Raw genomic sequence first — 72,089 nt, forward strand, 5'->3', positions numbered from 1 at the left:
GACTCACATTTGAGGAACTTAATCCCTTAATTGCCTTACCAAGGAGATCTAGTTCAGTATGGTAGCCACCATCTACATGTGGCTATTTAAATTTAATTTAACTAAAATTAAATTGAAAAGGAAAACTAAGTTATTCAGTGAATCCAAATGCATTCCATGTGCTCAATAGCTAGATGTGGCTGGTGGTTGCCATACTGGACTGTTGAGAGGGACATTTCCATCACCACAGACAATTCCATTGTATATCACTGGCAAAGATCTGAACTTCTTGGAAGGTAATTGCTAGGCATTTGAGCAGCTGTGTGCGGATGTGACTTTTATATTAAAAGATTGCTGTAGCAGAGACTATTAGTTTTCCTCAGACCATCAGTGTTCATTTATTAGCTGATTTCCAATAGTCAGGACTTCATTTCTCATCCTTCCTTGATGATGAGTATACCATATGACTAAATCTCAGCAAGCTGAAGATGAACAGTAGAATTTTTCAGTGGCTTGCAGAGATCTTCTGAGAGAAAGCTGACACCTATTCTATACTGTTTTATTGAGGGAATGAGCTCTGTTTTGGACTACTAAGATGAAAGGCATAACCAGTAATGGTGAAGTGGAAATATCGAAGAAGTTGTATACCTGATATATAGATAGATAGATAGATAGATAGATAGATAGATAGATAGATAGATTGATTGATTTTATTATTTTTTTTTTGGAGCAACACTCCATATTAATCCAGGATAGAGTAACTGAAAAAGAAGTATGTCTGCGACATATTTAACCACTGTACTTTAGGTCCTTATAACTTAGAGACAAAGCATGCCATAAAAGATTTTGTGTGGCTGTGTGCATGGGCTTCCATGATGGTATTTCTGCATTATTGGAGTATGTGTTGCTAGGACCTAGGTCTCTCAGGGAAGTAATAATGAGATATGGACAGCAGGTAACAGATCTTTATTTTGAGAGAGTTATGATAAAGTTAATTACTGATTTTTTTCTCTTTTTCTATCTGGCTTATTAAGGGAATAATTATTTAGTTAATGAGAAAATCAGTTCATCTAATATTATAAACCCAATTTCCTATAGTTTCATCTAACCATCTGTGTACCTCTGATTTATGATAAGAAAAATGTATTTCATTTTTTAAAAAACACTTCATTTTTCATAAAACTTTTCATTTTATTGTAAAAATGGAATCAGTTTGTGCATGTCTTTTGTCTTTTTCCCTTCCCTTCTTCTCCTGATAGAATTCAAGAAATGATAGCCAAAGGAGAACAAGACCCCCTTAAAATTATGAAGATAAAGATAATATATTAAGAAGGGCAGAGCAAAAGGAAAGAAGTTTGCTCTTTGAGCAGCCATAGGTCACAAACCATTGAACAGCGTGAGAAAAAATGTTTGGTGAAGCACACGTGGAGTTCATATGCAGATGAATAAAATGCTAAATTACACAATGGCTTTTGTAGAAAAGGCCCCGGGTATGTACAGGGATTTATGCCTGTAATGCAGAGTCATTTTAAGTTTTGATTTCTTGGATCATGTGTGAAGAGGGCAACTGCTCATAGAAATAGGAGTAGACTATCCTAAGCTAATAACCATATCTCAGGTTCAACTTACTCAATAGAAGCTGCAAGTAATTCTATTACTGTTCCTATGCATTGTTGCAGTCAACATTTCAGCCAATCATATGCCATGTTTCCTGAGTCTGAGTTCACCCATTTCTGTGCTTCTAAGACTTCCATTAATCTTCTTATCCAGATCATGATTTAACAACTTGCCTGCTTCTGCATTTTGAGCACACCTGGGAGATTTCACCAGTGATTGCATGAATCAAATTTCCTTTGGTTTCAAATAAAATCCTCTTTATCCATGAAGCTCTTTCATGAACATAGCTGGGACAGGCTTGCAAAAATGTATCTGTTAGTTAAAATTAAACTCCTCCTGCTAAAAAGAAAAAGAGGCTTCTGTGGCATCCTGAGACAACATAGAAAGGGGTTGGAGCATGGGAACAGCTGCTATGTTTGAAATAAAATTAAGAATGATTATTCTAATATATGAAAGAGCAATATAATCATAATTAAATGATTTATAAAATTATCCTACAAATTTACTTGACTTTTGTCATTTAAAAGTTCATATATTCTACCAGTTGAGTCTATATTACTTAAAATGTCCTCTAATGTCCATAGATTCAAACAATTATTCAAATATAATTTACCTATTTTGATAACTTACTAGCAGAAGTCAAAAATCATCATCATCATCATCATCATAATAACAATAATTTCAACCTCACTTCCCACAGGATACTTATATATGCAGTAGATTTTTCAATAAAGTATATTAATATATTAGTAATTATGACACATGTGTGATAATTTATAGAAATAATATTTAGTTGTAAAAAGCAAAGCTCAAGTCAACAATATTCCAGGAAATGAGGGAACAATAGAGAATGAAAAGCACAGGAAAGATAAAATATGTGAATGTATTTAAATAACAACTCTGTAAAATAATGTTGATAATGATGTCCTAGGAGATTAAATGTATATTGTATTAAAATACATGACAACAACCATTGTTAGTAGTGGATTGCGGTAAATAGATACATGGCCTTATGGTTTCTGTAGTGCTGGTTGGAAGTTCCAATATGAGAAATGGTAAAAGAATTTGTTTAAATTACAGTATAATAAGTCAAGGATTCATGTTGCAATCTCTTCAGTAGTGGCTAAAATACTAGCAATATGTATAATTAACAAATTAATAGAGGAAAATATGTGATAATAGAAAACAATTAAGAAAGGAAAGGAAATGAACAAATCTTAGAATAAAATGGAATAAATACTTATATTGCAGATATAAACCTAAATGTATCCTGTCTATATTAAGTGCAAATAGACAAACTACTCCTTGGTATATTTCAAATTGCTTACTCTTATTTACTCGTTCTTATGTTTACCTCTTATAATGTGTCTTCAGCTCAGGCTAGTACAGATAGCGGATGTTACCTGCTCCATGTATGAGCAGGTTGGCCATGTGGATTTTCCTCATCCAACAGAATTAAATAAAAGTGATTCTAAAGTTTCAAGTTTTTTTTTTTTTTAAAAAAAGCACGTTTCAACGTACATGAAAACTTTTGAATTCTTCTATGATAAATATGCCTCCATCTGCTGTTTCAAGAAAAATAAGTGATACACGAAACCAGACCTAAAGCACACCTGCATTTTGGAAACCAAGAGCAATGAAGCCCAGGATACATCAGTCGAACCTCAGCCAGTTGGCAGATGGATGAGCAAAAAACAAATTCTTAAGTTCTATGACAGTGAAATTGTTAGTTATTTTTATGCAGCAAAGGGCATCTGTAACTCCCTTTATTGCAGTTTCTGAAATCATTAAGATGCTGTCCAGCTTATCATTTCTTAAATGATTTTAGAAAGCTTGAGGACATTGTCTGAGAAAAGTCTGATGTGTCCAGTTTACCTGTAATTACACTTTGACAGGGACATATCTTCAAAATAATCATGGGTATGGCTTTGAAATACCAAAAATAAATGAATATAGAGGAAAAGTCACATTAGTCCTAAGAAAGAGAGATTTAGAGGAAAAAAGTCACTGATCTTAGTTAAAAAATACGCCTCTATGAAATGCAAAAAGACACTTAGTCTCCTATCTATTTACCAGCAAGAAAGAGATTGAGAAAACTTCTCAGACTGAAATTGTATATATTTCTCAAAGCTGTCTTCAAAAATGACAAAACAGTTTGATAAAAATGAAAAAGTGCCTCAGAAATGAAATGGAAATTTGATGGAGAAAGATGAAATATGGAGTCACTCTCAAGAAGCAGAATATTTCCTACTTCTGGTTTAGAGACTAGTGGACAAAAGTGCCTGCTTAAGTCACCAATCATCATCATGACTATGTGTTTTACAGTCTTTCCCTTTTTGAATGGAGGTACTGCTTGCAGTTTACCTTTACTCATTTGACCATTGTTTGTTGGATATGTGGGAACATATATGTGATCTTTTTATGTCACAGTTTTCTAAAACAAAGACAGCCAGAATAAGGCATAATAAAAATAGTAGCATTCTTAGCATTTAATCAGATTTTATAACTCTATAAAAATATGGTTTGGGGAGGAAGAAAATTTATTTTGTATTTGGGCGGTGGTTATAAATCAATGTGACTAATAGGGTGGACTACAATAGCTCAAATAAGACACAAAAAATGATTAAAATAATGAGAGGAAAGACCCTCTTTGCATCCAACAAAAAAGTATGCTATAATGTAAAGATAAAGTACAAAGTAATACATTGAAAAATATACCATAAAACATTTTAAAAACTAGCTTTGGTGATGAGTTTTCAAACGCAACATCAAAAAACACAATCCAGAAAAGAAAAAAATATACATTGGATTTCACTTTTCAAAAAATTCTGCTCTACTAAAGACAATATTAAGAGAATAAAAAGAGAGCCACAGACTAAGGAAAAAAAATTTACAAAAACATATGTATTATTTAGTACATGTATCCAAAATATATATGAAACAAAATTAAATAAGAAAAAAAAACTTAAAGTAGAAAGAAGATTTGATCAGACACGTCATCAAGAAGACATACACATTAAAATAAGTATGTGAAAAGATTCTCAACATCATATGTCACTAGGGGATTGCAAATAACACAACAATGAGATACCACTTTGTGCCAATTACAATGGCTAAAATTCAAATGAATTGACATCACTTGCTTGTGAGTATATGGAGCAGCAGGAATTCTCATTCACATTTAGCAGAAATTAAAAATAGTACTCTTAACTCAGGAAGACATTTTTGGTAGTTCACACAAGCTAAACATAGTCTTATCATATGATTCAACAATCTCATCCTATATATTTACCTAAATAAGTTGAAAACATATCTACACAAAAACTTCCACATGAATACTTGACAGGAGATTTAGTCATTCTCCCCCAAAATTGAAACAACCACTATATCTTTAAAGGGATGAATGGGTAAACCGACATATTCATACAATGGAATATTATTCAGCCACAGAAATGAGCTGTCAAGCCACAAAAAGACATAGTGATAACTGAAATGTCTACTGCTAAGCGAACAAAAAAAATCCAGATTGAAAGGTTATGTATTATACTATTCCAACTATATAACATTCCAGAAAAGCAACCGTAGAGAGAGTAGAATGATGAGCAGTTGCCAGGCATCTAGAGAAAGGAAGGGAGAGATGAACAGATGGAACCAGAGGACTTTTAGGTCAGTGAATCTCTTCTGTATAATAATGTAATGGTGGATACACAATATTTTGTCAAAACCTACATAATGTACAACATGAAGAGAGTGAACCCTAACATAAACTATAGACTTTAGTCAATAATAAATACCAATATTGGTTCATAAATTGCAACAAGTATACCAGACTGATGCAAGGTATTGATAATGGGGGAAAGTATGAAAGCAGTGGGGGGAAGCAGTATATGAGCACTCTCTGTATAATCTACTCAGTTTTACAAACCTAAAATGGCTATAAAATTATGATCATTAATTTTAAAAATATAGTATTTTAATATAGTGTGATATATTTCAAAGATAGGGCAGTATGCAGCAAATTAAAACAAAATTAGAGTTACATAGAATACATATATGAATTTCACAGAAGTTTGTGAAAATAAATAATATGGAGAAGATTATGTACTCTTTGATTCAATTAATATGCCTTCAAAGACTGGCAAAATTAATCAATTTTGATAGAAGTCAGCACATTGGTTAACTTGATTGGGATGTGACAACCAGGTGATCTTCTGTGGTCCTGGAATTTTTTTTTATTTTATTTTTCCCCCTAATGTTTAGTTATATTGATGTTTGCAAAATAAAAGTTTCAGTATTAAGATCAGTTCACTTTACTCATATTACTCCAATGAAAAAGGAAATCACTATTAGCTTCCTTCACAAAATACAATTACAGTAAATCATAGTGTCACATTTTTTTCTATCAAATTAATCATGCATAAACACCACTGAGCTGGTGACTAGGCAGCAATATAGGAAAATGAAAAGAGAAGAGGAAACACTTGAATTGAGACACAAGATGACAAATGAATAATAAATCACTCATTTTGCTTTTGAGTAGAATAAGTGTGGAGAATTCAAGTTATTCTGAATTTGTATAGAGTAGCAGGAGTAGCCGAATGATGGCTACATCTATTTCTCTTATAAAATTCTTCCATTTCCTCCTCAAAAGTGACTGCTCCTGGTCAAGCATTCTTATTTGATTACCCCCTAACATCTTCAAAATTTTAAGGTCTTATCTGAATGTATGTTTAGTTAATTATCAGATAAAATTTTATTGTAAAACTAGACTTTTGGAGAGTAACATTAAAGACAACATCAACAAAAATAGATAATGGAAAAAAATTTAGGATGGAAAGTTTCAAATTTATATAGAGACACCACCTTTTCACATCTAAGTTTAGGCTTCTTAGCATCATTTTCAAGAGAAATCATTGAGTGCTGGAATATCTCACAGGTAGCATTTTTTTTTTTTTGAGGTTATGCCAAAAATTAAATAAAATTTAAAAGATCCTACAAACACATTAATGACAAATACCATCATTTTAAATATTCCTACTTATTTAGAATAATGCTTATGAAGCATGTTTTAAATTGTCCTTAGAAATTCTTGTTTCAAGCCTATATATATTCTCTGGCACTTATTTGTCTGTCACAATGGAACATTGTGACATTTACTCTGCTCTCTTGATACATGGCCTGTTTGATCTGGTTTCTCAAGTACCTAGCTCAAATAGAATTTAGATGGTGTTTTTAATCACCATCCAACACTGACATTTTATTATGCGATTTCAGTGAACTCTTCCTCCTACTTTTCAATGAGTGATATATGAGGTTTCCTTATGGCAGAGAAAGAAAAAATTCTTGATAAATTTCATCTTCAATAGAAACTCCTCACTTAATACATATTTCATAGGGTATAGCAGGCAATCTACCTTTTCTTAGAGGTTCCTGTCATTTTCACATTTGGAAGTTACTTTGCTGATTTCCTGTTTCATGATGTCATAATCTAAAAATTATATTCCTAAATATATATTTATGGAAGGGTGGACTATTAAACATTTCATCTGTCTCCTCAAACTATGCCTTCAGCTTAATTTGACATAAAATTCAAAAGCTAGTAACAACACACACTAAAAGTCAGAAAGAATGAAAGAAAGCTAGGATCATATTTTAAAAAGAACTGCTTTGGAGTCTTGGGATAATTAAAGTAGAAAAATCCATCCTTTCTATGTTGATTTTATTTGGTATGAAAAATCACTAATTTCTAAGCCACTCACATTAATCTATTATAATTAAATTCAATATTCACCAACTATTGAATTTTAAACGTTTTTCCCAGTTCTTTCAGTAAGATATACTTGCAAGAGTAATTGTCTCTTTCCAAAGTGAAAATATAAGCTTAGAGTCAAGCCTTTGTTCTCCATCTGTCTTTGAGTTAAAAATACTGGCTTTTATCTATATTTGTATAAGTTAAGGTATCCTGAAATACACCAAGAGATATTCAAAAGAGGTCATGAAGGAGGTCAACTGTCATTGTTGCACTGAATTTTTTAAAATTCTAATGTTTCGTGGAACTTTGTACATATGATCAGTGATTTTCCAAGTGTAAAGTGAAAAAAAAAAAAAGTCAAATATAAATGGGAATAGTTAAAACAGTGTTAGTACCTACCCCAGACTTGGTATTTCACATCAGTTCAATAAATACCTTTTGTGCTCTGACTGATTCTAAAGCTACATGATAAAAGCTGAGTATGGACTAGGGAAAGGCTCAAACCAAAAAGATTAAACACAGTGCTTGTTCTCCATTTTGGTGGCAAAAGGATTCAACCTCAAGAATATTTATCAAAGAGAAGTAGATATTTAAAATTAAAACACGTGATTTTAAGAATTATAGTTAATTATTTTGTAAAGAATATACTCACATCTTTCTGTCATTTTAATTGTTTGCCTTTTTAAAAAACATTTTTGTCTTTTTAGGGCTGCACCTGCAACATATGGAGTTCCCAGTCTAGGGGTGGAATTGTGGCCGCTAGTCTACACCACAGCCACAGCAACACCAGATCCCAGCTGCATCTGTGACCTACACCACAGCTCACGGCAACACTGGATCCTTAACCCACTGAGCGAGGCCAGGGATCAAACCTGCCTCCTCATGGATGCTAGTCAGATTGGTTTGCGCTGAGCCATGATGGGAACTCCCAATTGTTTGTTTCTTAATTATTTATAGGAGTTTATTTACGTTCTGGATAAAAACCTTTTTCAAATATCTGCATTGCAAATATATTCTCCATTGTTATGACTTCCCTTTTCATTCTCCTAATTGTATATTTTAATGAATATTCTTAAGGCTAATGAAGTTCAGTTTATCAATATATACCTTTAATGTTATTCCTTTTCTTAATGTAATTTTGACAACCTCAAGTTCATGAAGACAATCAAAGTATTTGATTTATCTGAAAGCAATTATTACTGTTTTTATCAAACAGCATAAAAGTCATAATTTCTTTTTTCTTATTAATAAAGGTGTTCACCTTTTATGAAAGGAGAAAAAAATTTTCCCCATGGTTTTTCAAGAAACTTTATCCTAAATTTCATGACCTTTTTTGGTATTCCTTTATTTCTGGACTATCTTCTTAGTTACTTTGGTCAATTTCATCTAAATTTACATTTTTATCATATTGTTTTATGTCGATATTTAATAATTGTCACTATATGGTAGTATAAATTCCCAACTTAGTTTTTCTTCTTCAAGAGTGTTTTGACTGTGGTCCTCTTAGAGCAAGTCTGTGTGCCCAATGTGCAGTGAGGCCAAACAAACTGAAACATTGGAGTCTGGAGCACAGAAAGATTTATTCTGGAGCCATGCAAGGAGACGAGTGGCTCATGTCCCCAAACTATCCTGAACTCCCTGAACAAAAATGGTAAAGCATTTTTAAAAGATAGGTTTGGGAGGGAGAGTAAGCAATCAGCTCCTGCAGAATTCTCTGAGAGGTTGATGGTGAGGTACCAAGGCAGGGTCACAGGGGTTAACATTTAGGTGTCAGGAGGTCTGAGGGCAATGTTCTCAAGATCATCTAGTAGTTAATTTCTTCCATTTGGCGATGATTTTAGCAAGTGTAAAATCACTCAGGAAATGTGCATCAGATACTATTGTCTAGGTACTTCAGGGAGGAGCTGGTGCAGAGGATATGGGGGAAGGGCCTGCCCTGGAAGTCTTGGTAGGATCCTCCTCAGTTACCTTCCTAAGTAGCTGCATATTTACTTTCAGTCAATTTGTTATTTTCCTTACATCTCTAAAATTATCCTGTAAAATCCTACCAAAAAGACACCATTAAAATATCCCCACATATTTAGAATAACACTTGACATTTTTACAATATTCCCAACTTCCACCCATGACCATACTATATTCCCAAAATAAAGGAAATGAAGTGAAATAAACAAATGGGAGCTAATTAAACTTAAAAGCTTTTGCACCGCAAAGGTAACCATCAAGAAAACAAAAAGACAACCTACTGAATGGGACACAATATTCACATGTGATATGACTGATAAGGTGTTAATACCCCCAACAGATATACACAGCTTACACAACTCATCATAAATAAAATTAAAAAAAAAAATAGGCAGAAGAATGGAAAAGACATTTTTCCAAAGATGAAATGGAGATGGCCAACAGACACAAAAAAAGATGCTCAACATTGCCGGTCATCAGGGAAGTGCAAATCAAAACCACAATGAGCTATCACCTCACATCAGTCAGAAAGGTCATCATTATAAAGAATACAAACTTCGGCTCATACACCGTTGGGATCATTGGTGGGAACGTAAATTAGCACAGCCATTGTGGAAAATAGTATGGAGGTTTCTAAAAATACTAAAAATAGAACTGCCATAGGACCCAGCACTCCACTCCTGGACATAAATCTGAAAACTCCAAAAATTAACTCAAAAATATACATGCACTCCAGTGTTCATAGTAATATTATTTACAACTGTCAAGATATGGAAGCATGAGTTCCCGTCTTGGCGCAGTGGTTAATGAATCCAACTAGGAACCATGAGGTTGTGGGCTCGATCCCTGGCCTTGCTCAGTGGATTAAGGATCCAGCATTGCTGTGAGCTGTGGTATAGGTCACAGACTTGGCTTGGATCCCGAGTTGCTGTAGGGTAGCTCTGGTGTAGGCCAGTGGCTACAGCTCTGACTACACCCCTAGCCTGGGAACTTCCATATGCCGTAGGAATCAGCCCTAGAAAAGGCAAAAAGACAAAAAAAAAAAAAAAAAAAAAAAAAAAGATATTGAAGCGACCTAAGTATCTATCAATGAATGGATAAAGTAATGGGATACTACTCAGCCATCAAAAAGAATGAAATTTTGCCATTTGCAGCAACATGGATGGACTTGGAGGGCATTATGATAACCAAATAAGTCAGACAGAAAAAGACAAAAACTGTATGATATCACTCATATAGGGAATCTGAATAATAGTACTAACTAGTGACTATATCAGAAAAGAATCAGACTCAGATATAGAGAACAAACTAGTGGTTACCAATGGGGAGAGGGAAAAAGGAGCATTAGGGGCAGGGTATTAATAGGTATAAATTATTACATGTAAAATAAGCTACAAAGATATTTCGTATAACATGAGAATAAAAGCAATTATTTTATAATAACTATAAATGGAGTATAATTTTTAAAAATTGTTGCTAACTGTAATGAAATATATAGCATTTTATATCCACTATACCACAATAAATAAGTACATAGATAAATAGTTTCTACATTTTTTTTAAAGATATCCTACATGTAGTAAACTAATTTGTGCATTCCAATAATTCTGCAGCCAGTACCCTCAGCTGGATCAAGACACAGACCATTGGAGTTCCTGTTATGGAGCAGTGGTTAACGAATCCAACTAGGAACCATGAGGTTTGCAGGTTTGATCCCTGGCCTTGCTCAGTGGGTTAAGGATCCGGTGTTGCCGTGAGCTGTGGTATAGGTCACAGACACAGCTCGGATCCCATGTTGCTGTGGCTGTGGCGAAGGCTGGCAGCTACAGCTCCGATTCGACCCCTAGCCTGGGAAACTCCATATGCCATGGGAGTGGCCCTAGAAAAGGCAAAAAGACAAAAGACAAAAAAAAAAAAAAAAAAAAAAGGTACAGGACATTATAGCATCTCATTTGGTGACCTTACACACCTTTTAGTCTTACAGCTCCTGCCTCTCTATAACCATTCTTCTGATTCCCATAAACATCAGTTAGTTGCCGAGACCAGCTCAGCAGTATGGTGCTGAAGAACGGGTGCTATAGAACTTAAGGAAAAAAAGTTAACATAAAACAAGACACAGAGACATTTATCTTAAGTAAAGGTGGGAACCAGGGGACTCAAGGTCTCAGGGACCAAGAGCCCCGCCTCAAGAAACCACACTGCTTTTATTGTGCTCTTGAGGATTAAGTCAAGTGAAAAGGGGTTGTAGGTACAGGATATAGGTTTTTTTTATTATTTTATAAGTTCTTTTATTATTTTAAAAGTCACTTAGCTGGTAGATGGTTAAACTTTTACTCTAAACTTTAGGCATTTAAAAATCATTAGCATCTGAGTTAGCTATCTATGCATAGCATTTCAGAAAATCCTCACTGTGCTTCCACAAAAGGCATGCCTATTTGTGGCAACCCTGTGTGCCTAGGTTTGCACCTTGGTTCTCTTTGCTAATGCATATTATGTTAACGACCACTCATAAACCACTTGGCCATGAGGTTCCTCTTTCTCTTATTCTTTAGAGAACATATCATGCTTGTGCAAATGGCTTGCCAATCTGCATAGGTCCAGTGTGCCTAGACCATTGTATTTTGTCCTCATTTAGCTGACCCCGCGAATAACCCATGCCCTTAGGTCTTTGTTCTTAAGCTTAAGTCATTTACCATCACCGTGACTGTTTCTCAAGCAGGAAGACGGGACAACTTAAGGAAGGACAAGATGGAGTTTTCACCAAAGAGCCTAAGAAAATATTATAAAAACATGTCTCGCAACAGTTAGTTATGCCACTTTGTGAAAATAATTAAATTGAATAATGCAGCATGTAGTATTCTGTGTTTGGCTTCCTTCACTCAACACACAATTTTTGAAATTTGTGGTGTTGTGAAAACTAATATATTTATATCAATACAACATACTATCAACAAATACTCTACTCAACTAATACAATACAATTTATATATATATAACTAATCAATATAATGGTATCAATTACACGGATATATAAAAATTACTTATCCATTTGTGTGTTAGTGAGCATTTTGGATATTTTCCATTTTTAATTGTCTGATCTGAGTTGAAGTGTGGGTAAAGTTACAATACTCCTTCATTTGGTAGATTCTTTATTATTTAAAAAATCAGGCAATTTAATCTTCTACAGGATTTCTCTTCCTCCTGTTGATACTATGTAGTATTTTCTCAGCCTCTTTCACTTTTTTTAGTGTCTAATTGCCAACTGTGGTTTAGTGTGAAGAAATTGTTACATAACTTACTTGTAGAGACAAAAATGGGAATTTTCTTGATTAATGATGTCTATCTATGAACTATTACACAGGTAAGAGAAAGCCAATCTACCTATGTGTACTTCACTTCTTGAAGTAAGAAAGTAAACAACGGTGAAAATATCATACATGAAAAACTTTCAAACATAAATCTGTTTATGTTCAGCACAATTACCTGCTCTCTACATCTCTGTCTGCAATAATATGAGTGTTATCACTTCATCATGCACCTTGTGTTCAGGCATTTGCTTAACTCTCTCTGCTTTCTTCAATACGACTGCTTTTTGATATGTTGTCCATTGAAGCACATCACACATAGATGATAAACTGTCTGAACTAAAAGTTATTAGAAGATGAGGGATTTAATGATTGAAATTTTTCTTTTTTTATATAATGATTTTTATTTTTTTCCATTACAGCTGGTTTACCATGCTACAATTTTCTACTGTACGGCATGGTGACCCAGTTACACATACATGTATACATTCTTTTTTCACACATTATCATACTCCCCCATAAGTGACTAGACATAGTTCCCAGTGCTACACAGCAGGATCTCATTGCTAATGATGATTGGTATATGATTACATTTAATTTTGTGTCTTTTTTTGGTATGGTCTATTTTGGATGTAAAATCGGTTGGATTTTTTCTTCATTTTCTATAAGATAGTGATTTAATTCATTCTCTTTATATTTATTTACTTATTTATTTACTTATTTATTAGGGCTGTACCTATGGCATATGGAATTTCCTGGGCCAGAGGTCAAATCAGAGCTGCAGCTGGGTCCTATACCACAGCCACAGCAATACCAGATCCCAGCCACATCTGTGAACTTACCACAGCTTGCAGCATCATGGAATCCTTAACCCACTGAGGAAGGCAAGGGATCAAACTTGCATTTTTGCAGAAATAATGTTGGGTCCTTAACCTGCTAAGCCACAGCGGGAATGGACATATTTTACATTATTGACATTATCTGAAAACAGGAGATTTTACATTATTGACATTATCTGAAAACAGGAGATTGGCTTGCCTTTTTGAGATGACAAAAAAATTTAAAAATTTTTTGGATGCCAAAATAACATACAGTAAACCATATTTCTTTAACATGTACCCTTTCCAAATTTTCACACATGTATAAACCTGCAAAACTGTTACAAAAATAAAGATACTGACTATTCCCAACACCATCAAGACTTTCTTTCGTGCCGATTTGTGGGCCCTCACGCCTTCTTCTCCCTACCAAACTACCTTCTAAAACTGAGGTGTTTTCTCTCACTTAGATTAAATTGCATTTTCTGAAATTTATATAAATGGATTCACACCTTTTTTCCTGATAGCCATATTTTGAGAATCAGTCATGTTATTGGATACCGAGCAGTCCGTAGCATGTTATAAAACAATATGCTTATTCATTCACCTATTGATGGACATTTGCTGTTTCCAATTTTTTGCTTATTACCTCCCCCACATTAAATCGGTGTAAACATTAATGTACAAGTTTTTGTGTGGACATATGCTGTCATTACTCTTGGGTAAATACCTCAAAGTGGAATAGCTGTCATATGGTATGTTTTCTTTTAACCTTAATAAGAAACTGCCAAGCTGTTTTCTGTTTGTTTGTTTTTTATTGTTTTTTGTCTTTTTTTAGGGCTGCACCCATGGCATATGGAAGTTCCTGGGCTAGGGGTCAAATTGTAGCTGTAGCTGCTGGCCTATGCCACAGCCATAAAAACGCAGGATCCGAGCCACGTCTGTGACCTACACAACTCTTAGCAACTCTAGATCCTTAAGACGCTGAGCGAGGCCAGAGATGGAACCCACATCCTCATGGATACTAGTTGGGTTTGTTAACTGCTGAGACACAATGGAAACTCCTAGGCTGTTTTCTGAATTGGTTGTACCGTCTTACAGTCCCACCAGCAGGGTATGAGACTTCTGGTTGTTCCTTATCCTCACCAACACGGTTTAATCAGCCTTTTTATTTTTAGACTTTCTAAAGACACTGGTGATTATCTCATTGTGTATATAATTTGCATTTCCCTGGTTACTAATGCAGTTTAGCATCTTCTCATGTGCATATTTGCCATCCTCTTACCATTTTGATGATGCTGCAGTTCAAATATTATGCCCATGTTTAACTGTGTTTCTTCTAATTGAGATTTGATACTGGTTTTCATACCCTGGTTAGTTTATTAGATAAGCAACTTCCAATTATTTTCTCCACATGTGTGTCTTTTCATTCTTTTAAGTTTTTCACTTTTTTTTTAAATCTGTAGCTTTTATTCATTATGAATACAAATGTTTTAAACATGAACTTGTTAAAATATTATCAATTTTATGGGATAGCCCTATTTTTTATTTTGTTTGATATAGGCTTTTAAGTTGCTATTTAAATGTAAAACTCTCTGGTTTTTTCAACTGTAGACTGTGCATTTTGTGTCTGTTCAAAAAGCAGCCATAAATTGAAGTCATCATGATATTCTTGCATTTTCTTCTATATTTTAAAAAATATTTACTTTTTATGTTCAATCCTTAATCTAATCAATGCTTATTAATACAGAGCTTTTAAAGGCACGCTTCTGCTGGTAATTCCAGAGTTTTCAACAACCAGAATGAAGCCTTATAACAATTCTTCAGCTTGGAAGAAAACTTGTGAATTCCTACAAAAGGTATACAGCTTCAACTTTTCATAGAATACATTCCCTTCTAACCAAGTCCTAGCTATAAGTTTCTATGCCACCTCACTAGCGCAGCTGTTTTATTTTCTTATTCAGTTTGGTTTCCCTATTCTACCTTTATTATAATAATCATGTTCAGGTCTCTACTCCACTGTTCCAATCAGATGGTTCTGCATGGATATTAAGTACTTAATCCCTAGATATTAGTGGCAATATTTGGAGCAAAAATACCCTAGTTTCTGTGACTTTAACTTATGAGTTTCCCCACTGACTTGATGCTCATCCTTCTGAGTTTTGAAATCCAAGAAATATGTTTATTTATTCCTTTTTGTTTATTCTTGAGCTCACAGTGTATTTAAAATGATTAGTATTATTTATTGAAAGTTGTTGTAAATTTGTATATATAAGTCTGTTACTACTCAATTAGGCATATTTACAGATATAATGCTTTCTTAAACCAATTAAATATTTTTGATTTTTCTAACATACATTATTTTTTAAATTATTGATTTTAAATTAAATTGCACTGTAATCAAGGATTGTTCTCTCTGTGATATTTATTCTTATGGATTTGTTAATTTCTTCATGATCAATTTTGTGCTAAATGTTTCATGAATGTTACATGTGAACTTAGAAGGAAATGCTAAAGTTGTTGAGTTACTCAATTGCTATGTACACTTACTAAAATGTATGAAGTTTGTTTGCAAATGATCCAATGTGATGGTGGCTTCCCAAATTCATGACATTCATAACTCCTCTTGTATATATATATATATATGTACACACCTACACACACACACACACACACACACACACACACACACACACATATCTTGGCTTTTTGTATTTCAGGGGCTAGTTTGAAATATATATACAAAGATATAACTGCTGTAATTTCTTAGTGCATTGTTCCTTTTGGTTCATTAACTTTGTATTAATATCATTAATAACTAATTTAAAATATTTTTGTTAAATTTCAAATAATTAAAAACTAAATCAATTTAATTATTGAAATAATCATGAAATCCTTATTAATTACTCACCTAAATTTCTTTAATCTCTACAAATAGACTTTACATTTAAACATAGTTATATTTAGTGTTTCTATGTGGGATTTGTATTTTGTTTGATATCATTTTTCACTGCCCTACTTTCAGGCTTGGAGGGTCATCATGTTTTAGATTTGTATCCCAGTTATTGCTAGGATTTTTAAATTTAAATTTAAAAAATTTTTAATGGCCACTTCTGTGGCATATGTAAGTTCACAGGCTAGGGGTTGAAACAGAGCTGCAGCTGCCAGCCTATACCACAGCCACAGCAATGACAGATCCTAGCAGCATCTGGGACCTATGCAGCATCTGGGACCTATACAGCACCTTGCAGTAATGCCAGATCCTTAGCCTACTTAGAGAAGCCAGGGATCAAAACCACATTCTCATGGATACTAGTCAGGTTCTTAACCTACTGAGCCACAACAGGAACGCCTAGATTTAAAAACAAAACCAAAAAAAAAAAAAAACACTTAAGCTGAAGTTGTGTGACATTTAGTGGATATATTTACTCCATTTACACTTATGCAATTTATTTACATATTTAGATTTGTGTTTATATTTCATTTTGAACAACCAGGTTTTTTTATGGCAGTTACTATTGACTTACTTACTAACTCAAAACCTATGCCTAACCTACTTTTCCCCTTTAAAGTGACCACATCTTGTCAATTACTACTCTTTGTAATGTCAAGATCCATGTGACAAGCAGAGGCACCTGAGTAGAGAAACAAATGTACTCAGTGTCACCCTTCCTCTAATCCTAATCCTATTAAGAGCAAAGAGCCTGAAGCTGAGTCAGCCCCCACACAGGCATCAAGTCCAGATGGGGATAGACAGCTACCTGCTAAGGGAGACAAGGCTGGGGCATAACCTCATTCCTGATATAGATTCACTAAACAGTAGACCAATTTCAGGACCTTTCTAGTCCCAAACTTCCAACATTTTTTCTTTCTTTCACCATCTTTATTTTTTTTATGACTGTACACTATTAGTATATTAAATTATAATAAGCTTCTCCCACTGGAACTTGACAAATTTAAGCCTAGTGAGATTCATATTACTCTTTTCTCAGGAATATCTCCCTTCATTGCGTTTCTGATTTTACAGTCTGGTACCAACATCAACTCATCCTATAAATCAGAAACCAGAGCATCACTTTTTGTTACTCACTCACATGGCCTCCTGTACCAATTTGCTACTGTGTACAGCTCATTTATATTCTACACTTGGATTCACCCTTGCCTCTGCATTCTGCCCTCCATTAGCGTAATTGTTTTCAAATTTACCCTCCACTTTCCAGCCTGGCCCCTCCATATACATCTGATATTGCTGTAGGGAGACTTGCTACAATTCTACATTAATTATATCAGTCCTGTTATTAACATTATCATGTGTCCTCCCCCATGATTTAAATATGATTTTCACATTTCTTGTCTTAAGCCTGCAATTCCTCCACAAATATATCTCTGTTTAACTTTCCTTCTCTAAGCTCACCTTTGTTTTCCATGCCAACCTATCTCCAGACTACAGAATTAATAACTTTCTCTGAATGCTGGACAATTTTGCACTTCTGCATGTAAATATATAGTATTATTTCAAAAACAGGCTATATTTTCCTGTACTCTTTTTTAAAAAATTAAACTTAACCAATTCTTAATCTTTCTCCAAAACTCATCATCTGTGTGAATTTTTCCAAGCCTTTCTAGAAACTCGCTTTATAGTTTGTAGATCCTCCCTTCCAATGCCTGTGCAAACCTTAAAGCTTAAATATCATTGGCTAATATTTTGTCTCTTGTTCTGTTTGGACATCATAGTGCAGCCTTAAAATACTCTTCTGAATTATTTCCCACCTGTATATTAAAAGAAACTACTAACTAACCTGAATTACCTGATCACCTTCCAATTTTTATCAAGCCTTTTTTTTGGGAATTTTGTTGAAATGTTTTCATGTTCCAGAAACAAATCACCTTGGGAGTTCCCATTGTGGCTCAGTGGGTTATGAACCCAGCTGGTATCCATGAGGGTGTGGGTTCAATCCCTGGCCTTGCTCAGTGCATTAATGATCCGGCATTGTTGCAAGCTGTAGTGTAGGTTGCAAATGCTCCAATTTGGCATTGCTGTGGCTGTGGTGTAGGCTGGCATCTGCAGTCCGATTCAACCCCTAGCCCTGGAACTTCCATAACTTCCATGTGCTGCAGGTGTGACCCAAAAACCTTTTTTTTTTTTCTTTTTTTGTGCTCTTTAGGGCCACACTCGCGACATATGGAAGTTCCCAGGCTAGGGGTCAAATTAGAGCTGCAGCCACTGGCCTACACCACAGCCACAGCAATGCTGGATCCTTAACCCACTGAACCAGACCAGGGATCAAACCCACTACTTCATAGATCCTAGTTGGGTTCATTAACCACTGAGCTACTAAGGGAACTCCGGAAGCCATTCATTTCTGACTGGTAGCAGCTGAACATACAAATACATTCACAAATCAAGTTCATGTTGTTAGCTGTTTTATTATTTTTTGAGAAGAGGCCATAAGTATGAGCTTTAGGCAAGAAGAAAAGCAAAAGAAGATTGAGGGCAGAAATCTGTAGTATCTGCTCTTGTACCTTTTTTTGTTTGTTTGTTTTTTTTTTTGAGCTTTCAGGAACTACTCAGTCCCAGTCTTCTAAATACTGTTTCTATCATCTAATTTACTGCTGTTGTACATATCCACCTTTTAATTTATAAAAGTGCTTACAAATGTATAAATTTATGTATTTTGTATGTTGGTATTTCTTTATTTGGGGAATCAGATAAAAACCACTATATAATGAGCAGTTGAGCTTAAATAATGATTTTGTGTCTCACTGTATTAATTTTTTTATTGCCAACATAACAAATTACCACAAACTTAGTGGCTTAAACAATACAGAATTTTTCCTTATAGTTCTGGATGTCAGGATTCCAAAAATCAAGGTGTCAACAGGTCTCTATTCTTTTTGGAGGCTTTAGAGGATAATCTGTTTTCTTGCCTTTCCTAACTTTTAGAGGCACCTGCAATCTTTGGCTCATGGAGCCATCCTTCATCTTCAAAATCAGCTGAGACCCTTCCAATCTCCCCTCTCTCACTATTTTTTTTTTTTACTTTGAAACTCTGCCCCCCCCCCCCCTCTGATTAAGACCCTTGTGATTACACTGGCCCACTTGAATAATTCAGGATAACTTTTTTTTTCATTTCAAGATCCTTCAGTTAATTATATCTTCAAAGACCTTTTTTGCCATGAAAGGTAACATAGCCACAAGCAAATCCCAGTTTAAGCCAGACAACATCTCAAATGGAGAATAATTTGTCAATAGAAAAGAGCATGACCTCATTTCCAAGGGCTATAATTTAAGCCTCCTAACCTCTCAAAGAGGTTTGTCAAGGTGCCATGAAAATTATCTCTCTGACACAGACACTTTCAACAACAACAGGTTCTTGGGTCATAAGGCCCAAATGGCAGGGCAGTTTGCACAGCAACCTGGATCTATTATAGATCCCTTCTTGTTCTGGCTCAACTCAAAATTAATAGCTCTTCAACTTACATGGGGAGCAGACTGGAATAGGATGACCAAATGTGACATATTGTCTTTAAAATCCATAAACAAGGTCCACTAGTATTGTGCCTATTTATTGACAGTGATTTTGAAAGGTGCAACAATTTTTCTTTCTTTCTACAGTATAAGAAAATATTCCAAGACCACTTGAACCCAAGATATTCCATCAGTTTAAAAGGTCCATGAATACTGAGAGGTATTTTTGTCAATCTTTAGCATCCTGTGTTTTACTAAGGATCTTGGATGCTGGCTACTTCCTGTGTATATGTTTTGGAATGATCATACAACCAAGAATATAATGGACCAGTGTATTCTGTGCACTATCAAGACAACACATGTCCTTAGTCCAGAATATTTTCTGACAGAGAGCTGGAGAGTCAACATAGCTCTGAAACAAGACAGGAAGGGTATGCTCTTGTATTTATCATGTAACAGCAAACTGCTTATGTTTTCCTTTGCTGGCAGAGATAGAGGGAAAATAGTGCATTTCTATTTCAATAGCTGTATACCAGGTGTCAGGGTCTGTGTTAATTTTCTCCAGGGGAGATACCGTATCTGGAAATGCAGCTGTGATTGGAATCACTACCTAATTATGTCGGTGATAATCGACTGTCATTCTCCTTGACACATCTGGCTTTACACTGTCCAAATAGGCATATTAAATGGGGATGTAGTAGAAATTAGCACTCTTGCATATTTCAAATCATTGATGGTGGCACTAATTTCTGTAATTCCTCTAGGGGTGTGATATTTTTGTTTTGTTTTGTTTTCTAGCAAGTCAGAGTTAGGCTGGCGCAATTCCAATGGCTTCTACTGGGTCTTTCTCACCATAACAGTCCTTTCTCTATGGAACATAAACCAATGTGGGATTTTTACAGCTATTTCTTATGTCTGTACCTTATATATTTCAGGGGTTGAGAGAAATAACCATAGAATGAATCTAAGATTATACTGGAGGTAAATTGGGTCCTGACCTCCGTAAGTCCCTCACTTTATCACTAGTTTCCAGAAGCAGTTTAAAGCCAGGAGACAATAATCCCTATAAGATTTGGTATTTTCCTTTCTCCTGAGATGGTTTGAAGGAAGATTCAAGGTATAGATCTGTGACCATATTGTAAGGTTTTTCCTCAAGTGGATCTGGCTTTCTCTCAATCAAGACACTACAGGTCTATAAAGTGGCTTCATTTTTGCAGTACATTAAGAGGTCATGAATTTGTACTAGGATGACTCAGGTAAAGTTTTCCCCTCTCAGATCTGAATCTGATTTTTTTCTTCTTATAAATATCAATATACAACCTGTTAATTTGGTAATCTCATTCATTCCTAACATCCCAACAAATAAATTACCCAACATGCATATCCCTGAAGATCAAAAAATAAATAACTCAAAATACGTGGTTTCTAGCTATAATTGTTCCTATCATGCATCTAAAATTAAAGAGTACCACCTGGCCTCTGCCTATTTAAAAAAAAAATCCCATTATTCCCATTGAGATCAAGTAACCCAATTCTGTTGTAGCATCTCCCACAATCACAGGGTTCAGTCACTGTAGAACTGTTCACCTGACAGCTCTCCATCTAAGTATTTCTCCATGTCTTGGTAAATGGTGGATCTTTTTCAGCCCCTCTCTCCCTGGTCATGTGAGTAAAGAGTGGATAAGCAGATTGCATATAATAAATTTATTCCAACATTCCCATCTCCCAGAAGTTTTGGACCAGCTGCATTATAGTATAGAACGACTTACTGGAATTTCAATCTCATTAACGATAGGCCACCATTGAAACTAGGATTTATTTAGCCAGTTTAGCAGATTCTTAAAGTGATTTCAAGTACTTGAGCCATTGCATCAAACCATGAATTATTGCTGAAAATCCTATCTATTAATCTTTCTCCTTGGCCTTTTGCTTGTTTATTTTCTTTGCTTTAATACAATCTTGACCTGGTTTTGAGGCCCTGCCCAAAGGCTTGTTCTTGAGCAGCTGATTTAGTCCACACTGTGACTACTCTCCTTATCTGAGTGTCACACTCCAGGCTACTAAGCACCCACCCTAATCAACCTAGGGTTAGATACCAGACAACCAGGGACATACCTCATACCCAGGAGCACATTTTTCAGATTAGCTAATCTATAGGGAACCAGGACCAAACCTAGCTAACCCTTCCCCATTCACCATAAACAATCTTCACCCTAAGCTCCAGACCATTGTTACCCTGTGTGACTTTGCCTGGCAGCCTTCTCTGCTTGGAGCTGGAAATAACAGACTTCCGACTCTCATCAATTGCTGAGTGTCTGTGTGTGGAGTTCCACCCTTAGAAGGATCTTTAAGGCTTGTAAAACATCGGCACTGTGAGGAGAATGATGTGGCCCTGACCACTGACTCTTAGACAGCTTCTTGCAGGCGTGGCTCTTGGATGACTAATTATCTATAAACCTCCACAACAGTGGTTTGGCAGGAAACTCCTCCTGAGACTTGTTGCTTACTGCTGTGTCTCTTGGTAGTTTCCATGTCTCTGGGTCCTAATTTCCTCAAACTGGGAACATTCCTCAGCTTGAGAGTTTATCTCTAAACTCCAGTGGGTAGATGCTTACTCAGACAGGAGGACTGATGGACCACTGAAGCTACCGTCTCTAATCTCAGTTCCAGTGGGTTTTGGTCACAGCCTGTGTTTCTTAGAGCCTATCCCTGGGCCTTTCATGACTTCAACGTCAGTGTTTATTATTACTTGGGGTATAATCCTGGTTTGTCTGTGTGCTTCTGGTGACCAATACAGAGGAGAGTGTGGTTTAGAGTCTTTCACGGTAGGGAAATGGTATAACCTGTCTCAATGGTGATGATGCTCAGGTGAGGGTAGTGGCTATTCAACTTTGCTGCCACATACTTTGTTGCTGTCCCCAGCAAAATACAAGATCCCCAGACCTTCAGGGCTATTGTGGGTTACACAGTCAGAGATCAATAGCTCAGAGTTTAATACAAAGGGGCCTTTGGGGCAAAAGAATTGTCTCATCCTCTCATGCCAAGCCCAATACCTGCTAAAGTTATCCAACTGCTTGACAGTGCAAGACCCTAGGCAGGGTGCTTGGGGCTTAGCGAGTGCCTCAGCACATCAACTTGCCAAGAGACTTATACTTCCAAAACGGGGCTGCAGGTGCCGTCCCAAGGAGAGCACACTGTAGTTCTCTAAATCTTAGTCCCTCTACTCAGTCTAAGTTCAAATGTTTAGGCTCATTCTCTTCAGAATGAGGGAGACAACTGGGCTCCTTCTCATTCTCCTTTTTCCTAGAAGTCCCTAGAGTCCACCCAGAGATTTTGCATAAGAAGGTATTAAAACAAAACCTAGATACAGGGGAAATTTTAAAAATAAAAATAAATCGTATGTGTGTGGCTGTATATTGGCACAATTGAAAATCCAAAATTTACTAGAATAATTTAGATAACAAAGATAAAAGGACAATGACTGGTTTCTGTGCCTCTACAACAAAAGTGCTAAATTGCATTTACATGGGCCAAAATGCACCAACTGAGAAGGCTTCATGGATTAATCAATACTGCAATTCATATTAAAGGTATACCCGGGAATCCCACTGAATTTAAATATCATGCCTCTTATAATTTGAAGAAGGTGATTAAATATGATAGAGAAAATTAAGTACACTTCACCTTAACTATAGCTTTGCCTAAATTTCCCATAGTCGTAGTACTCACTGTCCTTTAATAGTCCATACTGGGTATAAACAGTAGGACCCAATGCATACTAAATTATTATTAAATTAAGCCTTTGACAATTACACATTGGCTTGCCAAAATGAGACTGTATGGACACCTCCATTTAAATTGGTTAAAATAGTTCAGTGTAAGTTATAATAGGCCCTTCAAGTATTAAAACATTTTATAAGACCTAAGTAATGAATTAATGGAGATAATCCTCACTGCTTCTCCATTTGAAAATCCAATTTGCCTGTTCTTAAATCTAAAAAAAAAAAAAAAAAGAAGGAAAAAAAAAAATGACGAATAGTGCCGTATGGCGAATTACCACAAGCTTAATGTGGTCTCATCCACTAATGTCCCTAAACCTGATACCCAGTATTTTTGAAGTTACTCATGTCATCCAATCAACAGTTGGTAAATATTTTGTTACTGTAGTTAAGCTAGTATATTCTTTTTAGTGCCCATTTCAACAGCCTTTTGTCTTCAGTTTGCCTTCACCTCCACAGAGAAACAATACACCATTTTTATACTCTTCATGGGTTACCTTAGAGGCCTCACCTTTGCACACAAATTTTTTAGGAAAGATTTGAAGTGCATCCAACTTTTTCCAGAAGCACAGGTATGACATGACCTTGATGACATCTTCTTCTTAGGAGTTTGATTTAACACAGTCATTAAGGATATATAGATCCAATACATTTTAGTCTTTTTTGAGTTCTGGAGGCAACATAGTCCTCATTTACAAATTTTACTTAGGCTCACTGATGTTGCTACTCACCAATCAATCCACTGTAAAGGTGCTCTCTCCAACAAAGGCTCTAAAATCTACATAAATTAAAATCAACACACATTCTCCTTAGTGCCCCCAGGGGCTCTGTCACTCTAGTGACTTTAACAACCTCCTCTCATGTTTTCTGGAGACTACGGATTATCAATGAAGGACATAAGGTGTTGATGGGCTTCTGAATCAAGACACTGTATCAATCCAGTGCTATACACTGTAAAGTGAAAATTGCTGGCCACATACTGGGTTCTTTTGAAAACAGACACTCTCACAGATCCTGAGCCTAGGACCTTCTGTACCTACATACCCATTACGCCTTGGTCCATGGAAGCAGCACCCCACAAGCTCAGCAAGGTTGCCAAGTACTTCTTGGTTCTGTATGAAACCAAACCTGGGCCCTGTGGCACATTCTACCTGAAGGAGGGGGTGGTCGCTTCTATTCTCAGTCTCTGGCCAGATGCCACATGCTAGGAGAGGTCATTCCTCTCCAAGATCCCTTGGCTACCTGGGTAACCTCTTGAGATTAACTGGGTCAATAACAAGGAAAGTTCATAGACTGTATGAATAGCATTGCTACCACCATAAACATAATGGAGCTAAGTAAAATGTAGCTACTTCCCACCCCTTAACAAAGATGTCCCAAATAAAAAAATGAGACCCACAGTGAATATAAACGGCCAAACTTCAGGCAGTCATTTTAGCACTGGATGCCAACAAGTGGATCCATCTGGTCCTTGCGGGATCCTAAATAAAGTACCCAAGTGACCACTGCATCATGAGTCTTCTGACCCATAAACAACGAGATATTACATTTGTATTGTTTTTACATGCTAGGTTCACGATAAACTGTTATGAAACAAATAGGTAATAGGAATTATACACAGAAACGGCCATACTTGTGCATTTTAATGGAAGATACAAAAGGGAAAGAATAACATTCATACATAAATACATTTTAAAAATATTTACATACACATACCTTGTTCAATGAACACTTCTATTTGTTAAAGTTCTCGGTTACCTACAACAGGATTCACTGTGACAAGATAAAGAAGTAAAGAAACCTTATAAACATTTAAAGCATTTTACAATATATTAAGAATTTCAGATTATCCAGGAAAAATAGAGAGCGATTACTATAATATATACAGCAAGATCAATGCATCGGGGCATTACTAACCACAGTACCAATTTTGTTGTCCATCCTTACTAACACTATAGCTTCTTTAGGTCATACCAATTACTCTCAGAGTTATTGGCCAAAATCTTCAGTACGGTGGCTCCAGAGGATCACAATACGAAACACCCTAAAATATGGTTTCTATCTATAAATGGGATATTTGATTAACAGTATCTGACATCAAAAATCAAAGGAAGCTCTGCGAATAAGTTTTTGTATACAGCTTAGGAAAGCAATAGCCGTCATATGAGAAATAGTCTAAACACACATAAGGCTTTAACAACAACTATTAAAAAAGACAGTAAACTCTAATATTTCCATATAATATTAGACCAGGAATTGTTGTTAAATGTCAAAAATATACTTTCAATGAAATTTTTTTTACAAAATTTGTGCAATTCTATTAAGTCAGTCTTCTTTTCCTCATTTCCTATCATAGAACTCCCCCATCTTTTTAATAGGACATTCCAGAATACTTCAAACTGAACAAAATCACGAAGAATATACAAGTTAAAAATCTGTGTAAAAATACTTTCCAACCAGTAAAGTGTGAATGAAATACAGAATTTTCAAACTGGTATTAAATTACAGCTACAGAAGTTAGGTTTAGATAGTTTATAGTACCTAATAATTATAACATTAACTAACACCATAATTTTATGGAATTTGAACTCTCAGTTTACATGGTTAGAGAGATGAATGCAAGTGGCTGTTTTACATCTCGATACAGATAAAACAATCCTCATTAAAATCTATAAGACATTTGTTTAAAATTATTTTTTCCTTTCTTTAAGATTCTTAGCACAGCTCCTTTCTGTAACAAGAACTGAGTTATGATCTTTCTTTTTTTTTTTTTTTGCATCATAGCATAATTTAGTGCATGGCTTTCAGAACCATAATTCCTAGCCATGTTCTCTGCTATAGATTCACTTAAGAAATCTCATCTTTATCACACATCTTGCACTGAAACAAGCAGTTTGCTCATACTTACAAATAATGTATTAATAATAACAATGAAAACATCTATAGGTAAAGCATTTTAAAGTAAAATTTCCCAAGGAATGAATGAAATTATTGATGGTTGTTAATTAAGAAGGACTAAAGTCCTTTATCTCTTACTCTCTCTGGGAATAGAGCAGTGACAATGTGTCTTCTGTGGTTTAAGAATAAAAAACATATTAAAAAAGAGTCAAATGAATATTAATCTGAGTCATTCTGTGAACTTGCAGGGTGGTTGTTTGACTTGCAAAGAGGACAGAATCTGTAAAAATAGAACAAAGGAAAGAGTTTTCAAAAATCTTAAAGAAAAATGTGTGCGTTCTAGAAAAGAGGGTGATAACGATCTTTGCACCTGGTGAGAAGCAAAAACAAATTTACACTGCAAATTAATTCAGCAGGGGGTGTGTGTAAACTTGTAGTACAAAACCTGATGAAAATGACATGGGTAATCTAAGACATATGGGGGTATCACAAATAATTAAATCATCTCTGTTGGGGCACTTGACAAATGCAAAATCATCAATCTTACGCAATTATACTGTACAACTTTCAAATGTGACACACAAAACTTGCCTTGGGAATAACCATTCTAAGGATGTTAATCATGTGCCTACATGCAGTACAGTAACAGAGCTTCATGAAATTACTCAATTTCAGTAGAGCAGAGGCAATGACTATTGTAGCTTCAAATGACTACACCATGACAATACTTTATTCCAAAAGTTTATTCTTAAAAAAAAAAAAAACCTAGGCTAAGAGTGACATTTGTTTCGTAAGTTTTAAGTCTATACGTTTTATGGGTCTGGGAAATTGTTGGCAATATTCAGCCTCAGGCATTGTTTTATTAATTGGAGTTTTTAAGTTGAGATAGGCAGAATTCTAAGATGATCTGGTACTACCCATACCTTTATATAATCCCCTCCCCTTGAGGGTGGGCAGAACCTATGAACATGATAGAGTGTCACTTCCATGATTAGGTTACTTATCAGTTAACTTTTGTTAATCAAGTAGATTATTTGGGATGGACCTGACCTAATCATGTCATGCCTTAAAGCAGGTGTAGTGTCAAGAGTTTCTTCTGCTAAACTGGGGAAAGAAACAAATGGCCACATTATGAACCACGCAGAAAATGACAAACATAGGGCTTAGGTCTACAGCCACAAGGAAATAACTTCTGTCAGCAATCTGGATGAGCTTGGAAGAGGATGAAGCCTCAGATGAGGTTGCAGCCCCACCTGATGCCTTGATTTTAACCTGTTTAGAACCTGAATTGAGGACACTCCTAACTCATGCCTGGACTACTGATCCATGGAAACCATGAGCTATTAAATATAATTTTTTTCAGCTGCTAAATGTGTGATAATGTGTCATACAGCAACAGAAAAATAATACAATTGTGTTTTACAAGATGATAACTAGTGTTCTAAAAAATTGGTAATTGCAACAATTCAATTTCTCTGTAGGGTACAGATGACAAAGTTATTTACTTATTTATTTATTTATTACTTTTTAGGGCACATGTGTAGCATATGAAAGTTCCCAAGCTAGGCAGATGACAAATTTAAATTTCTATAGTGCTCACCAAAGAAATGTAACTGAGTAGGGAGAGTAGAACATTGTAGGATATATGGAAAATTGAAGGGTGGGCTCTAATCCAGCAGCTGACGATGATGCTGAATGTGGCTATGTGATGTGTGAATGATGCAGAATTGCATTTTTAAAATAAACCAAAAAATCTAACTTGTTCATTTGTTTGTTCCTTTTATCCTGGAATCAGCTGCCAGAAACATAGCCCTCCCCTCTCCAAAAGAAGAAGGAGGAGGAGGAGGAGGGGAAGATCTGTGTGTGGACCAAACGAGTCAGTAGAACATTTTGTAACCTGTGGTATACAGTTTAAGGATAAAAATATTTACTTATGTTTTCCTTTTTTAAGATCATCTTTGTAAATATCTGTATATATGTATATTCTTCTCTCTTCTGCCTTATTGACTCAATTTTTATTCATTTATTCAAAAAATACTTATTAAGTACCTACTATGTGTCAGACAGACACTATACAAGACAATGTGCAAAAAGCCCCCTATTATTTCTTGAAGAAGTATATACATGAAAAAATAATTTAAAAATACATTGTAAAAGTTCATAAGTCCTATAAGGGAAAAGAATGAAGAAGTTATGGAGAGACTGCAAGATGAGAGGTGGGTGGGTGGAGGACTGTTTCATGTGCATGTACTTTATTCCAAGCAGTTTCCTATGTGCTAGGCCAACAATAGCATATAGGTTGACATATAGGTTATCAGACCATATTCTCATTAGTATCTGTGATGTGTGACAGTATACTGGAAAGTAAAATGTATTAAGCAAACATATAAGAATTCTAGTAGACTATGAAAGTTCCTAGAAAGTATATAAACTATACTTTGCAACTTTCAAATATTTGGTAGAGATTTTAATGAAATAAACTTTAGGTCCCTTCTTCTACCCTTCTGAGAAAGATCCTACATGATCCCATAGGAAAACTTTTCCCATTTTGGATGAGAATTCAGCCTATAAAACTTGAGATTTCTACAACATCTTACAAATCCTTTGAAAGTAATGTGCCCCCTATATATTCATATTAAGTCATAAAGTCTTTGGATATCTATAAAACATGGAGACAGTTTGGTTCTGAATTTTGGAACTTTTCCAGAAGCACAATAAACTTCAAAATCCCCATTTTCAGAGTAACTAGGAGACAATGTTAACCTAAGATACTTCAAACAAATTCTGCTGAAATTAGAGCCCCACATGTCCTCAGGAGTCCTTGAGTTATGGTGGGGAAAAACTGGGAGATAGGAAGGATCTAGGCTTAGTGGGGTAGGCACACCATTAATGAGGGAATCCCATTAGAATCCAGGATGGAGATCAAACAGGGGTCAGGTGCTAGTGAAAGCCAACAGAGAAGGAAAGAAGTTTACTCTGAGTGACCTAAACCTGTCAACTGTCAGAAAGCTCTAGCAAAATAATTTACGGAATTTGGTGCATCACCTGGGTAATCAGGAGCTGTGTCGCTTGGTGCAGGTGGCCCATGAGGTAGTCTGAGAAGAAAACCGGGAAGCCCAGTAGCTGCACAAGCTCTCCTGCCCCAGGTTGGTTCTTTGTGTCAAGGGAGCAGGGGCTGCACAGAGATGCAGGCTATGAATCAATAGCCTCTACTGTCACAACAGAGGAGGGAGCCACCAAAGAGCAAAGCTTGAAAGCTTTCTTTCCTACCTTCACTCCTTCCAGAGGGACCACTTTGAAATAGTTCAGAAGAGTCAGCTGATTCAAATAGTAGTAACAAAAACTGGAGTATCCCTTCTACAAAGATAGAATTATATCAACAAGGATTTGATGAGAACAAAATACTAAGTGTAAATTCATTTTACTCCCTATACACCGCTTTCAAAATATGGAGGCTTTTCTTTCAAAGATACTCCTTGTTAGAAACCAGAGGGGATATTTTTAACTACAGCATTTAGCAGTAAATGAATTTGCAAGTTTGGTGACTCCTAATCACAAAGTTCTCTTTTTCAGAGAGATTCTACAGTAAACTGTGACTATGTTAAAAGTTCTCGTGTTTTTCTCCCAGTCTAACAATCTTATTTACACTTTCTGAAACACTTTCTTTCTCTTCTAAAAATATCTGAAAAGTTCTCTGACTCCAAAAGCGAAGAAGAAATTACTGGCCTGTTGAAAGAAGAAACATAAGGCTGAATTAAATTGCTTTTCTAAGGGGCAACACAAAGTAATTATATACCAAGGGGTTAAGATCTGGAACAAATTTAGCAGGATATAGTAGTTAAATGTTGCCCTCTAAAACCTACAATATTGGGGGATTAAGATAAAAGTAAGCCACTCATTATCTATAATTGGTCACTTTTTAGAAAATAAATGAATGCTTTTTAAGCTATTACTTGGGTGTTAGCTTTAAAACTGTTAAATTTTGTTTCTCTATTTAAAAATCAGTGCCAAAGATTCTCAATAGAAACAGGTTAACTCTTACTTTTCTTTATATAATTTTCAGTGATAAAACTTTGAATGCAGTTTTAACTTATTATAATATCTCTTTTACCTGGACTTGACTATGTACATAGTAAGAGAGTACATTTGGCTTGACCTCACTAGTTAACTTAGTCAAATTGTCAGTTGATCTTTGTCATTGAATTGACTAATTATCTGTCATTGTTTTCTAAGTGGAAACATTTTGCTGTAAAGAGATAAAAACTGTCTTTTACATTATCTCAGTTCTCAGTCATAAAATAGTCACTCCCTGTCAGAAGTATATCTACTTTTCTAATCTTTCCTCCCAAGGATAGTACCCTCATGTTGGTGGGGGTAAATACCTTGGTACTAATGGTTTCTTCTACGTCTTTGTTGGAATTTTCTGCACAGTTCATGGTTAGAACTTCACCCCTGTGATTCTGCAATGAGGAGTTTCCTTGTTCCATCACTACCATTCAGATGTTAGGCTAATGCTCACTTCTGAAATTCAGGTGCTTGTCTTTTTTCTTTCAAATGTGACATTTTCCTTGTGGCTTCCCTGCATGATATCACACTATTGAGCAGCCACTAATTCTTTTAGCACGCCTGTATCTGTCATGTGGCATCCTGATTTCTTGTGCACCAAATCAAGGCTATGGGAGATCAAAGTACCATTTGGTACCTACCAATCTAGTCTCCATCTTAATCTTGGATTTTCTATTATTCCAATACTCTGGTGGATGTAGTGGGAGACATGAAGCCCCAGCTTACATGCTGCCATATTTTTCCCTCACTATCTGGGTATCCTTGAGTGCTATAATCATCTTATTTGTTTTACCTTCAAAGTCTCTCCACCCTGCCATAGCATTGCCTTTTTTGTTTCACCTAGTGGAAATGTCCTCTACATTGCAGTTTCCCTTTTTCCTGTTCTCTGTCTTCTTCGTGCCACACAGAAATCAACTAATCCAAGCTGAATGGCAGAGGAATTACAAAGAAAAATATACTTCAATTGATTATACTTATTTTTAAAGACCTCAGAGTTCACTATTTCATCAGGAGTCCCCAAATAAATGTCAAATTTTCACTTGACATTACCTCACCTCAAGATTATTAGGCTCTTTTAATCCAATCTTCTTTTCTCACTGCAGAAGTTTGCACTGCCCAATTCCTGCATTTAATGGTAGGGTTCAAAATGGAACTGGAAACACACAAAATAAAAGAAAAATATTAGTATCATCACAGTACATTATGTTCCCAGGGAGTAATAGTTATTAGCCATGTATTTCTCTTAAATTCAATTTGCTTCTCTTGAATCATTCATCTTAATCAACACAGTTTAAATAATTATCAGATAATATCTGACCAGACTCAATAACTCAGGATTTAAAAAGCAATACAGAGTTTGCTAAAAAGGACACATGATTAGAGAATAAATGATATACCATTTACTTGTGACAAAGACCCAAATTAATAAATGTCAAATTGTATTATATATGTGTGATTTTGCTAATAGCATATAATCCTTAAACACTAGTGAACTGCTACAACTCTTCAGTAAGAGTAGATATAAATATTGTCTCTACCTTTGTTGCTCTGAGTTGCACAGTATTCATGACTTTTTGAACCTCTTTGTGTTCAAATCCCATATTAATTCATATCTATCATTTCTTTACATTAGCACTTTGAGTACCATTTATGCAGAATAAATAACCTGTCCTCTTTATACTACTTCTTTTTTTTTTTTTTTTTTTTTTTTTGGTTTTTAGGGCTGCACCTGTGGCATATGGAGGTTCCAAGGCTAGGGGTCCAGTCAGAGCTGTAGCTGCCGATCTACGCCACAGCTACATCAATGCAGGATCTGAGCTGAGTCTGCAACCTACACCACAGCTCACGGCAATGCCAGATCCTTAACTCACTGAGCAAGGTCAGGGATCAAACCTGCATCCTCATGGATGCTAGTCAGATTTGTTAACTGCTGAGCCATGAGAGGACTCCAGACTTCGTACTCTAAAGGTAATATGTTCAATTGATAACCTTCTGGAGTCCAAAGTTTTCCTTCTAGTCAATGTGCAATATTTTTGCATTCAACACAGAATGAAACTGGATATGGTTACTCCAAATCAATGTGCAAACAGAAAACCACTAACCACATCTGCTGGTTATTAGGAAGTTATGTGTCCACCGTACCCACATACAATTATTTAAATGAATCGAGAGTGACTAATTGCAGCAGCCTGGAAATCTGTCTTTTTATGTCTCTCTGAACTTCACCTGCTCAAAGAGAAGCACTTTTTTTTTTCTGAATATCTTGAGGCTAAGTGTATCTCATTGAGGGATTCTATAATCTGTTCATTAAAGGGAACCCCATTGAAACAATCTTTGGCCCTAACATGCTTGCAGTAAAGCCACATTTAAATTCCTTATGACTCAGAAGATAAGTTAGCATGTTCGGGGATTGTTTGCCCTCATTATGATATTAAATACCTACTATAATTTGGTAAACATATAACATTTGATGTACTATCATTTTTATACATGTTTGAAGTAGTGAATTTGAATTTATATGACAAACATTAAGTAAATACAAATTTTAATTAATCAAATATCTATTGCATACTAGATGAAAAAATATTTTGTTTTTGTATTTGCTTTTCTCATTCAACTCTTTTGATGAGATATATAAAGCACTTAAATCAAATATTTCCTGTGAATCTGTATTTAAACTCACTAATAGTACAGTGCTTGGGGTCATTTTCCAGAAAAAAAAATGAATACATTTACATTTTAAAACAGTCTTCTATCACCTTTTGAAATTTTTTAAATTTATCTTTATTTCAATGATTTAAATACTTTCCAAATGAAAGAAAATATGGTTAACATAAAAACAAAGGAGTAAAAACTGTAATGTTTATGTATGTACTAATGATCACATAACACATATATTCATTTCTAAAATTAAATTTCAATTTTATCACATCTAAAATTGCATACCTGAATATTCTGAAATACCTATTTAAATTAATAGCTGTCTGCCAATCTTCTGTGCTAAATCAATGTTCTACAAATAAAAATAATCCTGGAGTTCCCATCGTGGCGCAGTGGTTAATGAATCTGTTAATGAGGTTGCAGGTTCAATCCCTGCCCTTGCTCAGTGGGTTAGCGATCCGGCATTGCCGTGAGCTGTGGTGTAGGTTGCAGACGTGGCTTGGATCCCATGTTCCTGTGGCTCTGGCGTAGGCCAGTGGCTACAGCTCCGATTCGACTCCTAGCCTTGGAACCTCCATATACCTCGGGAAGGAGCCCTAGAAAAGGCACAAAAAAAAAAAAAAAGACAAAAAATAAAACAAAATAAATAAAAATAATCCCAAATCATCATTTCGTTAGCCATTAATATTAATACATTTACTTATTAAATAGAAAAAAAAATCATCTAAAACACCTAAAGTATTTCAAAGCTAGTGACAGACAATGACAACTCAATTTTAACATCACGCCCTGAAAAATTTTCTTTCTTCCTTTCTTTCTTCCTTTCTTCCCTTCTTCCTTCCTTTCTTTCTTTCTGTCTGTCTGTCTTTCTTTCTTAGGCTGCACCTGAAGCATATGGAAGTTCCCAGGTTCAACTGGGAGCTGGGAGTTCCCGTTGTATCTCAGCGGAAATGAATCCAACTAGGAATCTTGAGGTTGCAGGTTTGATCCCTGGCCCTGCTCGGTGGTTTAAGGATCCGACGTTGCCATGAGCTGTGATGTAGGTCACAGATGTGGCTCAGATCTGGCATTGGTGTGGCTGTGGTGCAGGCCAGCAACTGTGGCTCTGATTCAACCCCTAGCTTGGGAACCTCCATATGCTATAGATGTGGCCCTAAAAAGCCAACACAAAACAAAACAAAAAACTGGGAGCTGCAGCTCCCAGCCTATGCCACAACCACAGCAACTTGAGATCTGATTACAGCTACGGCTTGCTGCATTGCTGCAATTCCGGATCCTTAACCCACTGAGTGAGGCCAGGGATTGAACCTGCATCCTCATATACACTATGTTGTGTTCTTAACCTAAGCCACAGTGGGAATTCCCATGCCCTGAAAATTATTTAACTTATATTTGACAAGAAAAATAGTTTTAAAATTTGAGTTTTCACTTCGAAGAGTGCATTTAAAATGTAACAGCAGAAATTCTTAAAGATTTGAAAAGTTATCAAAAGTTCACCTAGCAATATGAACTTCCTTGAAAAGATTATATACAAAAGTATTTCAGAGAGTAATCAAATATATATCTATTTACCCATCTAAGTTTCCCATAATTTCCTGTTACAGGAGTACTTTAAATCGAATCTTTAAAATCAACCTGCAGGAGTCTGGGAGATCCAGATTCAGTAATTTAGAGATTATTTACTTTCTCAATTATTACCATTACCTATTATGTAGCAGTTTATTGATTACCTTGAAATGACAGAGATTCTCCAACAAAATGATTCTTGTATAAAATGGAGTGCTGAAGCATTTTGGGGAATAAAAGAATTCCTATAAATGTTGAAATAAAATTTTTACTGTTACAGAACATTTTGCCCATATTAACATCTGTTCCTGTTTGGGGAGATTTTCCTCTTGGCAAGGTGAGACCATATCCATCCAATGGTTCTCAACCAGTCCCAGAATGTTTGGAGAGTCGCTTAAAGAACTCATCACTCTGCACCTGTTCAGGCTGCACAACCCAAATTTGTGCTGCAGAGTGAAAGCAGTATAAAACACACAAGGTGCAGTAATTCTGCAAAAAGAAATCATGTTATGTGTCCCTTGTTGTCAGAATTCATGAACTCCACATAATGTGAAAGTTAAAAATTATCAGATTTATAATTGCAGTCTAAATTTTAGGATCACGTAGTTCTGCTAGAATTTTCCAAAGTGAACTTTTAAGTATAATTAATTATTAACCTGAGTTAAATGCTTTATATTCCATATCTTCTACTTATTCAAATCAGTCATCTTATGACAGTCATCCTCACCCATCTGCTAGGGAGTGCCGCTTGCTTTCAGTAAGTCCACAGCTTCGTGGAAGTTATTCAGCTGTGGATACCTGATCAATCTTGTGTTACTCCTAATACAGCGGCCTGCTGGTGTCAAGGAAAGATTGTTATCAGAATCCTGGAGTCCAGAGCAACCCTACTTATTCATATCATATTCGTATCTCTGTCTTGGGAGATGGCACACAAAAAGCTGATTGGGCTCTCTGAAATAGAAAAAAGCTTCTATGCTTAAAATATTATTTTTCCAAAAATTTCCCTTGGTGGCTCAATGGTTAACGATCCGGATTAGGATCTATGAGGATGAGGGGCGATCCCTAGCCTCATTCAGTGGGTTAGGGATCCAGCGTTGCTGTGACCGTGGTGTAGGTTGCAGATGCAGTTCAGATCCTGAGTTGCTGTGGCTGTGGTGTAGGCTAGCAGCTATAGCTCCAATTCCCTAGCCTGGAACTCCCATATGCCACAGGTTTGGCCCTAAAAAGCAAAAAAATAAAAATAAACAAACATATATATATATATGTGTATATATATATACACATATATAAAATTTTCCCAAACCAATTTTCTTTCTTACACAGTATAGGGAAACCACTGTTTTATTCATTTTCTTGAAAATATTTTATTATTTTTAAAAAGTATGTCCATTTGAAAAAAAATGAAGTGTGTCCTATTTGAGAAGAAATCAGACTCCTACAACCCTATTTAAACTGCCAATCTTTGGTGATGCACAATAGTTACCAAATAATACAGTGGAAACAGATATTCACAAATGGGGCCAATGAAATATAAATTAAAAATAATAAAATACCTCATTAAGTTTTGCCAAGATTCCAAGGAAGCTAAGAATATCTTTAGCTCTATTCGAGGAGAAAACTGATGCAACCAGCAGAAAGAGCCAGTAAGAGTTACAGAAATCTGAATATTGCTGCTGCCAGGATTTACTTTTAATAAAATTAGCTGAAGGCTAATTTTGACAAAATTCGCATTATGCAACCTTCATCCTCAGATATCAGTTTTGGGATTGGTTTTTGAACCTATGTGTGTCTCAGAGGTGAAATGATTTGTTACTTAGAATAGCTGATCTCCTGCCAATAAAAGAAATATTGGTGTTGGTGATAGGAACTAGGTACCACTAAAAATAACATATCATTATTATGGAAATGTGTGAAATCATGGAAATGTCTTTCAGTGGAGGGACGATATAAGTTGTGTGAGGAGAGAAACTTTATAGCTATAACACAACATAGTCCAAGCACAAAAAGTTGGATCTGTGTCTTAGCAATACCAATCTGTACTTCCAGTTGTTTTGTGTTGTTGCTATTGTTATTGAATAAGTGAATTAATAAATGGTTAACAACACATTTTATGAACATACAAATATAATAATAATTGTGATATAATAATTGTATAAAATATGTTTAATTATAATTGAGTATGTTTTGACAAATCAAATATTTCCAGATATTTCTTTCATTACTGTTGGGTCAAAGAGTTGGTTTAAGCTATAACCATAAACGTATTCCTGGAGAACTCTCTGTGCCTTGGTCTCTAGATTTCACTCAAAGCTTATTAACATCACACTGTAGAAGTGATGGAAATTTTGTGCAAATATGAAACTAGCATTAATAATAATGTTTTCCCAACATACCCAATACTCTTCCATAGATCATTATGGCAAAGAGGGCTTCAACCTGAATTCTGTTTTATTTCAGTACTGTTGATACAAAACTCTGTGATTTAAAATTCCTTTTCAAGACTTATTATATTTTATTTTCCAAAATTACACATGAAGCAGTATAGAAATTATATAACCATGTAAATAAAAAACAATAATGGGGGAAGTAATGACTCGCAATGACTAATTATATAAATGACTAATTATATAAAGCTTGCAATGACTAATTATATAAATCCTATCAGTGTTTTTTAATGAAAGAATTAGAACAGTGATCTTATGATTCTCCCATAAGTTTTAGACTAATTCATATTACTGCCTAGTGATAGAAACATTTATAACTACGTTGATATATAAATGGTTAACAATAAAAAACATGGTTTATGTTGTATAAAACCATAAAAATGCTCAATGTTCTTATTTCATTTTTATGTGCATTAATGGCAGTACATATTTATTCAGTGTAATCTTCATTTACAGGTGAATAGGTGAGGACACTCTCTTTCCATATGCCTTCTTTATTTTCTGCAGCATTCACTTTATGGTCTGCTGCCTTTAAAAACACATGGCTATTCTGGGAACGCTCACAATCCAGTCCACTTTCAGCTATAAATTGAATTTTTGAAATCTATGGTCTCATTTACCATGTTAGCCCTTACCGTGTTAGTGCATATCATAATTCCTTACTGTTAAAGAAATTCATAAAATCCTAGGGCATGGCGAAGGTCAAAAGTTTCTCTTAAATACATTTTTCTCTACTTAACTCAGAAGCATGACTTTAACTTATTGTATAGCTTGCTTTATGTATATATAAAAAGCAGTGGATTTTAATTTTGCTGAGACATTTCAAAAACATTTACAACAAAAGCTGCCTATGTTTATTGATTCTTTTAGTGTTTTATACAGCAGCAGTTTTTATAGGATTATCTTTCTTTTTCATTTCTTTCTTTCTTTTTTTCTTTTTTTTGGTCTTTTTAGGGCTGCACTCGAGGCATATGGAAAAAACGGAGACTAGGGTTTGAATTGGAGCCATAGCTGCCAGCCTACACCACAGCCACAGCAATACGGGATCCAAGCTGAATCTGCAACCTACGCCACAGCTCATGGCAATGCCAGCTTCTTAACCCACTGACCAAGGCCAGGGGTTGAACTGCAACCTCATGGATACTAGTCATGTTTGTTTCTGCTGTGCCACCACAGGAACTTCAGGATTATTTTTAAGTCAATTTAAGGTTTCACATTTCTTGAATACATATCACAGGAATAGTTTATTCTTTTATTATGCAAATGGAGCAAAGGTTCCAAAATAAATCACTCTGTTCATATTTCTGATGAATTTTCTGGTGGTTACTTAAAGAGTCAGTTTATGTGTGAATTTGTTGGAGGAAAAATAAGAGGATTTTTTGGTACGTTTAGTTAAAACCGGATTTGTAGGAAACATGTCATCATACAGTGTATACATGAATGAAGTTGAGTCTATGTCATAATTTTAAGGGTTGTTGCATTTATCTGAGAAAATTTATAAGACAGGAGATTCCAAGCAACACTCTTTTATGGGTAAAAGGGACATCTTCCACACTTTACACAGACTACCTAATGGGCTAGTACAGAAACCAGGAAAATTATCAAAGATATCCAGCAAATATGCTAAGAATCACATCACCAAACTTTTTGGTATACAATGGCATGAGAAGAAAGAAACCAAGTCAGAAAACCAATTAGCTGAGGAGACTTTAAAATAACCATATGCAAGGAAATCTCTGGAACTCCAAAAGTATTTGATTAAGGCTTAGGCATGAAATGGATACTGCAGTAAGCTACCCTGTACAAATATAGTTCATGAAAATATAAATCAAAATAAAATACAAATAAATAAATCTGTTCTGTCATTTTGCTTCATTCTTAAGAGCAGTAATTTCTACCTAACATAGCACTTGAAAATGTTGAAACAAATGGATGGAGAAATTAACCTGAATTCAACATTCAATTTTGTCACCTTTTAATATGTATACCTGAACAAGTTATTCATTTTCCAGAGCAGTGTATTTGCATTACAAACATAAAACACAACTTTTTCCCCAAAAAATGATAACTTCAAAAATCCAGAAATGAAACTAAATCAGGCATATTTTGATCCAAAATTTCACAATGCAATTAAGAGTTCTTCCTTTTCGAATCTTTGTTCCTCTGAGTTTTGGCTTCGATCTGAGACCAATAGTCTTTTTTTTTTTTTCTTTTTTTTTAATAGTTATTTCCCCAATACAATTTTTTTTTTCTACTGTACAGCATGGTGACCCAGTTACACATACATGTATACATTCTATTTTCTCACATTATCATGCTCCATCATAAGTGACTAGACATAGTTCCCAGTGCCTCACAACAGGAGCTCATTGCTAATCCATTCCAAAGGCAATAGTTTGTATCTATTAACCCCAAGCTCCCCAACCACCTCACTCCCTCCGCCTCCCCCTTGGCAACGCAAGTTTGTTCTCCAAGACCATGAATCTCTTTTCTGTGGAAAGGTTCATTTGTGCCATATATTAGATTCCAGATATAAGTGATATCATATGGTATTTGTCTTTCTCTTTCTGACTTACTTCACTCAGTAAGAGAGTCTTTAGTTCCATCCATATTGCTGCAAAGGACATTATTTTGTTCTTTTTTATGGCTGAGTAGTATTCCATTGTGTATATATACCACATCTTCCTAATCCAATCATCTGTCGATGGACATTTGGGTTGTTTATATGTCTTAGCTATTGTGAATAGAGCTGCAATGAACATGTGGATGCATGTGTCTGAGACCAGTACTCTTTATGACAGCAAAAATTACTGTGGGGATCTTAGTTCTTAAATTACTATATCTTCTTCTATCTCTAAGGCAATTCCTACCTTCCCAGAAAATGATATAAATGTAATATGATTGGACTAGATAAGCTCAAATGTCTACTCCAGAATAATGCAGTGTTGTCAGGTAAATGGACAGTCTGATTAGTTTAAGTAAAGGGCTTCATACCTTGAACTAAAAGTGAAGATGCTTTCCTGGAAGAAGATGTTCACTTCCTAAAGTGTGTGTGTGCCCAGGGTGGGGTGGGGGTGGGGGGGGTTGGAGCAGTTACAAGAAGAAGACAAAGAGTTTCATTGTTGCTAAGAGGGCAATTATCAATTATATACTATATTATTTCATCCAATCGTTATGCAAATTAAACAAGATAAGGCACGGACAGCCATTTATACAATGTCTGTTTCCTATTAAGCAATTATATTTTCAGCAATAATGATGTGATTTTAGGAGAGGAACTTAAAATATAGAAATGCATTTAGGCAACTAAACCTACTTGTAATATCTTGAAACTTGAACATTGGTATCTTATTCTGGCATTCCTTGTTTAACACTGAAAATGCTCCTTTTATGTGAAAATAAGTGTTTAATACAGATCCCTGATGGAAGTACTTATCAGAAAAGTGTAGTATACTCACTAAGAATATAGATAACTATCTGCCTGCTGAGGAAGACTGAAAGAAGAGCTAAATTGACCTGCAATTATTCTCAAAAGTCTTCTAAGAAGTACACAGAAGAGGCTAGAGATTATACTAAATATTTCCTAAAAGTGAATGAGGAGTTCCCATTGTGGCTCAGTGGTTAACGAATCCCACCAGGAAACATGAGGTTGGGGGTTTGATCCCTGGCCTTGCTCGGTAGGTTAAGGATCCAGCGTTGCCCTGAGCTATGGTGTAGGTCACAGATGTGGCTGGGATCCCATGTTGCTGTGGCTGTGGCGTAGGCCGGCAGCTACAGCTCCAATTAGACCCCTGGGAAACTCCATATGCCACAGGTGTGGCCCTAGAAAAGACAAAAGACAAATAAATAAATAAAATAAAAGTGACTGAGTGTTAGAAACCATGATGCAGCTATCCAGTTACAGAGTACCTGTGTGCAGTGCGCTGGATATCATAACAAGTAAGAATACCATGTCTCATCTTTACCACACAAAGGGGATAAATAAAAGAAAATAGTACCAGTTAACTACAGCTACATAAAACTTTAAATAGATCTTCATCATAAAAGCAATTGTTCTACAGGAAATGTCCCTGAAAAGAGTTCTCTATTTATTCCTCATATTGGTTCTCTGAATTGGCAAAATTAAACTACCCTACATTTCAGCATTTTTGATATATTATCTAGTCCTGAACTATTTTTACAGCAATTAAATCACTAACAAAATTAATCTCAATTGTTTTTTCTTTTTTCTTTTTTTTTGGCTGCACCATGGCATGTGTAAGTTCCCTGGCAAGAGATCAAACCCTGAGCCACTGCAGTGGCAATGCTAAATCCTTAAGCCACTGAGCCACCAGGGAACTCCTCATCTCAATTTTAAATACTTACCAGGATTTCCCTTGGGAAATAAGTAAATTACTAAAATGATCAGAGTCATGAAAATTTTTGTTTTAACATGAAATCTCTGAGGAAGTAGATCAATAATTGAAAGCTAAAAATAGGATTTTTGAGAAAGTTTTATAATTTTTATTATCAAAAACTTATAATAATTGGAGTTCCCATTGTGGTTAGCAGGTTAAGGACCCAGTGTGTCTCTATGAGGATGCAAATTTGATCCCTGGCCTCTCTCAGTGGGTTAAGGATCCAGTGTTACTAGGAGCCATGGAGTAGGTGGCAGATGCGACTCAGATCCATTGTTGCTGTGGCTATGGCACAGGCCTCAGCTGCAGCTCCAAGCCCTGGCCTGGAAATTTCCATATGCTGCAGGTGCAACCATTAAATAAATAAATAAATAAAATAATTATGCATAAAAAGAGAAAATTTTAAATCAGCATGTATCAGAAGAGTCAGAAAGTATGATGGGTGCATTAAACATAAATTGAAGATGGCAAATAATCAATTTAATGATGCAACAGAGAAAAATAGTGAAGTTTCAAATACTGTCAAAATGTTTTTGCAAAAGGTGTATTTTAAAGTCAAGTGAAATGAGAATATAAGGAAGAATAAACATACAGAAAAAAATAAGAAAGAATAAAGGTACAGCTTGAGATATTTATTTGAGTAAAGATTTATTTATTTTTTAAGAATAAAGATTTACTTAATAATGATTGTATAATAGAAATTTAGATGAAAATAAAACATTAAAATAATTAAAACAACTACTTAAAAAGAGTATTTATGGTGTGGAAGTGTGAACTGAAGATTGGAACTTGCCATCTTCCTTTATACAAACTGAATCATGAGCCACTGCAGCTGCTAACCCTCCACACCGCCTGAAAGGTCAGGATGGAGATCAGGAGTGAGGTACTCTGAGCTCTGGGAAAACTGGCAGAACAGACCTTTAGATAGATATTTTCAGGAGATTCTATGAGCCCAATTCTTGCATCTCCTCATATCTAGAAAAGCACACAATCCTTCACGATGATGTCTGTTTGTTGTGACTAGCAGTAATCTTCATGAGACTAGCAGCAACCTTCTATAAAATGTGTGCTTGTTTGCATGTACCTCCCCCTTCACCAAAATCACATATGTACTGCCCTTCCTCCTCCCCCGCCTCTGGAGCAGTATCTCAGCACATCTGAAATGCCACATCCTGGGCTATAGTCCTCATTTTTTCCCCGAATTAAACTTAACTCTCAACTTTTAAGTCGTGCATATTTTTTTTAGGTTGACAGAAGCAAATAATAAAGCAATCTCAACTTACATTTTCAAACTCAAACGGCTCACACAAAAAAGCAAGGTAATATGAAAAAAAAAACTCTAAAATTTTGAAAACTTGTTTATAAATTTCAAAGGCAAAAAAATCCCATCTGAATATGGAAGTGGAAATGGTTGATAAAAAGGAAGCAACAGATATAAGTATGTGAATGAACACAATCTGAAATTGTCAAATTGGATTCATATAAATTAGAGTTCTTACCTAGGATCAAGCTTTACTAATAACATAAAAGTAGACAAATAGACTCTGATACACTTGGGAGATCCAGGGGCTTCTACAGGTCTCTCGTCCTGAATTAGTCACACAATCTCTCCCCAGGGAGAAAGGAGTCTGAGGCTTGTGTGTTCCCTGAAGGACACCATTTAAGATATCAAACATCTCCATTTTATATCATGATTGCTGAAGGCTTTGTATAATATTTTAAGGGAGTTATGCTTACCTAAGTCCTTGGACTTTAGCTTTGTTTATCTTAAGGAATCCTAAGCCAAGAGTATCCAGTTAAGAGTTTCCATAGATAAGGCCACTACTTCTTGCTAAACAATATTAGTAGTCTTATTTAGGAGGAGTTTTAGTTAACAAGATGTGTACAAGATTAAACCAGGTCACCTACCTCCTTCTTCAGGGACCTTCCTATATTCAGAAGAGATGAATCATGAATCACAGTCCAGCTGCTTTAACTCTTTGCTCCCATATGTATCCCTTTTAGTCTAATATTTAATCTTGTCACATATTTTTCAGGTTTTTTCTTTTTTCTTTTTTGGAGGGGGTGCACCCATGGCATATGGAAGTTCCCAGGCAAAGGGTGGAATCCAAGCTGTAGCCACTGGCCTACACCACAGCCACACAATGTGGGATCCAAGCCACCTCTGCAACCCACACCATAGCTCATGGCAACACTGGATCCTTAACTCACTGAGCAAGGCCAGGGATCAAATCTGTGTCTTCATGGATGCCAATCAGGTTCATTACTACTGAGCCACAACAGGAACTCCTCAGGTTAATGTTGTTATTATTTGTCTTACAAAATTTTATCCAAAAATATTTTACAAAATGATAAGCCAATTAACAATTAAAAGACCATGAAGATTTGAACCTTTCAATGGGAAATACAGATTCTCCTTACATATAGGGTAATTTAGACAATATGCCTTCTACCTTCTCCTTAAGTCACACTTTCCAGCCCAGCAGATATATGATTTACTACAAAGCTAATAATAACAAGGCACATGCATAGGTTTTGGCAAATAAAGAATCACAGGACTATCTCTGCCACTTAATCATTGAGGGATTCACAACCGGCCTTAATAAGAGTAGATGAGATAAATTTATGTCCCAACCTAACACTCCCTGGAATACGTATTGTCAAAAATAATGTTATCCATATGACATTTGGGACATCAACTTTTGGGGGAATACTTATTTAATCTCAAGCCTGGTACCACTAGATCCGGAAAAGAAAAGAAAAAGTAATGTATTTCCTCTTTACATGGGGCACAGTTCCTTGGATGGGTCAATAATCTCAAAGTTTGGTGATTTGGTCCATGTGTTTGTGCTATCTTTTAGTTCACAGATATGAAGTCTAATTTCTCACATATGGGGAAACAGGTAACGATTTTGGAGGATGTGACCAAGTCATCTAGTTTAGCCTTACAATCCTTTCTAGGTCTGCAACTATGTTTTGTTTTTTCAGGATCATCTACATTATTCACTTTACTTTTTCAATTATCTCCACAATTTACATTCATTCTGAGCCTACTTACCTAATTGTACATAACTGTGCTTGTCTTTATCTTAAGATTCTGTGCATATGCAAATGATGCACTAAGAGTGGGGGCTTGGTTCTTCCTCTACTGCTTAAAAATTGTTTCTTGGAGTTCCTGTTGTGGCGCAGTGGTTAATGAATCCGACTAGGAACCATGAGGTTGCGGGTTCGGTCCCTGCCCTTGCTCAGTGGGTTAACGAACCGGCGTTGCCATGAGCTGTGGTGTAGGTTGCAGATGCGGCTCGGATCCCGCGTTGCTGTGGCTCTGGCGTAGGCCGGTGGCTACAGCTCCGATTCAACCCCTAGCCTGGGAACCTCCATATGCCGCGGGAGCGGCCCAAGAAATAGCAACAACAACAACAACAACAACAACAACAAAATTGTTTCTTAATTCTGACCACTTGTCCTTGCCCTCCTCCACCAAGGCTATACCATCTCTAAGGTGTGTTGCTGCTGATTTCGAAACAGTAATCTATCCTTCAATCCAGAAATTGTTATTAGTGAATCAGGTGTTCAGCTTTGCCTTGGCTGGGAAAAAACTATGAGGCTTGGAACAGACAGTGATAGGAACAAGTCTTTGGAAACTTCTATCCTTGACCATTTGGGCAGGACAGTAGATTATCAAACTACTTCTGGAGGCTGTTAACTCACCTTGAATTCTGCTCCTTTTAGTATGTCCTTTAATATAATCCACTTTATGAGTAGGCCTTGATATGTTGCACCCTCTCCTGTTTACTAGCCAAAGGCCATTTTCCCCAAACCATTGAATACAACCTAATATTCCACCTTCATTTCACTCTCAGTGGTAGGGCAAGTTCTTGGCCTTTCATTCAGTCTTCTTCAGATTCTATGGCCTTAATTAAAGCAATAAATTCAGCACCTTATTTGAGAATCATCTGTTATGAATCATGATCCTAATAATTGGATTTGAATTCTTTCAGAGTAGGATATAGAGAATGAATTTGCCAAAGTGTTTAAGGAGTGGGAAATGGGGATGGAGCTGTTCCCTTCACCAATCAAATTTTGATAATAAACTGTCAAATTCTTAATAGAAAAACTCCATATATTTATTTTCATCACTCCATTTTTATAAGCCCAATAAACAAGTCCACCAGCTGATCTGGCTGTCATTTCACCTGCTTTTTCAAGTCTCTTCATACTCTCCTTTTTAAGGTGTGGATTTTTTTCCTCATTATGCAGTCCCTCTGTCCATTACTAAGCCAGTTAAGATCCTGCCTGCTGAATATTCCCTTGGCTTCCCAAGAGCAAGTTTAAACAAAGCATCCAGGATCAAGAAGCCCACCCAGTCATGGCATCGATCAACACCCCTGTCAATGACATTAAACTAACTTTTTCTCCATGATTACTGTAAAAGTAGTATAAAGTCATTTAGATTGGTAACATTTCAACCATTTACAAAGGATTCTCTTTCTGTATGGGAAAGGGTAGGGCAGTTACTGCTTCCAGAGTACACATGTCTAATAGTTGTATTTACCCACAGCTGCAGATTAGTTGGCCTATTTCTGGAAGCTCCTTCCTAAAAAAGTTTGCCATCTGTTGAGGATTGATCAACTCAAATAATGCATTCCATTTTGTAGAACCAAAAACTTGTAATGTGCCTTCTGAACATTACTTCTAAGAATACAAGCCTGGGAGTTCCCCTTGTAACACAGCAGAAATGAATGCAACTAGTATCCATGAGGATGAGGGTTTGATCCCTGGCCTCACTCAGGGGGTCTCGGATCTGGCACTGCCATGAGCTGTGGTGTGGGTCACATACGTGGCTCTGACCTGGCATTGCTGGGGCTGTGGTGTAGGCCAGCAGCTGTAGCTCCAATTCAGCCTCTAGCCTGGGAACTTCCATATGCCATGGGTGTGGCCTTAAAAAGAAAAAAAAAAAAAAAGGAATATAAGTCTATATAATTCATCAGATTTTTGCTGGTATTTTTCTATAAAACAGTCCAACTACTTAAAAGAATACTTTGCTTAACATCCAGATATTTGTATATTCTTACAGGTAATAGATGATTTTAATTGAGTTTCTTTTTAAGTGAACATCACATTTCCCATAGTCTTAAGACTACTTATACCAAAGGTTTAAGATTGCTTTCCAGTGACAGCAAGAATTAGCCCATACACTGATTTCTCTCCCACTTCCATCTACTCTTCTTTTAGATTTTTTGACTGGACCAGAGCTGTTATTGAAAACCAAGGAGTTGAAATGTTGTAACCTTTCCCTCAGTCTTAGGATGCTTAACAATTTAGTAAGTTCCACTGGATCTATTTCCTCCAAATTCTACTAATAAAATTCCCCACATGAATTTACCCAATTATTTCCTTTATACAATGGATGGGTAGGTAGTAATTCTGTCATCAGAGCCTCATTACATTTTTCCATCCCTACCCTTATCTTTTAAAAAGTGCTCTAGCCATTATGATTTATGAGTCTGTAAAGTAATCCTGTTCACAGTGCCACTGAAAGAAGCTAACACAAAAATTGAATTGTCAGATCTGACTCACACAAATCAGAGACATTACCCAGCATTAAATTCTACTAATATCTGAAAGATAGAATTATGCAAGAAGCAAAGCAAAGGTGGGAAAAATCTGGCACCTTCTGCAGAGCTCCCTGGTATCCAGTCTTCACATTGGACACCATTCCTCCACCACAGTGTGATTGATGAGGTCCCTAAGTGTAATTTGTGAACTAGGTCACCCAATAAAGAGAGTTTCAGTTGTGAAGCACAGATGATTTCAGGATTTCTATGGTATTTTGCAAGGGGTCATGCTTCATAAATTCATAATTTCTAGGTTTGTTTACTATAAGAAAAAATCCTAAAGTATGATTATTCTGCTAAGATTAAGCCATAGGTAGTACTCTGTTCCTAACAAACATCAGAAGTTTATTTACCAGAAGCTCAAAATATGTCCACAAGGAAATAAGGCCAGGATACCAATCTTCTTTCTGAGGACAAATTTTTTTCCAGCATCATTCTTTCACAATTTGGAGAGATATGGAATTCAGGCCAGCTGCTTAACTTCTACTCCTAGACCCAGGATGGGTTTAGGGTTTTCTATAACTCTAAAATCTATACATTAACAGGTATCAATGTCAGAAACTTGATGGGAAATGAGTTTGGTCTAAGAAAACTAAATCCAAAATACAGGATAAATAATGTATGTCCAAGTACAGATGAAGTTTCAAAACTTCTTCACAGAAGATTATTTTTAAACAGTATTCACCCAGATTTTTAATTAAAGCTTATTTATCTCCATTCTTTATTTGAGCACTTTTTTTTTATTTTACATTCGGTTCTATTTGAGTTTATTCTGGTGAATGTTGTGCTGTGTATCCAATTTTACCTTGTTTCAAAGGACTTCACCAATGTCTTTTATGAAGTTTTCCTAACCTTTTTGATTTGAGATATTCTTCCTCAATACACAATAACTCTTTATAATAGTTGGTTTTATTTCTGGATTTCTATTCCAATGGTTTTAATATTTATCATAAAACAATGCCAGAATATGTTTTATTATGTGATGAATTAGTCTACCAAGGCCACTGTAGTAAAATGCCACAAGCTGGTGGTTTAAACAACATAACTTGGAGTTCCTGTCGTAGCTTGGTGGAAATGAATCTGACTAACATCCATGAGGACACAGGTTTGATCCCTGGCCTCGTTCAGTGGGTTAAGGATCCAGCATTGCTGTGAGCTGCAGTGCAGTCCCAGATGCAGCTCAGATCTGGCGTTCCTGTGGCTGTGGTATAGGCCAGTGGTTACAGCTCTGATTCAACCCCTAGTCTGAGAATCTCCATATGCTGTGGGTATGGCCCTAAAAAGACAAAAAAATAAATAAAAATAAATAACAAACTTTATTTCTCACAGTTTTGGAGGAGGGGAAGTTCAAGATCATGGTTGATTTAGTTCCTAATGTGCGTACTCTTTGTGACTTGTAGGTGGGCAACTTCTAAGTGCTTCAAGTCCTTCAGCTGTTCTTGAATGTGTGAGACAGAGAGAGAAAAGTGGAGAGGAGAGAGAGTGATCTCTAGTGTCTCTTTTTAGAAGGACACTAATTTTATCTGATAAAGGTCTTATCCTTAAGAATTCATTTAGACCTAACTATTTTTATAAAGCCCTTATCTCCAAATTTAGTCATTCTGGGAGTTAGAACGTCAAAGTATGACTTTTATGGGAATGCAAACATTCAGTCCATAACATGGGATTTTTATCATAGGTGTATATTTTATTACCTAGTAGAATTTCTCCCAAACCCTTACATCATTAGCACCCCATTTTTAGGATTATTTTTATCATTTATTCTTATATATTTCCCTTTATGAATATTAAAATCAATTCCTCTCATAAAAATGATTTAATATGAAGTTTAATTTAGCCAACAAGATATTTCACAGATCTATGTATTTCTATTTTTATTTATGTTTGTGTGTTTCATATCCTTATAATAAAACAATACAAATTGTTTTCCATGAAACATGAACATTTATGAAAGCCATGTTACTTATATCAAGGCATTTGCTAAAAAGTCACAACAGATACCAAAATGTAAATCCAATAAAACACAGTGGATAATCAAAATACAAAGAATGATACATTTGTTTTTGATTATTTATTTATGTATTTATTTATTTGTTTCTTTTGTCTTTTTAGGGCCACACCCATGGCATATGGAGGTTCCCAGTCTCAAGGTCGAATTGGAGCTGTAGCCACTGGCCTAAGCCACAGCCACAGCAACGCCACAGAGACTGAGCCACATCTCTGACCTACACCACAGCTCATTGCACCGCTGGACCCTTAACACACTGAGTGAAGTCAGGGATTGATCCTGTGTCATCTTGAATGCTAGTCAGATTCATTTCCTCTGAGCCACGACAGGAATTCCTGTTTGTTTGTTTTTTTAATTTAATGATTTTTATTTTTTCCATTATAGTTGGTTTACAGTGTTAGTCAATTTCTACAGTACAGCAAAGTGACCCAGGCATGCGTGTGCACACACACACACACACATATACATACACACATTCTTTTTCTCACATTATCCCTCATCATGTTCCACCATAAGTGACTAGATATAGTTCCCTGTGCTACATAGTAGGATCTCATCACTTATTCGCTCCAAGTGCAACTACCTCCCCTCCCCCTTGGAAACCACAAGTCTGTTCTCCAAGTCCATGAATCTCTTTTCTGTGGAAAGGTTCATTTGTGCCATATATAGATTCCAGATATAAGTGATATCATATGGTATTTGTCTTTCTCTTTCTGACCTACTTCACTCAGTATGAGAGTCTTTAGTTCCATCCATGTGGCTGCAAATGGCATTATTTTGTTCTTTTTATGACTGGATAGTATTCCATTGTGTATATATACCACTGCTTCTTAATCCACTCTTCTGTTGATGGACATTTAGGTTGTTTCTGTGTCTTGGCTATTGTGAATAATGTTTCAATGAACATACAGGTGCATGTATCTTTTTCAAGGAGAGTTTTGTCTGGATATATCACCAAGAGTGGGATTGCTGGATCATATGCTACTTCTATATTTAGTTTTCTAAGGTACCTTCATACTGTTTTCCATAGTGGTTGTACCAGCTTACATTCCCACCAACAGTGCAGGAAGGTTTCCTTTCTCCACACCCTCTCCAGCATTTGTTATTTGTGGACTTCTTAATGATGGCCATTCTAACTGGTGTGAGGTAGTATCCTGTGGTAGTTTTGATTTGCATTTCTCTAATAATTAGTGATGTTGAGAATTCTTTCCTGTGCCTGTTGGCCATCTGTAGATCTTCCTTGGAGAAATGTCAATTCAGGTCTTTTGCCCATTTCTCAATTGGGTTGTTGGTTTTTTTACTGTTGAGTTGTATGAGTTGTTTGTATATTTTAAAGATTAACCCCTTGTCAGTTACATCATTTGAAACTATTTTCTCCCATTCTGTAGGTTGTCTTTTTTTTTTTTTTTTTATGGTTTCCTTTGCTGTGAAAAAGCTTGGCAGTTTGATTAGGTCCCATTGGTTTATTTTTGCTTTTATTTCTGTTGCCTTGGGAGACTGACCTAAGAAAACATTTGTAAGGTTGATGTCATAGAATGTTTTGCCTATGTTCTCTTCCAGAAGTTTGAGTGTCTTGTCTTATGTTTAAGTCTAAGCCATTTTGAATTTATTTTTGTACATGGTGTGAGGGTGTGTTCTGGTTTCACGGATTTACATGAGGCTGTCCAGTTTTCCCAATACTCCTTGCTGAAAAAGCTGTCTTTTCTCTATTTTATATTCTTGCCTCCTTTGTCAAAGATTAATTGACCATAGGTGTCTGGGTTTATTTCTGGGTTCTCTATTCTGTTAAATTGGTCTGTATCTCTGTTTTGGTACCAGTACCACACTGTCTTGATTACCAAGGCTTTTTAATACTGCCTGAGGTCTAGGAGAGTTATTCCTCCTGCTTGGTTTTTGTTCCTTGGGATTGCTTTGGTAATTCTGGGTCTTTTGTGTTCCATTTAAATTTTTGGATTGTTTGTTCTAGTTCTGTGAAAAATGTCATGGGTAATTTGATAGGTATTGCATTGAATCTGTAGATTGTTTGCAGTAGTATGGCCATTTTTACAGTATTAATTTTTCCAATCCTGGAACATGGAATATCTTTCCATTTATTTGAATCCTCTCTAGTTTCCTTGATTAATGTTTTATAGTTCTCAGCATATAAGTCTTTTACCTCCTTGATCAGGTTTATTTGTAGGTATTTAATTTTTAAGGTGTGATTTTAAAAGGTATTGTATTTTTGTATTCCCTTTCTAATATTTTATGTTAGTATACAGAAATGCAACCCATTTCTGAATATGAATCTTGTATCCTGCTACTTTCTGAATTCATTGGTCAGTTCGAGTAGTTTTTGTGTGGAGTCCTTAGGGTTTCTATATAATATTATGTCATCTGCATACACTGACAATTTCACCTCTTCTCTTCCAATTTGGACACCTCTTATTTCTTTTGCTTGTCTGATTGCTATGGCTAAGACATCCAATACTATGTTGAATAAAATGGTGGGAGTGGGCATCCTTGTCTTGTTCCAGATTTTAGTGTAGAGGCTTTCAGCTTTTCTCTGTTGAATATTATATTTTCTGTGGGTTTATCATAAATGGCTTTGATTATGTTAAGGTATGTTCCTTCTATACCCACTTTGGTAAGAGTTTTTTTATCATGAACGGATGTTGGACTTTGTCAAATGCTTTTTCTGCATCTATTGAGATGATCATGTAGTTTTTTACTTTTATTAATGTGGTATATGACTTTGATAGATTTGTTTATTGCAAGTATCTTCTCTGAGCACAATGGCATGAAACTAAAAATCAACCACAGGAAAAGAAATGAGAAAAAACTGACTACATGGAGACTAAAAAAATGCTACTAAAAAGCCAATGGGTCAATGAGGAAATCAAGAAAAAAATTCAAAAATACCTCAGGACAAATGATAATGAAGACAAAACCATTCAAAATTTATGGGACTCCATAAAAACAGTGCTTGGAGGAAAGTTCATCACAATACATGTCTCCTTCAATAACGAAAAAAATCTTATATCAACAACATAACCCACCACCTAAACAAATTAGAAAAAGAAAAACAAACAAAACCTAAAGTCAGCAGAAGGAAGAAAATAATAAAGATTATAGAGGAAATCAATAAAATAGAGATTCAAAAAAACAACAGAAAAAATCAATAAAACGAAGAGCTGATTCTTTGAAAAGGTAAACAAAATTGACGTACCTCTGCCCAGAGTCACCAAGAAGAGGAGAGGAAAAACCCAAATAAACAAAATAAGAAATGAAAAGAAGAAATCTCAATGGATACTGTAGAAACACACACACAAAAAGAAAATATTATCAACAACTATATGCCAACAAAGTTGACAACCTAGAAGAAATGGACAACTTTCTAGAGATTGACAGCCTGCCAAAACTGAATCAAGAAGGAAGAGATCAACTGAACAGACCAACCACTAGAAATAAAATTAAATATGTAATAGAAACATTCCCTAAAACAAAAGCCCATGAGCAGATGGCTTCACAGGCGAATTCCACTAAACATACAAAGAAGAACTTATACCCATTCTTCTTAAACTTTTCCAAAAGGTTGAAGAAGAAACACTCCCAAAGACATTCTATGAAGCCACCATCATTCTAATACCAAAACCAGACACAGATACTCCCAAAAAAGAAAATTATAGGCTAACATTTTTGATGAATATAGACACAAAAATTATCAACAAAATTTTAGCCAACTAAATCCAACAACATATTAAAAAGATCATACACCACGACCCAGTGGGATTCATCCCAGATTTACAAGAATGAGACATTTGTACGAAAGAAATGGATCTGCCACAGAAACACTTTAGGTCAGAGCAAAAACAAAAATAGATAGAAATTTTTTAAGTTAATGAATATAAAATATATCTGAACTCATGAAACAAAGTTAGAAAGTAGTTTTAGATATTTATGTAAGAGAAGTGAAAATAAAAATAAATGGGTTAATTAACAACTTCAAAACTATATGAAACTTCAACAAAAAAAACAAAGTGAAGCAGAAGTAAAGAATGATACAAAAAGTCAAAATTTTGATTTAAAACTTACCCATTAAGTGGCGCTATTAAATAAATGAAAATGATACATATTTCCAAAAATATATACAAATTGATAAACTATTTATCAACCTAATAAAAAAATTACAAACATAAAAATATTATAAGAAATAATTATCATGAGTATAATTTAGTATATTTATAAAATATTTATTTCTAAACTTTTTCAAATTATTTTATTTGTTTGTTTATTTATTTATTTATTTATTTATTTATTTATTTATTTATTTATTTCGCCTTTTGTCTTTTATGGGCTGCACCCGTGGCATCTGGTGGTTCTCAGGCTAGGGGTCCAATCGGAGCTGTGGCTGTCAGCCTATGCCAGAGCCACAGCAACACCAGATCCGAGCCGCATCTGCAACCTACAATACAGCTCACAGCAGGCAACACCAGATCCTTAACCCACTGAGTGAGACCAGGGATGGAACCCACAACCTCATGGTTCCTAGTCAAATTCGTTTCCGTTGCACCATGATGGGATCTCCTCAAATTATTTTAAATACATAATTTCTAAAAGGATGTATTTTCTAAAAACAGGCCCAAAGATAACATTTTTAAACAGACTGATTTCCAAGGAGGAATAGAGAAAAATTTTAAACAACTAGCCCACGGAAATGCAACTGGTCCTGCTGGCTTAACAGGGAATTCTACCAAACATTCAAAAGCCATATTCATATGCTGTTTAATTCATTTAAGACCAATATATGTACTCTGGTCAGCTTGTTCTAAGATCCTTGTGGAAAAGACTCTAAAACAAAAAAGAAACATCCAAAAATCAAAAAAGTAAAAAGCTTCACTTGAAAATTTGGGATCACAAACTTGTTAAGACCTAAGAGTGTTATCTGAATTTCTACTCATTATTTGGGAATACCCTCAAATATGGAATGAGTGTTTGTAAATAATTTCAAGGTATGTAGCAAAAATTAATGCAAACTATCTCTACTAGCTCAAAGCCTTAACCTTGCTTTAAGTGATTGCATCATATAAAACCAAAAACCAGAGATATACGTGCAATAACAAGCAGGTATACACAGAAACATATCCATTTTATAATCTACATATCTGATAGTAACATAAAACAATAGCATAATAAAACCCAAGCACTTCAGTTAATACAATTATCTGTTAAATAATATAAAAATATTTATTTCTGAGAAAAAAATTAAAAATATAAACAAAAGCCAAGATAATAATAAATACAAGATAGATATAATACATAAAAATTTATATATGTTATATATAATATATATTATAAAATTATAATATATTTCTTAAAATAAAAACAAAATATGGAAGATAAAATTTAAATTGAGTTAAATTGCAGTTTGAAGACAGATGAAGATGAGACTACCTACCTGAAATACACAGCTGAAGAAATTATATAGAATTATTTGGAGTAAATTTTAAAAAAGAAAATATGAAAAAAATTGTTATAAATATCAAAATGAAAAAGTCTAAAATACATTTTTTTTTTTTTTTTGTCTTTTTGCCTTTTCTAGGGCCGCTCCCATTGGCATATGGAGATTCCCAGGCTAAGGGTTGAATCGGAGCTGTAGCCTCTGGCCTACGCCAGAGCCATAGCAACACAGGATCCGAGCCGCATCTGCAACCTACACCACAGCTCACGGCAACGCCAGATCCTTAACCCACTGAGCAGGGCCAGGGATTGAACCCGCAACCTCATGGTTCCTAGTTGGATTCATTAACCACTGCGCCACGACAGGAACTCCTAAAATACATCTAATTTGAGTTGCAGACAAAAGGAATAGTGACAATGTGGGATGATAACATTCAAAGAAATTATACCTGATAAAATCCCATAAATTGGAGTCAGGCATCTTCCAATTCCAGAATCATGATGCATTTCAGACAAGCAAGTTCAAGAAATGCACACTTAGATGCCGGGGAATGAGTATCAAAATCATCACATAAAATATAATACCTTAAAAACAGCCAAAGAGAAGAAAGATCACATCTTGGGAATCCTATTGTGTGTCAACAGGTTATGAACCCGGGTAGTACTCTTGAGGACATGGGTTTGATCCCTGGACTTTCTCAGTGGGTTAAGGAGCCAGCATTGCCATGAGCCATGGTGTAGGTCGCAGATACAGGTTTGGATCCCAATCTGCTGTGGCTGTGGTGTGGGCTGGCAGATGCAGCTCTGATTTGACCCCTAGGCTGGGAACTTCCATGTGGTACAGGTGCAGCCTTGAAAAGAAAAAAAAGAAACATCACATGAATGAAATGCCAATAGACTACTGGTAGATTCCCCACCTCAGCAATGATATAAATGACTTCTTATCATTACAGTTTTGAGACAAACTATTATACACTGAATTGAATTTTCAGCAAAGTTATTTTAATCATGTACATATACAGATATTTTCAGAAAAAAAAAAAAGAATTGTAATCTGTTAATACCAACAAGAGGAACTTCTAAATTATATTGTTGAAGTATTTTCAGTGATTCTTAGACAGAGATTTAGATCACCTCTGATTTTGGTCAAACCCACAATGAATAATTCCCTGTACATTCACTTCTCTTGACAGCTGCCAAAACTAGTGCCAGATTTATTGCTTTCTACTTTCTTCCTCCAGACATTTACCACAGAGTTCTCTGGAAGTGTAGGCAAACAAGCCAAGAAATGAATATATCCAGAGCCTACTCTCAAAAAAGAGGAGTAGTAGCTACTGGATAACTAGCCTTCTACCATCTTGACCATTTTCTAACTCCCTCAGATTCTTCTGGCCTGTTTTCTGGGACAATTTCCAAAATGCCAGCATCTTCATCCTTATTTCAAGCTCTAATTCTAGAGGTCTCAAACAAAACTAGTTATACTTAATGTAGGATAGGAATTAGCTTAAAAGGAGAGTTAGAAGTATAAGGTCAGTTGAGTTACAGCATTAAAGGCTATGTAGGTAAATCTAATTTGACATTACAACATCATATAAAACAGTAAGAGTGTTTTATATGTTGGGATGGTAACATTCAAAGAAATTATACCTGATAAAATCCCATAAATTTTGAAGTCAGGCATCTTCCAAACACAACATAGGAACTAAATACTGGACAGCAATATCATCTATATGAGAATGTTAGAAGCATAATAAGAGCTAAACGTTTGGAACTTATTCAGCATTTGCAAGATTAATGCACATTTTTAAATTTTACAGGTAAAAGTGATAAATGGCAACAAAGCATATATCTTCAAAACCTGAAGACAAGAAGAGTAGAAGAATTTCTCATTTATCCTCAAAAAAGACATGAAAAGAAATATCTATTGTTAAGAATGCATGCAAAAATAAAAACAATAGGAGTTCCTGCTATAGCACAATAGGATCTGTGGTTGTCTTGGGAGTGCTATGATGTAGGTTTGAGCCTAGGCCTGGCACAGTGGGTTAAGGATATGGCTTAGGTCAAGATTATGGCTTTGATCTGATCCCTTGCCTGGGAATTCCATATACCTTGGGGCAGCCAGAAAAGAAAAAATTAAAAAAAAAAATAAAACAATATAATGAAAACTATCAGGATTTTCAATAATTATTGAGGAGAGAGTTTACGTCTCAGATTAGAGAAAAGTGATATGATTAGAGAGTGATAATCAATTATTTGAAATTTAAAACATTTTACAGAAATAATATGAATGTTGGGTAAATATTTATTACCCTCTTCTTTAAAACTTTTTGTAAGCCTAAAATGTTTTGCAGTATATTAAAAGGAAATTAATGAAGCATTTAAACTTAAACTGAATCATTAAATAGCATGAATAACACACATGAAGCAAAATGAAATACTCAGTTGAAAGGACTAAATGTTTTTTCTTTGTATTCTCTGATTTCCACGGCTAGGACTTCCAAAGCTATGTTGAATAAAAGTGGTGAGTGTGGACATCCTTGTCTTATTGCTGGTCTAAGAAATGCTTTCAATTTTTCACCGTTAAGAATGATGTTAGCAGTAGGTTTGTCATATACGGTCTTTATTAAGTTGAGGTAGTTTCCCTCTATCTCCACTTTCTGGAGAGTTTTTTTTTTTATGATAAATGGGTGTTGAATTTTGTAAAAAGCTTTTTTCTTCATCTATTGAGAGGACTATTTTTTTTTTATTTTTCAATTTGTTAATGTGGTGTATCACATTGATTGATTTATGAAGAGTCTTTGCATCCCTAAGATAAATCCTTTCATTATAGTGTATGATCATTTTTAATGTATTATTGGATTCAGTTTGCTAGAATTTTGTTGAGAATTTTTGCAACTATGTTCATCAATGATATTGGCTTGAGTTTTCTTTTTTTGTAGTATCTTTATCTGGTTTTGGTATCAGGGTGATGGTGGCCTCATAGGATGAGCTTGGGAATATTCCTTCCTCTGCAATTTTTTGAAAGATTTTCAGAAAGATAGGTTTCAACTCTTCTCTAAATATTTGATACAATTCACCTGTGAAACTGTATGGTCCTAGACTTTTATTTTTTTGGAGGGCAGGGATCAAACCTGCTCTACAGCTGAGACACGCACCAGAGCTGCAGCAATGTTGGATCCTTAATCTCCTGCACCCAAAGAGAACTTAACTAGAAGTTTTTTAACAACAGCTTCAATTTCAGTACTTGCAATTGGTCTGTTCATATTTTCTATTGTTTCCTGATTCAGTCTTAGAAAGTTGCATCCATATATAAGAATTTATCCATTTCTTCTAGGTTGAACATTTTATTAGCATATAGTTTCTTGTGGTAGTCTCTTATGATTTATTATATTTCGGTGGTGTCAGTTGTAACTTCTTTTTCATTTCTAGTTTCATTGATTTGAACCCTCTCCCTTTTTTCTTGACGTGTCTGGTTAAATGTTTACCAATTGTGTCTGTATATCAATTTTGTTAATCATTTCAAAGAACAAGTTTTTAGTTTCATTTATATTTTCTATTGCTTTCTACATCTCTATTTCATTCATTCCTGCTCTGATATTTATGCTTTCTTTCCTTCCACTAACTTTAGGTTTTGTTTGTTCTTCTTCCTCTAGTTGCTTCAGGTGTTAGGTTAAGTTATTTACTTGAAATTTTTCTTGTTTCTTGAGGGAAGATTGTATTATAAACTTCCCTGTTGGAACTGCTTTTGTTGTATCCCAGAGGCTTTGGATAGCCATGTTTTCATTGTCATTTCTCTCTAGGTATTTTTTAAAATTTCCTCTTGATTTCTTCAGTGATCCATTGCTTGTTTAGTAATATATTTGTTTAGCCTCCATGTGTTTGTATTTTTCTGAAGTTTTTTTCTTTTAATTTATTTCTAATCTTACAGCATTGTGGTTGGAAAAGATGCTTGTTATTAATTCAATTTTCTTAAATTTACCAAGGCTTGATTTGTGGCCCAAGATGTATCTGTCCTAGAAAAATGTTCCATGTGCAGTTGAGAAGAATGTGTATTCTTCTGCTTTCAGATACAGTGTTCAATAAATACCAATTAAGTCCATCTGGCTTAATGTGTTATTTAAGGGCTTTGTTTCCTTATTGATTTTCTGTCTAGATTGATGACCAATCTATTGATGTAAGTGCAGTGTTAAAGTTCCCCACTATTATTGTGTTACTGTTAATTTCTCCCTTTACCACTGTTAGCATTTGCCTTAAATATTGTACTGCTCCTATGTTGGGTGCATATGTATTTAAAATTGTTATATCTTCTTGGATTGTTCCCTTGATCATCAAATTGGAAAAGAAGAAATAAAACTGTTACTGCAGATGACATGATACTATACACAGAAAAATCCTAAAATGCTACCAGAAAAATAGTAGAGCCAATCAATGAATTGATTGCAGGATACAAAATTAATACATAGAAATATCTTGCCTTCCTGTGTACTAATAATGAAAGATCAGAAAGAGAAATTAAGGAAAATGTCACATTTACCATCTCAACAAAAAGAATAAAATACCTAGGAATAAAACTATCTTATGAGGTAAAAGTCCTATATTCCAAAAGCTATAAGCCACTGATGAAAGAAATCAAAGATGAAACAGATAGAAAGATATACCATGTTCCTGCATTGGAAGAATCAATCTTGTCAAAATGACTATATTATCAAGGGAAATCTACAGATTCAGTGCAATCTCTATCAAAGTACCAATGGCATTCTTCATAAAACTAGAACAAACTTTTAAAATTTTATGGAAACACAGAAGTTCCTGAATAGCCTAAGAAATCTTAAAAAGGAAATGGGACTGGAGAATCAGGCTCCCTGACCTCAGACTATAGCACAAAGCTACAGTCATCAAAACAGTATGGTACTGGCAGAAAAACAGAAATATAGATCAATGGAACAGGATAGAAAGCCAAGAGATAAATTTGCTTGTGGTCAACTAGTCTATGACAAATGAGGGAAGAATATGCAATGGAGAAAAGACAGTCTGTTCAATATGTGGTGCTGGGAAAACTGTACAGCTCTGTTTAAAAGAATGAAATTAGCACACTCTCTAACACTGTATACAAATATAAACTCTAAATGGATTAAAGACCTAAACATAAGGCCAGTTATTATAAAACTCTAAAGCAAAACATAGGCAGAATGCACTCTGACATAAATAGCCACAGTATCTTTTTGGATCCACCTCCTAGAGTAATGGAAAAAAGAACAAAAATAAACCAATAGGACCTAGTTAAACTTAATTGCTTTTTCACACCAAAGGAAACCATAAACAAAACAAAAATAAACCCCACAGAATTGGAGATAATCTTTGCAAACAAAGCAACCAACAAGGGATTAATCTCCAAAATATACAAATATTGCATGCAGCTCTATATAAAAAAAATTTAACAACCCAATTAAAAAGTGGACAAAATATCTAAATATACATTAATCCAAAGAAGATGGCAAAAAAGCACATGACAAGATGCTAAACATCATTAATTATTAAGGAAATGTAAATCAAAACTACAGCGAACTATCACCTCACAGCAGTCAGAATGGCCATCATCAAAAAGCCTACAAACAGTAATGTTGGAGAGGGTGTGGAGAAAAGGGAATCCTCCTACATGTTGTGGGAATGTAAACTGGGTATAACTACTCTAGAGAAGAGTATGGAGGTTCCTTTAAAAACTAAATGTAGAACTACATATGATCCATCAATCCCATTTACAAGCATACATCTGGAGAAATCCATAATTTGGAAAAATATATGCACCTTGATGTTCAATGAAGTGCTATTTACAATAGCTAAGACATGAAAGCAATCTAAATATACATCGACAGAGGAATGAATAAAGATGTATTACATATAAATAACGGAATATTACCCAGCCATTGTAAAGAATGAAATAATGCCATTGCAGCAATATGGATGGATCTAGAAATTATCATAAACTTAGAGAAAGACAAATATGATATAATATCACTTATATGTGGAAGCTAAGAAAAAAAGGGTACAAAAGAACTTATTTACAAATGAGAAACAGACTCACAGATTTCAAAATCAAACTTATAGTTGCCAAAGGGGAAATTGAGGAAAAAGAATAGATTAGGTGTTTGGAATTAAAATATACACACTATTGCATATAAGATAAATAACTAACAAGGACTTATATAGCACAGGGAAATCAACTCAATATTCTATAATGGTATATGGGAAAGCATCTAAGTAAAAATGGATATATATATGTATAAAACTGAATCACTTTTTGTACACTTGAAATTAATGCAACATTGTAATTCCACTGCACACCAATATTTTTGTAAAAGAATTAAATATTTTTTAAAATAATTACATCAGAATATGTGTGTTTGTCTGTAAGTATGTAACAAATATATGGTTAGTACTTCTGTCTCTGAAAACTTTCTATTTTTTTCATTTTGAAGTATTCTGTAATGGATAAGTATTGATTATAAAATAAAATTTGGAGTTCCCACTGTGGCACAGTGGTAATGAAACTGACTAGTATCTATGAGGCCATGGATTCGATCCCTGGCCCTGTTCAGTGGGTTAAGGATCTGGCATTGCCGTGAGCTGTGGTATAGGATGCAGACACAGCTTGGATCCTACATTGCTGTGGCTGTGGTATAGGCTAGCAGCTGCAGCTTTGATTAGACCCCTAGCCTGAGAACTTCCGTATGTCATGGGTGCAGCCCAAAAAAACAAAAAATAAAATAAAAAATAAAATTATTTTCAAATTATGAAAAATATTAATTTTTTGGAAGTGCCCATTGTGGCTCAGCAGTAATGAGGTCAACTAGTATCCATGAGGATGAGGGTTCGATCCCTGGCCTTGCTCAGTGGGTTAAGGATCCAGCGTTGACATGACCTTTGGTGTAGGTCTCAAATGTGGCTCAGGATCCTGTGTTGTTGTGGCTCTGGCATAGGCCAGCAGATGCAGCTCCAAGTTCCCTAGGCAGGGAACTTCCATATGCCCCAGTTGTGGCCCTAAAAATCAAAAAAGAGAGAGAGAGAGAGAGAAGAAAAATATTATTTTCAATAACTTTGCAACACAGGATTGATTACTCTGTGACAGTTTGTATATCTAAGTTGGAAAACTATAATATGCCCAGAAATGTTATTCAAAATATGATTTCATGCTTAAATGTAATTCTTTTTGTTTAGAAGCAGCCATATAGAAAGAAAATTGAATGCGTACCAATTTCTCTAGCTGCCTGAGTTCAAACTCCCCATAAGAGTTTTAGATGTACTTAAACAAACTTTGAGAGAGAACCGATTTTATTTTTTACTTTTTTAATTTTTATTTTTTGTCTTTTTAGGGCCATACCCACAGCATATGGAGGTTCCCAGGCTAGGGGTCCAATCGGAGCTGTAGCTGCCTGCCTACGCCACAGCCACAGCAATGCAGGATCCAAGCCGCATCTGTGACCTACACCACAGCTCATGGAAACACTGAGCAAGTCCAGGGATAGAACCCACGTCTTCATGGATGCTAGTCAGGTTCGTTAACCACTAAGCCATAAGGGGAACTCCTGAGAACAGATTTTAGAACATTTGTTCAAGTGAGCCCAAGGTGATTCAGTGATTCCTCTCAAAGAATATTTAAGTGGCAGCTAAGATGCTGTTATACAGAGAGTATTCCTTTTCAAATGCAAGTTCCTAGATACAAATAAGCCTCACTGTGGTTGCTACTACAAAACACAGCAGAAACTCTACCAGAAGCAGTTTAGATTGGAACCAACCATTTAGAAGTTGTTTATATTATTCGCTTTTGGTTTTTTTGTTTGTTTTTCTGTTATTTCTGATAAAGTGCTAATGGTAAGTAGTGGCCATTTTGTTTTGTTTTGTTTTGTTTTGTTTTCTCTTTTTGTCTTTTTGCCTTTTCTAGGGCCATTCCTGCGGCATATGGATGTTCCCAGGCTAGGGGTCCAATCAGAGCTGTAGCCACCGGCCTACGCCAGAGCCACAGCAACGTGGGGTCTGAGCCGCGTCAGCAACCTGCACCACACTCACTGCAACGCCGGATCCTTAACCCACTGAGCAAGGCCAGGGATCGAATCCGCAACCTCATGGTTCCTAGTCAGATTTGTTAACCTCTGAGCCATGATGGGAACTCCAGCAGTGGCCATTTTATCTAGAGAAATATATATCTTACAAACAAAATTTTGACTACGTGAGTTTGATGGTTAATTTTATGGCTCAATTTGACTGGGTCAAGAGATACCCAGACATTTGGTTCAAACATTATTCTGGGCATGCCTGTGTGAGTGATTAACTATGATTAACATTTATGTTCACAGACTAAGTAAAGCTGATTCCCCTCCCTAATATAGTTGGCCTTCATTGAATCAGCTGAAGGTCTGAATAGAAAAAAAAGAGCTGAACTTCCAGACAGTTTTGAAATTGAACACTAGTCTTTTTTCTGACTTTTGATTCAACTAAAACATTGGCCCTTCCTGGATTTTTAAGATTGCCAGCTGTCAGACTTGCACTTCCATCATTGGCTTCCCGAGCTTGCCAAGTGAAATATCTCCATAACCACATGAGCTAATTCTTTATAATAAATCTATCTACATATTTATATAATCTGTATCTCTATATTATATATCTATTCTATACCTACCTATATAGATACACATACTGTTGGGATTATTTCTCTGAAGAATCCTGACTAATATTAACTTTGGAGTTCAGAAGTGGGGTGCTGCTGCAACAAATACCTAAATATATGGGAGTTTTGGAAATGGATAATGGGTAGAGGCTAGAAGAGTTTTGAGATGCATGCTAGAAATATGAATATTAAAAACAATTCTAGCGAGGTCTCAGAAAGAAATGAGGACCATTATACTAGAATGCAAATAAAGGGAGTTTGTTGTGGCTCAGCAGGTTAGGAATTCAACTAGTATCCATGAGGATATGGGTTTCATCCCTGCTCTTGCTCAGTGGGTTAAGGAGTCAGCATTGCCATAAGCTGTGGAGTAGGTCACAGATGCAGCTTGGATCCTGCGTTTCTGTGGCTGTGGCATAGGCCAGTAGCTGCAATTCTGATTCAACCTCTTGTCTGGGAACTTCCATATGCTGCAGGTGCAGCCCTAAAAAAAAAAAAAAAGAAAAAAAAAGAAAGAAAAGAAAAAAAAATAGAAATGTGAATAACAGCTTTAATAAGTGGTAAAGAACTTGGCTGAATTGTGATCTAGTGTTTTGTGGAAAGCAGAACTCTGGTTTCAAGAAGTCAGGGTTATCCTGTCTAGTAGCTCAGGGGCAGGATTGTCCTTGCAAGGTGAGGCGACAGGGCCATCCATAGAGCCATAAGGGTGACTCTGCTACTGCCTTGAGCTTGGAAGGCAAAGTATTGAACTCAAAAACACTATTCTCAAATCTTAAGAACTAATGGCATTTGCCTTGCTGAGATTTGGACTTGCTTGGGACTGTCGCCCTTTTGTTTTGGTATAAAATATTCTATTTTATATATGTCCGCTGTTGTATTTGGAAGTACATAACTTGTTTGATTTCATAAATTCACAGCTGGAGATAAATTTTTCCTCAGGATAAATCATACTTTGATTTAGATGACATATTTTATAGCTGATGCTGGAGTGAGTTAACACTTTTGGATATTTTAGGATAGAATGAATGCATGTTGCAGGCAAGGACATGAATTATGGTGGTTCAGGGAGGAATGCTAAGGGTTGAATTGTAGCCTCCCCCCCCCACCAGATTCATATGTTGTAGTGCTACTTCCACTTTCCCCAGATTCCCATGAAAACTTATTGGAGACAAGGTCTTTGAAAAGGTGATTAAGGGGAGGTGATAAGGTTAGAGTGCTGATCTTCTAGAACTATGCTTTTACCTGAAGACAAAGAGACACCGGAGCCCTCTCTTCATGTATAAAGACCAAAGAAAGGCCATGTAACAACACAGTAGAGAAGGTGGCCATCAACACGCCATGAAGAGAACTATCACCAGAAACCAAATGGCAGCTCGATCTAGGACTTCCTAGTCTCCAGCACTGTGAGAAATAAATGTCCATTGCTTAAGCCAGTCTATATAGTATTATGTTAAGGCAGCCTGAGTAGATTGAAATACTGAGTTTTACAGCCATGTGAATTCCCTCCCCTGTATCCAAGGAACCTCTCACTAGGAATATTATAACCACGGTCAGGAGTAGAGGAACTCCAAAATACCAGTCACCCTAAGGAAATTCAGAAAAGCCCTGAGTACTGCTAGAAATTGCTTCTTACATTACTAGCTAACATTAACAAGAACTGTCACTGTTAGTTTCACAAGCTGCCAGGAACTCCTGTCCCTGGGAGGGTTTGACAGCTGATGGAGACAGGGCTGGTAGGCCCAACCACTGAAGATCTGCATCAGGAAATGTTTATGTCAAGGTCTCTGCATCTGCCAAGAGGCACTGCTGTCAGTATTGCACTTAGGACAAAGCGGATCCTGTACCTTCAATTTTAGAAAGAACATAAGTGGATGGTGAAGGTATTAAAAACCTTTACATAATGAAAAGCTGAAGGACTAGACAGTGTTTCTTTGGCAAAGTTAACATTTGGGAGATAAGGTGAGTCCATTCATATATATAAAACTATCCATCACAGACAAGGGATTAACTGTTTAATAGTTGATCTTTTCTCAAGAGATAAGGTTAGAGTATATGAGTGGAAGCTTCAGGAAGACAAATAATGGCTCAGTATAAAAATTTTTTCTTTACTTTTAGAACTATCAAAAAAAATGGAATTAAACTGTGATGACTTTTTGTTCACTTGATAGTTTGAAATAATTTTAGATTTACAGAAGAGTCACAAAAATGTATAGAATTTCACAAAAAATGTATAGAATTTCACAATCTTTCACCCAGATTTCCTGTTAACTTCTTACATAACTGTAGTGTAATGATAAAACTGAACATAAATAAATAATATGATGAACTAAACTACAGACTTAGAATTAATGTGCTTTTTCCACTGAAATCTATTTTTTGTTTCAAGATCTAGTATAAGATCTCACATTACACTTTGTTTTCATGAGTCAATGATTTTAATATCAGTTGAAGCCTTGCTGCTTTGTTATAAAACTTTATTAATGTTAGCTTTGTTTATCATTATAATAATTACAAATTAGTCACTCACAAATATTTGGTAATAAGGCAAGTTATTCAATTGGATAAAGCCATTTAGAATTTTGATTGAATGCATATTAAAATCATCACAAAAGACTGGCAAGAGCATACTGATGCAGAGTTCTTCTAGATGCTCTGTTTTTGTGAGACTGTAGTGATAAAATAGCAATAATAAGGGAGTACTAATGCACAAAATTCTTCAGGAGTCTAAGTGCAAATCTCTGGAAACTGGACTTTATTAATTCCATGAATCTCAATGATTATAAAAGCATTCCATGCTTCTACTTATACAGCTAGTCAAGCCAACTATATCTCGCTCAGGTAATCATGGGTGACATAGATGAAGGGCAGGAGACAGGTGATGAGATGGATTTAGCCCTGATCACCATTTATTGGTCTCCAATTTATTTTTTCATTTTTATTTTTATTTTTTGTCTTTCTGCCTTGTCTATGGCCACTCCCGTGGCATATGGAGTTCCCAGGCTAGGTAGGGGTCTAATCACTGCTGTTGCTCCTGGCCTACACCAGAGCCACAGCAACGTGGGATCCAAGCTGCGTCTGCAACCTACACCACAGCTCCTGGCAATGCCGGATCCTTAACCCACTGAGCAGGGGCAAGTATCGAACCCGCAACCTCATGGTTTCTAGTCAGATTTGTTAACCACTGTGCCACGATGGGAACTCCTGGTCTCCAATTTAATATCAATAAATTACTAATTAATACCTTACTAAGCAAAAATCCCTGTACATATGCCCTACTTTCAAAACTATTTCCAGATTTAGATGTTTTTCTTTTCAAGAAATTAAAGCTAGAAAGAAAAGAATGTGGTGAGGTGTGAGAAGTGTTTTCATAAAAATCTCCTTCTAACACACTAACTTTTTGTGTTACAATTTGAGAAAAACCTTTTAGCTTTATGGAAGGAGACATTTGGGTTAAACTCTCAATTTCCTCTCTTCTTATAGGAGTGGAATGATAGAGATTTGGGCTAAATGAGACTTTTGTTTTTTTATATGAATGGCACAGCTTGAAGGAAATGAGTATCAGAAAACCTAGGTCCTTCTCTGTTATCAAAGAAAGACACCAGATACTTTAGAATAAGGCTTCAGATAAATTGTGCTTTCTGATCCCTTGAGCCATCAGTGATTTTTATTGTGGGTGCACATTACATTTGTCCCTAACATGTAAAAAAGTTCTGAATCAATTTATCCATAAATGAAATACTTTATTGACAAGATAGTGTTTTAGCATCTCCTCAAGATACTGATGAGAATGTGAAGCAAAAATGATAAATTATGATTTAAAATGACAAATTTCCACAATTATATATAAAATAGTTAGCTACTTATGAGGCAATACAAACAAGTAATCACACCTGGAGATTTTCTTATTCTGATTCTAATTTAACAGAGTGATATAAAATGGATTCTGACCACATTTGTAGTTTTTTCTTTCTTTCTTTCTTTTTCTTTCTTAAGATAGGACATTGGAAGAAAATGAAAGAAGGATTTGAATAGTCACAACTGTGATTCTGCATTATCCACTCTGCATTTTCTAGAAGGAAAAAGGATAATAAAGTTGCTAAGAGAACATGCTTTTGAAATGAACTAAAACAGACCCTTACTAGATTTATAATCCTGTTATTTACGTAATCATAAAGTCTGTGTTCATCCTTGTACAAGAAGAATAGTAATTTTCAATTTACAAAATGGTTGAGAATATGAAATCAGATTGTGTATGTAAAATGCCTTTCAATTTTTTGTTATTTATTACTTCTTCTGTAATCTTACCCTCTGTATTCTATACTTGATAAAGTCATAGGGATTTACCCTATGGCTATTTCTCACAGGCATAGTTTCTAATACAAATAAAAGTTTTATTGTAATTTCAGCAAATGAAAATGACTTTCCAAAAACAAATTTGACTATATCCATTTACAAATTTTTCCTTCTTGATTCTGCTTCTTGATGCAGGTGATTCCTGGAGCAATTCCAAATTAGGGAGAACAATATGTGACATACAAAATGCTGCCATCTGCATAGGAGAACCTGTGGAGTGTTGGTAAGGGTGAGCAGAAGAATCTCTTTACTCTGAGAATGGTGTGTAAGCTCAATATAATGAGATGAGATTTTATGAGAATTCACATTCTGAGTTCACTGTGGGGGATGAAATACAGTGGAACAAGTGGAAAGACCCTCTCTGGCCCCACTGCTGCACATGCTCCATACTAGCTTTTTTTCCAAACAATAAATTGATAAGCGATAGGAAGAGCAGATTCCACAATGTCCTCGAAATTTAGGAACAGCTGAACTTTGTGGAATAATATGGAAATATGATTTTGATTTTCAAGGTTGCTTTTTGGGAGGCATTGGAATTTATACTATCAGAAAAATATGGGTATTGCCAATTTTTCAATTTAAGGTGGTCATTTTCCTTTACCTCTCACTTTTGCATTTCTGCACTTAGTGAAATCTGATTTCAGTTATTTCTCATTCCCTTGCTTACTCTATTTGTAAACAAAATTTACAGGGTGATGTTATGTTCATTGATTCTCTGTAACATTCAGAGCTGCAGAGAAGATGAGAAATTTAAATGTTTTAAGTAATTTTTTTAAATAATATAACATCTTCGCAGTCATTTTGAGTGATATTAAAAATCTCCTATTTTGAAGGTTTATTAGAATATCCTTTTACACCGCCTTTATGATATTAAAGAAGAGAAAAAGGAGGTATGTTTTTATGGGTATGCTATGGGCTGAATATTTCTGTGGCCCCCATATTTATACATTGAATCTATAATCCCCAATTTGACAGTATTAGGAAGTGGGAAGTAGTTAGGTTTAGATGAAGTCAGAGCATAGAGCCCTCAGAATGAAATTAATACACTGTCTCTCTGCTTTCTAAATGCACCTCAAGAAGAATGTCCCCTGTAAATCAGAAAGGGAACTCTAACCAGTAAGTGAATTGGCCTGCCCCTTGATCTTGGACTTCCTAACCTCCAGAACAGTGAGAAATAAACATCTGCAGTTTTAGCCAGTCTATAATATTTTGTTACAGCAGCATGAGTTAAGATAAGTATATAACAAATTTTTTTTTTTAACAGTCATGAGTCAAAGAAACATTCTCTACTGGCACATTGAAATATTTAATTTTTTTAACAGTGTGAAAACTACTTTTTCTCTGCCTCCTCAACTTCACAGCATCAATTATCCAAAGATAATGAAAGTCAAAACATCAACCTATGGCATGTTTAAGTAAAACTCTCCCATTGAAAATGTTAATAACTAAATCAAATAAAATATATCCATGAGATGAAGTCAGCCCATGAGCCAATATGACACTGAGAGCTACAGTATCATTTGCTTTTATAACTTTGTATTCTTTACACATCAAAATCAGCCTTCATCATTTAACCATATATAGCTTTTGAGTTGAAATATATATGTTTAGTAATGCAAAAATGCATTATGCATATTTATGTATATACAGACATATATATTCAATGACCTAGGATATAATAAAAAGCATCAAAAGTTAGAACTGCTATAGTGTGAAATGACTGCAGCAAGATGTTTAAGAATATTGATGCAAATATTTCTGACATGCAGAAATAAGCAATGGGAATGCTAATGAAATTTTTTAAAAAAGTGAATAACCACTAAGACTCAAAAAAGGAATTTTTTGAACTAGTTTAGAAAATGAATTAAAATTCTCTCAAAGTGTGATCTTTCTCTGGTTATTACAAGAATTTACTGAAGTTACTTAAATTTAAAAAAAAAAGAGCAAAAACTTTGGAAAGCCAAATAATTTCTTTCAAAGGTATTAAACTGAAATTATTATGAAAGGCTTTAATTTTTAAAATAATGTAAAGATTGTTTTGTCAACATAAAAAGAAAAATAAAGATATTAAATTCAGTTTAGCGCAGATATAAAGATAGACTCCAGGCTACTGAGGAAGGTCTACTTAATTTTATTGATGTTTTTTTCCCTTCAGTTTAAATTCCCTAGTCCCCATGGTCTTTTATCATTTTTATCCAGAGGTGACTAAGAGGTCAAAATTCAATTTCACTGTACCTTTTAGATTATCATTTATAATACTATCTTGGAATTTTGAATATCACTAGCCACCCATTTAAAGTTGCAACCCTAGAAACAGGCTTTAGAATTTCCTCTAGAAGAAACTAAATTTCCCATATATTTTATGTAGGTTATATATTTTGAAGTAAATAAAATCACATCTGAGAGAGAAAAGAAATAGCAGTGTTTACTGTTATTAAGCTATGACTGGGTTTTAAACATCATAAATAACTTTTTATTTACTTTTTTAAATAATTACAAAATTGTTAATTATAGAAGGAGGAGATAACTCTTCCCATGTATGCATCCTGCCACATTTTATAAAAGTTTTTATGCTATTTCAAAAAATATTTCAAATGTCATGTATAAGTGCTTAAAGGAATCTAAGAGAGTTACATACTTGGGTTTTTACATCATGAGTGCCTTTTCTTTTTGGGTTATAATTTTACCTTCCCTCACTATTTTTTTTTCTTTTCCATTATGGTTTATTACAGGATATTGAATGTAGTTGCCTATCTATGCAGGAGGACACTGGTGTTTATCTGTTCCTATATATATAATAGTTTGCCTCTGTTCCCAATCCATCACTGTCTCACCCTCCTACCCCCTTGGCAACCATGACTGTTTTCTATGTCTTTGAATCTGTTTCTGTTTCATAGATAAGTTCACTTGTGTCATATCCCACTCTCTTGGGCATATACCTGGAGAAAACCATTCAAAAAGATACAAGCACCCAAATGTTAATTGCAGCACTATTTAAAATAGCTAATACATGGAAGCAACTTAAATGTCCATCAACAGATGAATGGATAATAAAGATGTGGTATATTTACACAATGGAATATTACTCAGCCATAACAAAGAATGAAATAATGCCATTTGTAGCAACATGGGTGAACCTAGAGATTATCATGTTAAGTAAGCCAGACAAAGACAAATATCATATGATAAGCCTTATACATGTAATCTTAACAAAATTATACAAATGCACTTGTAAATAAAAGAGAAACAGACCCACAGGCATAGAAAACAAACTTACAGTTACCAAAGGGGACAGGCAGGAGGGATAAATTAGAAGTTTGGGATTAACCTATACATATTACTCTATATAAAATTGATAAACCACAAGTACCTATTACATAGCACAAGGAACTATACTTAATAATTTATAATAACCTATAAGGAAAAATAATCTGGAAAAAATAAATATATATGTATGTATGACTGAATTACTTTCTGTACACTTGAAACCAACACAACACTGTAAATCAACTATATTTCAATTTTTAAAAATTCTACAAATAACAAATGCTGGAAAGGATATGGAGAAAAGGGAACACTTATACATTGTTGGTGGGAATGTAAATTGGCATAGTCACTATGAAAAACAGTATGGAAGTTTTTCAAAAAATTAAAAAAAGAGCTGCCATTCAATCCAGCAATCCCATTCCTGGGTATGTATCTAGACAAAACTATAATTTTACTATAGTTTAACTATAAACACAAATGTTCACTGCAGCACTATTTACAGTAGCTAAGACATGGAAGCAACCTAAATGTCCACTAACAGATGAATGGATAAAGAAGATGTGATACATATATACAATGGAATACTACTCAGCCTTAAGAAAGAATGAAATTAATGTCATGCGCAGCAATAAGAATGGACCTAGAGATTATCATACTAAGTAAATCACAAAGAGAAATACAAATATTGTATGATATCACATATATATATGGAATCTAAAATATGACACAAATGAACTTACCTTCCCTTACTATTCAAACCAATTCCATAGAAAACTAGATTTAAGGATTGGCAAAAAGAGACATTCAAACACACATAAACATGGTGTACAAAATAGGTGCAACTTTTGTTATTTATTCATAGGTTTCAGCCTAGGGAATATACATGAACACAAGCTACCGTGTTTCCCTCCTCCTGGCTTTTTTGAGCACTCACTCTGTTTGCCAGTGATAAGAATGAATAGATTGGAGTCCACCACGTTAGTGAGTGTGGAGCTTTTCAGACTTCCTGTAGCCTGGCCACATAGCCAAGTAA

This window comes from Sus scrofa, chromosome 16 (assembly GCF_054392235.1).
Source record: "Sus scrofa isolate SSC_HxYL_T2T_F1_AM1 chromosome 16, Sscrofa_HxYL_maternal_Yorkshire_Landrace_v2.0, whole genome shotgun sequence".
In the NCBI taxonomy this organism is placed as follows: domain Eukaryota; kingdom Metazoa; phylum Chordata; class Mammalia; order Artiodactyla; family Suidae; genus Sus; species Sus scrofa.